This window comes from Echinococcus granulosus (assembly GCF_000524195.1).
Source record: "Echinococcus granulosus chromosome Unknown EG_S00005, whole genome shotgun sequence".
Taxonomy (NCBI): Eukaryota; Metazoa; Platyhelminthes; class Cestoda; order Cyclophyllidea; family Taeniidae; genus Echinococcus; species Echinococcus granulosus.
Window position 1 is genome coordinate 632,820 of NW_020170385.1, and position 72,089 is coordinate 704,908.

A 72,089-nucleotide genomic window follows, 5' to 3' on the forward strand; every position below is an offset into this window, starting at 1 on the left:
ATTATTAATGAATTTGACCGCAAAGTTCAGCTCCATATATCAGCCAAAGGTAAATTTGTACTGAACAAATCCCTTCTTTTTCATTGTATCACATGTAGGAAAATACCCGTATAGAAACATGAACCAAACTTTTTGGTGTACGCTTGCGGCAAATTAGAAAACTGGAATTCATAGGGGGGGAATCTGGCACTCACCTTGTCTTATTAAAAGAATCTTGTTTGATGTAAATATGGTTATCCTACATAAGGCCTGTTGGCGTTTCGCAATCACATGCAGAGCCTCACTGCTAATTCACAAATGGCCTGTCTTATACTATTTATTACGTGCCTTACAAACTTGCAATTCCATTCAAGATACATCTTTTTTGATCTAATGCTTATTGACTTTGACTAATGCTTTTTATGTTTGTAATCCACCTTGCGATATTTTGGCATTCAAACCTGCAATCGTAGGAAGATACGTTCATTTTCCGACTCAGGTACCTATTTACCCCAAGTTGTACATCAAATCAGAAAACTGTTTCAGAAAAAAAAGGATTTAATGGACTGGGGAATTTACACAATACCTTCTCCCCTCACTAGCTCGTTTTTCACTTTTTGATGGTCAATTCAATTATCACTCTTTCACTGCTGTTCTACTCTTAGGTTTTACTAGATTCCCTTAATGTAATTCGTCTTCATTGGGCTCGATAACCCTAGTAGAGTTCTTACCTTAGAAAAACCTCTAGTTAAACTCATTATAAATCGATGTTTTAAGAATGTGAATAATGTTATTTGTGCGGTCAGGTTCAAGGAAAAGACATGGCCTTATAAAATGAACAAAAGGATATGGGCGTTGAAGCAAGTACACCTATCGTGAGACTTTCCTTATCCTCAAAATGTCCAAGCAGATCAAATTTTTTTGAATGTACACGAAATGGTATGCTGCGTACACAGTAAATATAATATAACGGTATGTATTCCGTGTTCCCAAATGTTAATGTTACTTATAAGCATTATTGGTCGCATATCCGAGCATTTTATCTCAATAGCAATTACCATTATTCGGCTCATTTGACAAGTTTTACCATACTGTTAGTATAAAGCACGATTTATTTTAATTCAAGGCACAAGATAGTTTCCACTCTACTTTTTTTGGTAGGGATGGCAGCAAGTACGAATTATAAGCTTGGCCTTATGTTAAGGGCATTTTATACAAAAATATTTTAAAACTGTACGAGCTTGGTTCATTAAAATTCGTATTATACAAGATAAATGATAGGGTAACGACTCATGCTCGGTAATTCTGTGCAATTGTGAATTCAGCTTTGATACTTTTCTCTTAATCAGGCCTAAGAAATTCAAGTTATCATAATTCTAAAATACCAATCCGGCAAGGTTGAATTTACTGATAATAAATTTGCCTGTTTTGTGTTTTAGGAAATCACAGAAGCCTTATGTATGCAATATTTTGCAATTCACCTCAACTGTCTAAGTCACCTAAGCTCAGTCATCAACTTCTTCGAGATGCCGGGCATAAATTTAAGTTTGGACTAACAAAATTGGATAAATCTGGTTGGAAAAGTGGTCGCAAATTTTCAAGATCATTGTTCACATTGAATGGTTAGTCTCTTCGGCTGGATTTGTCGAACGATTTGCTAATGGTTATTTGCACCGTATCTATTTGGGAGGCTTTAAATGCGGTCACAAAACTGTTCTTTTCAAATTTATGCAAATCATTATACTGCACAAACTTTGAGCATCAGTATTTATGATATTCTTAAACGTAAAAGACCCAAAGTAGACATCAGTTACTTAAATTTTGATGCAATAGTTCCTTAAAAGTAGTTTCACTTGTATTTTGTAACGACATCTATTTTATATTAGAAACTTGCTTTAATGATAAAATTTATGTTTTCATATATTTTGGCTTGCATTTGTTCCTCTCATTAAATGCAATTATACATAGTTGAATACTATTTGTAAGCATTTGTAGACTTTGTAAATAAGAATAGCGCATGAAGAAAAATTACTGGAAAACTACACTGAGTATCTGGATGGTCACGACACTTGTGCAAGTTGCGGGTTTCTTTACATTACTTAAAATAATTCCATTTAATAGTCTTTTGGCATGAAATAAGTCTCTTTTAAGTTTAAGTAAATTATTGCGAAGTCTAGTGGCTACTCAGTGTAGGCATTTTTTCTAATACTTCCAATAAACGTCAGATTATCATGACTGGGAGAATGAAGGGAAAGCAATGGGATTTCAATAAAAATTATTGCGGTAGAGAATGACTACTAGTTTTTTGCACTATGGTACCATGAGTAAACAATTTCACGCATTGTGTGGGGAGCTGACGTTTTGCTTCAGGCATATTAGTGTTACATGCCTATGCCCTGTTAGCATTCACTGTACTATAAATCAAAGGATTTCGCATTTGAAATCCACAGATGCAACCTCTTCTGCATTGCGTCAAGATTGCCGTATGTATTTTCTCGGATTTTGAAAAAATAACACGCTTGAAGTAATGCACGTGCAACTTTAGAAATCCAAATTTCTCACCAAGATAAATAGCAGAAGATCAAGTTAGCAGCATTTTGTTAATTTTGAAATTGATCATCTTAAAATCTGAAAATTAGTGCTATAATAGCTTTTGGTGTATTCTGGTGGTTTTTACCATAAATTTTATATCTTTTTCTATGAAGCCCATTAATTAAGGTTTTGCTAAACCTGATAGGATTTCAAGTAAGGCCTTTTGACACAAAAATTGATTGCATACACGGCATGTGTATTATCCCTGAATCGGGTTTTGGGATTCACATTTTGCTTTTTCCATAAAGAACTACAAAATTTAACCTAGACACTTGTGAACAAATTTTGGTACTGGCTATTGACCTTTATACTGTTTATATTTAATAATAGCATTTCACAAAAGGATACGTGTAGGTTAATAAATAGTGCCACGCAAAGAAATGAACAGTTTACTTGGCTCCTTTTAGATCATGGTTGACCAAGCCAACTCCAATTTAAATTACCATTATTCGTCACAGGTAATGTCTGCGTAAGCACACCAAGGACCAGAAGCAGCTTGGGAGCATATACCTGACTCTTTACTTTTCAAGAAAAACGTGTTTAGTCAGACTTTGCTGTCAGTAAGATGGGTGAAAACCGAATTTCACCGCATAAGATGTAGTCATTTTGCTACTAAAAATGTACAGTAACAATTTTTGCATTGAGTCAGTTGCAGTCATATTAGACCTTTGTAAAAGCCCTCTGCCCTGCACCATCCCTATTAAAAACCAAGGCTTTTACCTCGGAAGCCCTTTTTAAGTAGTATTTTACTATATGCCATCTTCAATACTAGCACTAAAATCATTAAAGTTTAGTAACACCGGGGTTCATTTCAATAATTATCAAATCCTTAATAATTCATGCTATTTGTAAATACTACTTCTATCTTAAAGCGGAGGAGCTATATTGCACATAGAACAAAATTTTGAAATAAGTCAGATAAGTTCGGACTGATTTTGTTCACTAATTGTTATCCCCTTTGAAGCTCTCCTCCACAGCACTTTGTTCCTGTAGCTGTTTTATTTCTCGTAATAGGCAGTAAAGTCATGGAATATAACCACTGACCTTACATGTGGAATAAGTTAAAATATTACAATGTAAGTAGAGAATTTATGCTAAATTCAAAAGGTAACAGATTAATAAAAACAGTGCAAAGCACATAGGATTGATGCATTTTTGTTTAAAAACGTAGAATGCTAAGAGTATGATGACCACTGAATCCCTTGATGTCCGACTAGAACATCGGAGCTTATCTTTAATATGAAGTCTCAAAAAAGTGAGAAAATTAGACTACAGCACTTTGATTTTTGACAGACTGTGAAGTGCCAAATTTGGATGGACCGCAGTTTTAAGTGGTGTTTAACAATCCACTTTTGAATATCCTCATCTGCTTGGCCTCATCCTTAAGATACCTTTTGTAGTTAGTCGGTTGAACATTTTCGTCTAAGAATTGGTGACGTGCAACTATTTGACAAACAAAACGTCTAAAGCATCCGAATTGATTATCTACCGTAGGTGAACTGGACTACAAATGCAAATCATTTTAGTTAAAACATCAATGATTGGAATGCCAAAGCAAACGAAAGAAAATACCGTCATCTTAACCGGCACTAACTTATTTGGATCCACACCCCAAATGTGGTAATAAGATGAAAAGGAACATAAAACATTACATTCATGGAAGCAAAGTTAAACAAGTGGAATAAGCAGTCTGACGTGAAGAAACGTGTTTGTGAACGGGCAAAACTCTATTACTGTTGATATCAAACGTACGTTGTGTTATTTCTGATGCGTAAATAACTAATAAGTACTACTTTCCGTGAGCATTATCCTTTGGTCAATGCATTTGTGATGGTGAGACATAAGTTTTAAATCTAATTTCGTAATTTCCTTCTAATTCAGAGCTGTTTAAAACAGCTTTTTACACAACTGATATGTTAAATATCTTGCCCTTTTGTATTATTTATGATAAATGAAATGCAACCAGGTAGGATATATAATCAGGGTTGTTTGCACGGGAAATATGCGTTGATTTCTTTATACTACTCCCTTTTTTCGACTTTGCAGTTTATCTTTAAAAAAACATTTACAACTTGAACTGTTTCCTGTCTTTTCAATTCATCTTGTTAATAGATGTGTTCAATGCACTTGGAATCGGTCATATAGCACTATTAGAAATATCTCAGAAACAAAATAACGCGAAGACTTGAGCAGTAAGAGTTAAATTTATGAAAGTTTTTCGCTAACGCTTGTAAGTTTGCTTTTCTGACAAAGGATTTCCAGTAGCTTTCTCACTTAACTTAGTGTTCAATTCCACGACATCAAAGCAAACATTACACTGAAGCCATCTTGATCAAACGCAACACATGATATCAATTTTAGGTATATTGTCAATTCTTATTTTTATTAACGCGAGGTTTTATTGTTTTTGTCAGGTTAGCTTAAAATCTTGTGTAAAAGATTACGAATGGAGAATGTTCAGGTAACACTGGAAGTCAGCTTACACTGCTCACTCGACTCCACGCATGTTTGCGAATCAACGATAATAGAATGAATCATTTTATTCAATTCCTGTGTGTTAAATAAAGTAGGATATTTATGACTTAATGTTTACAACAAATTGCTAATCTGACCGAAACCCGTTCTTTTACCCAGAAAGATGTAGTGAAATTCAAGACCTACCTTAAAATCTTTAAAATGTATTTAAACTTGCTATTAACAGAGCAAGACTGGTTCTCATTATAATACATTTCAAACGAGTTCAACCAAAGGGTATTAAGACAAATCGGTTGTTGTGACTGGTATGTTTCAGTGCATACCCACGGTCGATTTGATTCTTATAGTCCGGTTACGCGGCCTTTCGAACGCTGTGTCCTGATTGGCTGCAGGCGTTGTGCACATTCCCCTGCCACCACTACGCGAGCTGCCTTCAAGCTACCAATCAGGGCTTTTTCGGTTGCCAAATTTCTGCATGCGCATGCCAGAAATTTCCTCCTCTAGCTCCCTAAGACATCTAGGTTATTTCACAATAATCAGAAGCCTCTGTTTCGAGAAAACAACCCGAGACGCCAGAGAGCTGATACGATTATGTATCGATATTTCCATTCACTTTAGGTTGGGTTACCGGAACTCCAGTTTACGTCACACTCAAGCTTGGAACACGCTTTGACATTGCCTACAATGCACTGAATATTTCGGATGATGTACTTCTTGATAAGGACGTGATACTCTTCACAAGCCAAGGAAAAGACCAAAATGACCCACATCAATTCTCTTTTAATTTTGAAATCGTTGTTCCTATCGAACCACTCCTCGTTTACGTACAACTGTCAGACTGTCAGAGCAATCATTATTTTCAATACCTTATAACAAACGCAGACGTTCGGCAAAATTACGACCCGGTTTATATGCCCAAGTCAAGAGAAATGCCAATAATGCTCATTGACACACAGGGTCTTCACACGCCACTGTCATTTCTTCTGCTCTCCATCTTCCTGGGAAGTCTGTATTTGGTGCTTTTTATAGCATTTCTCATGCTGTGTTTATGCAAACCCAAACGTGAACAATTTATTGTACCAGGGCTACTTTTTCAGGGCCCCAATTTATTAAATTCACGTGCCTCCTCACTGTCATCAGCTTTAACAGAGGCTGCGAAATCGTCAACGTCAGCATTGATGGTGGAAGATCCTAGTCTCTACGCCTCACCCACCCGCGAGAACTCAAGAGCCATTCATTCTCCATGTCGTCTTCCTGCCACTGATAGCATTCCGACCACAAGAAAAATACTTATTTTCCTCTATGTCTGCTTTCGCGCATTTACGATATTTCTCTTTACATTCAGTGTAGGGCTATCAGTGCTGCTAAGCATTGAATCAGAGTCGTTTAAAACACTAGTCTCATGTGTGCAGAATGCAAAGAGTGACAGAATTAGAGAGTTAGTAAGTCAAGAGGCAATACGGCGGACGTTTTCTGCGCAAAATTCTCGAAGAATTGCATCTCCATGGTTAAAAGAACTTCGACAGATAGAGAAAGCCTCCGATATAGAACTGTCTAGCCAGGTAAGTCTAACTGAAGCCGTTCTAAGGAGCTGAAACTATTCGTGATGGTTTTCTTTTATAAATCTCCAACAATCAAAAGTTTGGACCGGGGACTTAATTTTGGCTATTAGGCTTTTTTTCAATGAAGACAATTTTTTTCCAGTCAATAATGGGTTTACCTATATTGGAGCCTTTTATTTTTTTATTTGTTTTGATTTAATATTTGAAGAAAATGCTGTCATTCAACTTCCATGTATAGTATTGGAAATACAAAAATCGACATGGGTGTGTTCGACAAATCGTACCAAAGTTGCGAGAAGCCATACTTGATAAATTTTTCGTGATTTCCTGATCGAATTGTCATTTAAAAAGTGGGCCTTTTTTCAGACGTAGCATATTTGGCTTAATTGGGGCACAACACAAAATACTGCTAATTTTATTTTTTTCGTTGGATTTTCGCTGTCTTTACCATGGAAAAGGGACAGTGAGTGAAGGCTAATGTTTTTATGGAAGTGGTCTGGTCAGCCATTTGCCACCATAAGTTCTGGGAAATGTTTAGCGAGAGAGAGCTCTCTTTTTGACGTGAATGATGTTTTCCACTATCATAAATTCAGTTTTTATTTTCAAATTTCACCATAAAATATTGTCCCAAGTTTTAATTTACTTTACACTTATCTTGGTACGCACTATACCGACACATCTTGTCCCATAAACTGTCCGGACAAATGCGTCTTAACGGTAATAAATCTTTCAGAAAGGCTTTAAGGCGTTGGACAAATGGAAGGGTATAAAACTCTGTAAGAAAGTTAATCGAACTATTACTTCCGAATGCTAAAACTTAAAAATATGTCCAAACCTTAAATTGTAAAGAGATATGACTGGTAGGAAAACGCTATTAACGCTGCCACATTTCGGTAAGTGGCCGAAATTTAGCTATGGGGATTCTCTTTACCAAGAGTTTTTGATTAATGTGCGCTGATTTAAATGCGATACATGCAAAGTATTTTTGAGAGTAAGGCAAGGGTCTTTTGCGAATTTTATGTGACGTTTTATGCTTCCTTTGTGCTAAGCACGATTGTGTTCTTTTTTGTTATACATTTATCGTATTCTGAAGTGCGTCGCCTATTTATTGTAACCGTAAAAAACCAGCTGCTAAATTTGCTTACTGCTCGGCATGTTTGTGTACCAACAGGAAAGAGGTCGGTGAATTTTGCAGATGTGAGCACAGATTGCGAAACTATGCAAATGCCATCTGCGTTTATTATCATAAAGCGTTTAGGGTTTTGGAATCATAGGTTTTACATCAGCACGAATTGTAAACGTATTTCAAGCACTTCAATCTATTAATGACATCAAGTGATACCACATTTTTATAGTCATCATCTTCTTTCATCAATTTTCGGCGGGAGAACACATTTTGACAGCTGTAAATTATTCGTTACGTTGAACTGTCTTCTACCCTCACCGATAAGATAACCACGTCTCTTAATCATCCCTTAGTCTCCTTTTTAAGACTTTAGTAAATCCTACAATTCTTATGCTGTAGTATTTTTCGATCAAGGTGTTTTCATATATGCCATTTGGGCAAATGCCTTACAATGAGTGGCTAATGAGGTTTTACTTGATTTATTAATTTGACCTTAAAGTACCTAGTAAAACATTTTGACTTCACCCGAATCAACTTCTCCCAAGCAAATTATATTGCATAGAATGCAAGAAAAAGGCCTATTATGGGCCTATCCAATTCGACTCTCTTCCCATCTGTGACCGGATTTCGATGCGTAAGATACCTTAAGCCACTTTATGTAACCTTTAGAAAACTGCATTAATTATTTAAGTAAGACATATTTTCATAATAATAAGCATACTTTATCACAATAAAATAGTACTGTTTGTGCAGAGAAATTGCAGCTCCACTATAAATGCCATTTGAGCCAAGTAATAACGTATTTTTTTCACTAAACGATTTATATAGTTACACAACTTTTGGTAATGATTAGCTGTCGAGTTTTGCTTTTGCTGTTTTTAATTACCGTTTGAGTTTGGCCCTACACTTTGCATATTTTGGAAGCTGTTTTATAGCTCATCTTAAAATTTAGCAATTCAAATGATATTAATGTCACTTACTTTATTTCGGTCTTTACATGCTTTTCACGGAATCAGGAGTCATGGCTGAAATCATTTAATTAAAAAACATTTTCCTTCCTTGTCCCAGTTCAAGTCAAAGTTGCATGGAAGTCGCAGCTTTGTGAGTCTATCCAGAACATTTTGATTTATAAGTGCATACTTCTCCAAACTTGATACTGATAAAATTAAAGACCTTTGACCTTTTTAGCTAATTGCAAAACAACCCTCTGAAATGGAAGAGGCTTATTAAACACTGAAGCATTCTTTTTATGCTAAGATATATGCATTTATTAAACGAAAAATCATTTGTGCAGATGGTTTCGTTTTATGGTGAAAAGACCTTAAGAAATCATAAATGACTACCACAAAAAGTAGGCAAAAATTGGAATTTTTCATAATTTTACTTTAAATTTGCCATACATTGGGGATATAAAGCATTGATTAATTAGCTAGTTTTTTTGCAATTCTAAATTTGTTCCAAAAGATCTTCCAACAGTAAATATATCCTTACTTATAATTTACAACTTTATTTAATCTAGTTCTGATTCATTTTGATATCGGGTTTCCAAGGTTTTAAATGGAATAAAACTTCTGCTCCAATTCCTCTTTACAAAGTCAATTAATAGAGCAGTTTTTTGTCTATCAGAATCAATAAACCATAAACTTATTTGGCATCAAAACATATTATTTGCCACCACAATATAAAGGCCAAGAAAATGCTTCCACCAATTGCACGGGTTTCTTTTAATTTCCGGACTAAGTAAATATGACATGTGTATATTTTTAGACAACAAACTTTATCCGACAGACATCAGCATGTGAAATGCAAGAGTTGCGCGTCTCAGGCGAGGTGGGACTTTCGATGGCTGAAGTTGCCAGTCTCGTCTCGGCGAGGACTGATATGAATATATCTGGAAATAAACTGTCACAAAACGATCCTCAAAATTTTGTTCATTACATAGCTATTGCAAATATAACGTGGGATTACCTAGAAAGTGAATATTGGAGTCCCCATAACATTTCCATTCAACGCTATATGGAAGATGTGAGTGTTGATGTAGCTTTAAATGTTGAATTGCGTAATTGCAGTTAATATATCTTGCTTATCTTACAAATAATCTTACACATTTTAGCAGAATCTGAGATTTATTTGCTCCGGAATATGTACAGCTGGAAAAGGGCTAATTTATTTCAAGCCATTCACACGTGGGTGCCGGTGCAATGGGTTGCACTAATATGTGGGAATGAGGTTTTGTAGAATAATATTATCTCAGTGGGTAATATATAAAGTATTTAAATGCTACATTAAATAGGTCATCTCAGGGAAATGGGAATTAGATAAAATATTAATAGAGGGCGTTTTCATGAATCCCCAATTTTAATGTGGCTTTGGCTCAGTCCCTAGCAGGCTGTACCAGTAAAAAGGGGACTTTACTGTACAAAATGCTCATTGTTATTCTTCCCTTGTTTTATTTATTACACTACCTTATTAATTTTATTCTACAATGTTGGCTTCCACTTGAGTAATTATGTGCACTGATATTCTTTAAAAACTATAATCTCAGGCTTCTTACTTCCTAACAGAACGATAGATATTAGAACTCTAAAGTCTCCATGTTTTGTTGACGCCTTACATAGTGTTGAACTGTTGCTGTTATTGGAAAATAAAGCTCTAACAGTGCGATTAAAATGCCGTGTTTAGACAAGGGGCCTTCTTGACAATCAAATGGTTCAACACTGGTCCCCATATACACTCTTGCTGGAGCGAATGCTGGACAATCCCTGGTTGGCGACTGCACGCAGAGCCATGAATGCTACAAATGATGCACTTCAGAGCCCTGAAATTGTTCGCTTTAGTGTACGTTCGCCTTCAGTACCCGAATATTTTGCCGGACTAACTCCAGCTGATCCACAAGAAGTTGAAGCCCTCACTTTTTCAGGATTCCTTGGGATTCCACAACCCGCCAATGCTCGTTACGCCGAAGCTCGAATGTGGAATAGGTGAATTATATTAATCCCACTAAGTAGTAGCATGGCTGGCTACGCTTGCATATTTTTATATAGTTATTTTCATTGCCAATAATGAGTGCTAGAGAAATTGGCTGTTGGACACTAATATGGAGTTAATGAGGCTGACTCTATTTGTGCTATAACATTACGCTTATCCCGCCGACATGGAAGCAAAAAAGTTTGCACGTGTCTATTTTCAGAAAAACTAAAGTTGACGATTCCCATGTAGTCGAAGCACGGTCTCTTTTAAATCCCAAAGATTGCATTTTAATGTTGGGAATTAAAAATATTCTAAAATGATCCTTTATATTAAAAGATTTCGGTTTTATTAAGCCTTCGACAAAATGTTCACACACTAAAACTCCTCCGATACTTTGAGAACGTAAAGAACACGGAATCGTCAGTATTCACGGCCCAAGTTTTTGGACTTTCACAATCTCCAGATCCTTTCAAATATTATACTTATGGTGAAAACTTTACAACAGATGATTTGGATAGTCTATCATCTGATTTGGCAGCAAGTATATTACGGGATCAAGTGAACCAACGCAGCTTAACAGCCATTTTAGCAACTGGGTGAGTGCCAATCTATTATTTTGCCCAAAAGTGCCCATTATTTTCATGACGAATAAACTATTCAACCCTTTAGATGAGACTTTCTAAAACTTTATTAGCTTACTATGGACTATCATGAGGCCAGGTAAAGAGGAAAATATATGACCGTACTTTAAAGCAGTGATGAGGCCATCATGAATACCAGGTGTAATTGGTGATTATTCGGGTGAAAGCGCCTGATTTTTGTTATCAAATTTTACACTAGGATTATCGATGCAGTTAGTGGTGTGATAATATTATCGTGAAAGAGTTTTTAAAATTAAGCTCTTCAGTCAGATTTAAAAGTCATCTTTTCTGCCTCAAATGGTGCAGTAAATTTGACAATTTCCATTGCAATTTTAACCAATCCTAAGTATTAAATTTTAAGTAGGAAAGTCGTTACAGCTCTCTACAACTATTCAAAATAGCTGACTTTTAGCTCAATAGTTGTAATCGAATAGCATCTCTATAAATTAACCATCTATGCTATCAAATGCCAAAAAACCTTTATTTCGTTTTTTTGGTTGGGGAAGGTTCGCGACAGTTAAGTGCATTAATTCTTTCATTTTCTTGGCTTAGAAACAAAAATAAAGTTTCCTCTCTGCGTGAATGGATAAATGTAGCTTATTTACGAGTCTTTCTACTGGTTCTGGATGCCTATCTAATTGTATCCCGATTTTACTCCGCATGCTGTAATTTCTGTGCTCTTTGGCTTGGTAAACGTCGACGGGTGTACCACAGCACACATCAAAAGTTGAACGCTCCAAAGAAAAGGCAGACTCTAAATGAGCATCCTAATGACGCCCTCTTATTAACGAGCAGTGAAATAGAGCAACCGAATTTACCTAATGAAACCGACCTATCTGCATGTCCAACGACGTGCCCAGCTGAAAACAATGTGAGTTTTTAAACAGTTTTTTAGCAAAGCATGCAATTTGCTTGAAGTTATCTGGCGTTATCTCTAGTTTTCAGATGCACTTTTCGCGCGGCTTTCTTAAATCCAAACCATTGCATATAGTCTCAAGAGTAGTCCTAGTGCCGTTCCTCGGTACCACTTTTTTGCCCTTTGTCTGTCGATTGAGAATAAGTGGGACTCGTCCAACTTATTTAATTGCACAATGCTGCGCTTTAATTTGTTTGATATATGCCATTTGAATCAATATCCACCGCATTCAAAGCAGTCTGACTTAATACGAACTGTTATTCAGGCTCAGAATAATATTTCACCACATCAGCCGCCACCCTTTGACGAAGCGGGCAATCAGAGCATAAATGCTTTCTCAGACCACACGGACGTAAGTGGCAATGGTTTCCCAATTTTCTTCCCTTATTTTAGCACCTGTGACAATTTTTTCGAAAGTGTAGGAAGTGTGCATGGACTGGAAAATTTAAGTAAAGTCACACGTATATCGCTGTGTGCTTGATATTGACTTGACACCTGAACATACTAAAACGTGACCAACTTTTCCATAACTTCGCATATTTACACAAGAAAATTAATCACAACTTTCATTTCCATTTGTCCAAAATTCTGGACTCGCTTTATTTAGTCTTTAACCAAGGAGCTAACTGCTCACTTTCCTCTAGAATTAGAATTTTGATTCGTTGAAAAAGTATTTTCTCGGTAAATCCATGTAACATTTCCTGCTCACAATTATCTCCTTAATCATTCATATTTAATGAAGTTGATATTGCACTATATTTACACCACAGATGAGCTTGTAAAAAATATGTATATTTTAGCCAAATCCCATTCAAAGTACTGTATCAAGAAGTTGGTTATATGTGGTGCCCAGAGACTTCCCTGAAGACAGAAGAAGACATAATACTTGGTCAATGTATGTATGCATATGACATAAAGTGGGGCTTGAAGCTATTGGCATGGCTTGGAGGCCAGTCCATTTAGCGAAGGTAAAGTAACGACGCACTTAAGTGGCCACATAACCAGCACTGAGAGTTTAACAAGTACTCGAAGCACCACATATATGCCGTAACTTCTGTGGCCATTTAGGGCTCCACCGTACAGAAATAGCCATATCTGAAACCGCATGCTAACTAATTTACTTACTAAGGTCTGTAAACCATGCCTTTATACTTTGTAACTCGTCGAGATCTTCTTCGTTTTATGCATCCCTAGTGCATAAAATTTGTTCAGTTACCTTGATTTGTACTTTTTGCTGCAATATTTTGCTATTATTACGACCCAAAAAGCAGCAGCTAATTGGCATCATCCCTTCAGAAGACAATATTGCCTTCACCTGACGAAGTTTTAACCAAATTTTGCCACTTAGTTTTTTTCCTTTTGAGACGGCGATCTTCTTTTGTTATTAAAATAAGAATGCACTTTGATTTTGTTCATTTAATCAAATCGCACATTAACGATGTATGAAACTATTTGACACCTCCATCCAGTTGTAATGGTCTTAAGGTCGAGTACCTGTAGGATGAATTGCACATTTACAAATGCCTGGGACACGTTACGCATAAAATAGTCTGGTAATATTTCATCCCAAGTTCACAAACCAAAATTTAGCTAGTGTAAACTTTACTTCACTTTAATTAAATACACCTAATACGCACATACATTTATTGTGAGAGCGGACTCACCTGACTATGCTTCATTTTTTCATTTGGGACAGACCCGTAAAAGTAGGTATGTAAGAAAGAAAAAGTAGCGGAGAAATTTCTTTGCGAGACTTGTGCCTACTAAACTTGCATTTCAGTCCCAATATGTTCGTGCTGGCAATAGCACGCATGCTTCTGCCACTGTTCCGCACCATACGATCACTGCAACTGAGTTGAGCAACGATCCTGAGGCGGCCGATTTCACTGAATTCAATCGCCGAAGAAGTCTTCCGGCTTGCTGCTGCTGTCTTGATTTCCACTACTTGCTCATTCTCTTTGGCATTTGCCTTATGATTGTCGGTTTCGTAATTAGCAGTGGTGCTGGAAAGGGGCTGGTTAATAGCTGGCTATTGAAGAGGTAAGTTTTGTCACCAATAAAACATTTGAAAAAGCGTTGTCTTAATTAAAAATCCTTCAAAAAAATTATTTATTATTCATATGTGTATAATGTGACGTGTAATATTATTTCATGAGTTCCCAATCTACAGATTTCACAAACTTCGAATAAACCGTTTTTCCAAAAGTGAACCTGTGATTTTGGACTGTTTTTGCCAAGGCTTTAATGTTCTACCATCGTAGAACTTTTGCAATCACATAGAGGTCCTTACTTATAATACAAACTGTCTTGTGCAAATCAGAATGTTGTGCGCCATGAATAGTGGGAATTGGGAAACTTGGCGCTTTTACACACACCTGTCGGAATGTATACAATAAGGTCTCAGTGAAGAGTTGGAGGGAGAAGGGCGCAGGGTTGTTTGTCTCGATCGCAGTTCAACCATGCGGGAGTGAGACATACGCCCAGAAATGTTTTTCCTCCATCGTCAGACGCAGTGCATTTGCAATAAGATTGGATTTTGGTAGTTGTATGTTTCAATACCCCTCAGTTATCTTCAAGCAGTTCCTTGTCCTAAATACGCATTTGATAGTGTTATTTAAATAATTTTTTATTTTACCAGTTAAATTGCCCAGGCTTATTAAGTTTTGTCAAAAATATTTCTTCTTCGTCCATATTGTTTGTGTGGAATATGTTAGAGAGCTGTGTATTTCATCCATACTGTCGTTCACAAAGCCCTTCAATGCCAATTAGCTGGAGCTGCTCAATTTTTAAAAGCAATTAGAGGTGTTCGGCTGTAAATTTATCTGGAATGCTAGGCTAAAACATTTATGCCGACTCGGACGGCCACAAGGTTAATGAGACTTTGTTGTAAAGATTTTGGCTATTTCTGGGAGGCGTAAGAAAAACGCTTTCTTGGAGATCGTTTGAAATGGTAATATATAAGACATTTGAAGTTTATTTTACTAATATGATGGTGATTCACCGTTTTCAAATAAAACAGGTAAGGCCATAATGAGGGGTATTTCGGGCAGATAGCAGCCCTGGTGGATATTGCTTTGGTCATTTTCATACCATATGCAAGTGCCCCTAATATCATTTAAGTCCTTTAAAAAGTAGAAAAAAACTGCGAAATACTTCTAATTAGCATATTTAGAATAGAACAAGTAAATTTATCTCCTTCTTCGTCAAGTTATTTCTCTTGGTGACTCTTAAAGACCGCAAACACATGCGCTAATGCTTATGTTATCAAATGGAAAGGCACAAAATATTGCACACCTTAACTTTGTCGATATTAAGTACTCATTCAGATGCATTTGTGACGCTTTTGATGAACTCCTTAATGGCCACTATATATTTTAAAGCCGTTTGATTACTTTAGGAGCGCGCTTCTTTCACGAGTAGAAGCAATGGATGATTATAGACGTCATATGCGAGCGATGGTCCATTATGTCCAGTTGAACTATCTCAATTCTCAGCGACTTCTCCTAGAACGCAACAAGTCTGCAAGGCAACTTAGGAGGCTGCAAAGAATCCAACACTGGTTATATTATGAGAAGGTACGATCCCTTTTTGTGTATTATTCTAATAAAAGACAAGCGAACACTGAAAAGCGTACTCTGACATTTTTCCATTGCTTCTTATCTTTGTAACCTATTGAGTTGTAAAGCATGCACTTTAATGTCAAAACAGCACCCATACGTTCTTTTATTTTAGATGCTTTGTTTGGTGCTTAAACGACTTGAGGTTAGGAAATTATTTACAAAGAATGCTTGATGGGCAATGCATTTTGCAGGCACCTATCAAATAAGGGGGTCAGAGTGACCCAAGACTAGATAACTTCTCCCTTTAGAAAGTAGAAATTGCTTTAGCATGAAGATGCTTCGGATAGGTTGGTAATTGTAATTTGTAAATATACCGTTTCTTATGTACCTGGACACATATGAAATGAAAATACTTTCCCAATTTTCAATTCAAGTTCTATTCCTCAATTGAATTTGCATCGTAAGCAGTTTAGCCATTTCTTATTTGGTAAACGGTGAAGTTTTTACATAGCTCATAAGGAAAGGGGAATTTGCAAATGTCATATCTCAAGAGTGCGCCTCATAAAAATGTTATTAGTTTAGTAATTTTCTTCAAATGAGGGCACATTAAAATGTCTGCTGGTATTTTGCTAGCATGCAATCTAGGTTCATCTGCATACGCACGTAAAAAGGCAACTGTGCTAACTGGAATCACATTCACCAACCCCCCCCCCCCCACTAATCATTCGTTTAAGATTATTGTAGTGCTTTCCGTAGTTTTGACAGTCCCGTGTTGCCATTTAACTCCTTTGGGCATATTCAAAGTTTAGGTTTCACGTACTTGTATGCATCGCATACAAACGTTTCATAAGTATAAAGTTGGTTTCGTTTTCAGTACGCCACACTGCAACGAATTAATGACGATTGCTCTGCCCCCCTTTCCTGTTATTTAAACCCTTATAAAATATAAATTTACCTTAACGTGATTTGGGTTTGTATACTTTACGGGTTTCAATTTCATTCCAAGACTGGAGAAACCACTCTCCGAAACTATATTAGAAAGACCTCTGTAGTTCTTTTTTTGCAAAACCGGTACAAATTTGCATGATGTTTGGTGTGCAGATGTTACTGAATAGGGGGATGCCTACAGACAGTCTTGGTAGAGGTTTTGTAATTTTTATTTTAGGAGTATATACTGAGGCGAAATCTTTATGAAGTTTGTGCACTCTCCGAGTCAAAAGGTCGAAACCGACAAAGTTTTTACGTTTTGGATAGCTCCATCTGTCACCGGATAAGGCAAGACCAACAACGACGACAACATTCCCCATATTCCAGTATGGCTTCGCGTAAGCTACAAAAGAGCACGACGTCTTTTATGTCTTCCCAGGATCAACTCAAACTCCCGTTTTGCACACTTCTGCCTGTACAGTCTACAGGTAATCCTCGAAATGATAAGAACTGATTTTACTTGAAGTCAGTGAGCGTCATTATTTTTTCAGCTACATTTTTTAATTCGAATAAACTTCTCATTTATGCCGGGAAGTTATCAATAATACTATAGTGCATTTTCCCCTGCTGTACTGTCGAGTCTACTGTTGCTAAGTTTATGTATTGGAAATTTTGAATCATTTTGCCCTCACTTGCACTTTAATCCAGTGCATAGCATTGGTACATCTATGTAATAGGCTGAAATATATGCCTGAAAATGTGACCATCATAACTCTTTGATGGATGGGAAGTCATTGGCAATAGTATGCATCAAAGGCAGGCCTGAAATGCTAACCTTTTATTTCCATTTGTTAAAACGTATTTCGAAGTCTCTCCTACCGCATCATGCTTTTTGTTTTAGATCATGAAAATTTATTGAAACCTCTTCCTTGAACGTTAACCCAGACAAATAGCTTTCGGATTTGATTTAGCACTACCATAAAATGCAGAAGTAACTTAAGTAATTTTCCTCTGATTAAAATAGACTAAGAACTAAAAAAGTTGCATTTCCTTACTACTGCTTTATGATAAAAGGTAACATTGAAGAAACGGACATGAGCTATCCATCTGTGCTTTCATTAAAATTGTATAACTAGCCTCATGCACGCAAAACCTTTTTTCATGAGAGCAATGCGCCGACTCAAATGGAGACCACCACACTGTTAATCATTTACTTGCCATACACAGCATTTTTAATGGGCGTATTAAATTTCTGCTTATTTTTTAACCAAAATTTGATGGCCATTAATGAAAGTGCATGCGAGCAAAATGAGTGTCCGTTCAAAGAGGTCCATGTTTGTCCCCAGTTCTTTGCTTATGCAAATATGTCGTCACAATTAAAAGTATAAGTATTGCTGAGAGCCCAGGCTATGACATAATGCATTAACTCATCTTCTGCAGATGCTGTCAACTCCAGCCTCAGCACACGGGAAAGACATACGATATTAGGGACGGAGAAATCAACAAGCGTACTATCGGAACAGGAACTACGCCAGCTTCATCAAATGTTTTTTAAAAACTCCGCTTTTGCTGCTTTTCTCACAAGTCTTTATCGCCTCCTCTTTACAACCCTACTTCTCTCAATGTGCATCTGCTGGTTGCTTGCCTGCAAGCACTTGATTATGCAGATGGCGACCCGCACTGTGGCTGTTGTTACTAGCAGGGTACGTAGAACATTTTTGCTCTAACATTTGAGGAGGTACGCTATGCGGGCAATCTCGGAGCGAAACACCGTTAGTCAATAAGATAACGGTATGCCAACATGTGCCTTAAATGACCGTTTCCTCAATTGTGTTTTGAGCAGGGTGTTAGTATTAAATTAATCTTAAATAAATCACATTGAAGAGTCAAAGACAAACAAAGTTCCTTCTAGCTGAACATATCTAAGTTAGGAATCCTGAATAGAACTAATGCGCAACCTTTAACTAAAAACTGGTTGTTTTATTGGAAATGTAGGAACATTCTAATTTACTCAGCTTTTGAAGTTGTTAACTTTTTTTTCCACAGATGACTACAAAACAAAATTCATGAGACAGCAATAAAAATGCGTTTGTAAACACCAAATAACTTTCAAAGTCGGCAGCTAGTGAGGCTGGGATGGCTTCTTTGCCCGCGGTCCCCGTGATAAAATCGCTGTAAAACTGTTTGGCACGTAGGAAGTCCATTTTCCTAATTTCTACCTGCTCTAAATAACACACGGTTTGAGAGGCATTTAAAGTTAATGCTGGTGGTTTTGCTGTATTGCCTTAGGTGACGGTGATCTCACCCTGTCCTCCGGGGGTGCGTCGAATCGAAACTTTCATCTCTTCTCCGAACAGTTCCCTTTCCTTCCACCGCCCTGTTGTTGAAGGTATCGCTCCAACTCGACTTAACATATGGCACTTCGATGATGATCCCTCAAAAGATTTCCAGAACCCCCACTACCTTCCAGCTCCAGATCTTCCTCCACATGTGCCCAAACACTCAGCTTCTCATTCGCTTATGTCGTCAGTATCCCGCAAGAAATCAAAAAAGCATTTTCACTTCAAAGGAAAATTGATCCAGGCAAAAACCCAAACTGATTCTACAGAATCGCAGGTGTAGTTGTTGTCCTCTTCTATCCCATTCCTCCTATACTTTCTGTATGTATACATCATATGTAAGTACAGTCAATTTTAGTAGTGCATTTTTTTCACGATTCTAAGACCAAATGGTTACACTTGGTATTGTCTTGACTACGGTAGTAATTAAACTCACTGATGATTAAGACAAAAATGATGTAAAATACCATTCAGGAAAAATTCAATGAGCAATTTTAACTCTAAATAACATGGTTGCGACTTTCCAGTTTATATTGTCCTCGATGGTATATTACTATGAAAAATATTGGAGTGACCCAGCGAATTTTCGCATCAATTAAAACCATTGCTTTTTGTAAGTTCCCCAACAATGTATCCTTGTCAAGTCGTACAGTTCCTTTATTCAAAACATACTCTTCCAACGGAGATAAATGCAATGAGATGGGAAGCTCTATCGCCCAATCATTTCAAATGCCCGAGTTTAAATGCTTCCAAAATTGAGCATAAATGTTTCAAGGGTGTTGAAATTTCGCTATATACTCAATGAAACCTGAAAATCAGTGTGAAATGTGAAAAGGATTGTTTATTTGCCATAGGCAGCTGTGTCCATCGTAAACGGTTTACGTAAAAGCTAATTCTAAAAGATGTGGATTGAGAAGACGTAAATCATCATAATTCGCCCTTGATTTGGGACACTTTCAAATAGACCCTAGCCTTGCCAATCAAGTCCACTTTCGTTACAGCAACGCCAACATTATTAAGCAAAAGGTAAACTTGCTGAATATGTTCAATACCACTTTCAATTTACTCATTGGTGCATAGGCAACATAATTTCAGACCTTAGTCAGCAGGGAATCTTGAGGCTTCCTTTTCCTTGTCTATTAATATTTCCTACTTTTTGTCAATGGTCTTTAATACCAATGTGAAAACCTTTTATTAAAGGATATAAGAGCTGGGAGGCTATAGGTATGATCAGATGGCCATGCCGTCTGGCGGAAGTACCACTCGAGGAGATCAAAAAATCCCTCTTAATTAGGCTCATAATTAAAAGAACCCATAGAGAGTAGTCTATGTGAATCCACAGCATACAATTAACAAACATCTAACGATTTCCATGTGTTTATCAGCCTATTACTGCGAGTTTTAGAGTTAGGATTATAAACTTCATTATTGACCTGGCGCAGAAAATACCTCCTAGAAAAAATACTTTTCTTGCACAATCTGCATTGAATGCAATAAAGCAATTTCTGGAAACTCTCCTGCAACATAGTCAGTTACATCTTCGCCCTGGCCTTATCCAGTGCTCTGAGAGCCCTGTAGAAAAAATCAATGCAGAAAATTTGAGACAGCAATACTTAGGAATGCTAATGATGAAAATCGATCTGAGGAGGGACCTGTGCAAGGAAATAAACTTGTGCCAACGGAGAGAACCAAGTAACAAAAGCTATGTACTTGAGTTGCGTTTTCCCAAATCCCACCAAGCACTGCACTTCCCTCAATCCATTCATTTGTTGTACGGAATATTTGCGGCTCAGCGGTCGGATTACTGTAACCTTTGGCCAAGCATTAAATAAGGTCTATAAACAAACAAGGAAATGGTCGGATTGTTAAAAATACGTATTTGTAGTGCAGTGTCCCGTGTTCCCCCTTAAGTTTTAATAAGCTAGTCTAGTAGGGAAGAAGATTCACTACTTATGCTTATGATAGGTAGGAGCATTCCAACACGACTGGAGAGCCATCCCACCTAGAGGAAGTGCCATTCGTTGAGAACGAGAAATTCGCCCAATTAAGCACACAATTAAACGAGGTATCGAATTACTAGAGTTCCGTTTTCTGGTTTGTTAATGCTTACTTCAAATAAAAATTTGTCTAAAGACGAGATAGAAAGTCTTGTTTCTTCAGGAAACATGCTATGATCTTACGTTGAGTTATTAACACGTACACAGTTTTACAAAGATATTTAGGGTATGATGATCAATACTCGCTCCAAGGCGTCACATTACCTATGAACAACTGGCCACAGAAATGCAAAAAAATAGGTACTTGCTGTGATTTTGCCTGAGTACAAACATCTCTGTCAGAGTAAACGTTACATAATCTATTTATTTATTTATTTGGCAAAATAAATGCCAATTAGTTGTAAGGTCAACAAGAATCGGAAGGCAAGCTATATATTCGGTTTCGTAGACAAAAAGCAAGATTAAAAAAATCATGGGCAGCACGCACACTATTTAGTAGTGTGAAGCTCTTTTTGGAAAATATTTAAGATAATATTTCGTGAAACGAACTGTTAGTAAACATTTTAATTGCCTGAGGAGCGGTGAGAACACATTTGATAAGTCTAAAAATTGAGTTTTTTGGTGTAATTTTGGTTTTCTATATGTATTCATTCACGCGTATATTTGTTTATTTCACCAATTCGGTTTTTTAAGTTAATCGCAGATGGAGGGAGTTGTGAGCGTCCCAAGGTAAAGTGTTGTGTGGGGTGCTGTTGTTGCGGGTATATACGGTGATTTGAAGCTATCTTTCATTTCATTGAAGGAGCTTTGTTTTTCTGTTGCATATGGTGCCCTAGAATCGTTTCGTAACCCCATTCTTTAACTAATTAGACTCGTATCACTGAACAAGTACCCGTACGAAGCGTTTGTTTGCCATCCGTAACCAACATATCTAATAATACCTCTTCATGATCAGTTGACAGTCAATTTGTGCACACATCACGGTTACATACGCAGGTTACTTTGATGATAATGGTGATGTGTTAGGTTTATTGCAGTTGGAAGGAAGAACAAGGTGCCTACTGGTGGATACTTTTGTTTCGAATTGCTTTTAACTTTTACACTGTTAATGCCTCACTCGCATCCTGGCTGATAGTGGGGGTGTTTAGTCGATAGGTGATTGTAGTCTGTCCCAGCTTTATTGCCAATTTCTAGAAGAGTCAGGTATTTGGCAGATTTGTAGCCTGTTGGGCTCTTTCCTGAAATCGCCTTTGCTAAAACACGTGAACTATGAGCAAGTACCCAATTAATTTATGTTCAGAATCGTAAGTAGGTCTGGGATGTTTGATGCTGGCTTTCGGTGCTTTGTTGAGCGTTCGGTTTTCGCATGTATTTGTGTCCTACCAGCAGTTCCAAAATCCCGGAGATGCTGTTTGTCATTCTTGTAGATAAGAAACATGCTTAGATTCAAGCATCTGCTCCCGCTGGCGTCATTATTTTTGGTGACGCTGTACATGTACTTTTTTCTGGCTGTTCAAAACAAACCAAGTAATTGCGGGACTTTATTGATTTCAAGCCCTGAACTCAAAAGTTCTCAGATTCGCGGAGGAAGTGTAAATATATCGTAAGTTGTGAACATATTTCTAATAATAGTTGGAAATCTCTGTGTTGTCTCTAACCTTCAATGATTTTCTACTGTTCGTAACTAAACAATCAATATGCTACATCCTAAATTATTATTACTTCCTGCTTTTTCAACTACATTTAGTTAAGCAGAAAAAATATATTTTGGACAAGTTCTACTGCAAGTAGTAAAGGCTATTTTACCCATATAGGGAAGCCGTGGCATGAGATCCTCTTGGATGGGCATCGAATTGATCGTTTCAAGTGCATTACATAGCATTGCTGATAGACATGGTGACTTGAAAATGGTACAAGATTATACGGCCAAAAATACAAATTTATTCCCTTGGCAGATGAGCCAAGTGACATCACGAGGCATCTTTCTGCGGTATCGTTAAGTGCCTTTCTGTTCAGCAAAGTTGGGGCAAGGGTGGAAGTCTTTCAGGTTGTTTCGATGTATTATTTTCTATGGGCTGCAGTCTTCCAAGTTTTTCCTTATTTCTGAAGGGGGTGAAATTGAATAAATTGAAATGCTACTAGTGTGGTGCACACCAGCTCATTTGGCATGGCCTGGTGTGTCAGTCAGTTTTCAGCCTACAGGTATTTTGATAGGCGGTTATTTTTTGTATTTTAGTGCTTCAGAGGGAACTTTTCAGACAAAAAGCGGTAAGTTGCCTTTTGCCTCGTATCAACGCATCTGACTCACTGGTATTCGCGTCACTATGGTTTTTAAGAAATATCATTTGCTAATTTACTTGGGTAGTCGGTCATTTACTTTTCTTTGTTTGATTTAAAAGCCCATACATTACTAATTTCTTTACTGTCCACTCCTCTACCATTTCGTGCTGCCTATCGGTTGATTTCATTTTTATTTAATGACTTTTCTCCTTGTTCAGTGAAGGCTCTTGGAGTTGCCCCATGCTATTGAAACGTGTCGTCCCCTGGAATACTTCAACAGTCAGTCTTGATTTGATAGGCACGAGTGATTTTACATTTAAAACAGTCGAGTTTTTATTATCAAACCATTTTATTAAGTTCCCTTTTGATTGTCGTAGTTCAAAATGCATTTTTGCACTCAATATGGAGTCTGGGCGCTGTGAACTTAGGGTTCATACCACTTAGAGAAGAATCCTAGATGGCAACCTTTAAATTAGGATTTTCGGGCTTTTCACTATGTTTCCCATTTCCATCATTGCGATATTTCAAGGAATCGACTACTTATTTTCCTGGTTGTTAAGGCTAAAACATCAACTTGGAGCAACTTTTCGATTATGTAAGCTTGGTTTATGTGTCTTTAGATAAGTCCATTCAGGTGATTGTCTTCGTTCTTACTCTACCCTATTTTGTCAAATTTTTTTCAATCCAACCACCTCAAGATTGCGCTCCAGAAACGGCTTCTTTATTTTAGTGGATGGTGAGGGATTGTTTACTTGTTGCATGAATTTCTCTACCCTTGCTTTGTTTCTTCAGATATGCCTTCTTAACCAATAGGTGATTTGCTCGTGTGCTCCTTCAGATGCACTTATTCATTAAGATGACGAAACACATGGGAACCAGTACGTTTTTTTCGTCATGGTGTCTACGTAGTTTAGCCCTGGGCATTTGGCTCCCTTTAGTCTAATCATATGAAATCAAGTTTATCCCGTACGTTTTCACTGTTGGACGATGTTGAACGCTTAAAGTGCTTTGCTTTGTCGGTTCTTTGCTATGACTTTGCAAGTCTTACCAAGCCAGGGTGGTTTATTACACTTTTCTTGCCTCCGTAACAGGCTTTTAGCCTTAATTTTTGTTGCTCTTGTGGCTTGAGCTGCAATCCCATCACCCATTTCAGGTTTTCATTTGGAATTTCCTCTCACGTACTATATTTGTGCTAGCATACTTGTTCATTAGTATATTTGCGACATCGAAAAGTCCAATTTGAAGTTCACCTTCTAAGTATAGGAATTTTGTTTTCTCTATAAATTGGAGCATTGTTTTTTGACCCGTTTATATGCGTTAGTAATGTATACATTCTCATTCTATGAAACCTCTCGAAGGCATTATATCATGTATGGTACACCCTTTAGATAACCCGATTTGACGTAACACTAAATGTAGTACTGGGACTTGTTCATCAAGAACTTATTTGGCAAAAAATTTCCGAATTTTAGCAGCCCTGTTATCGATTATCCACTTCCTTGGACGTCGTTTTTCTCTACATCTCAGCATCGTTGCTCGGTCCCAGCCATCACATTCTCCAGCGTCGGGCAATCCGACTGACGCGTGAGTCGCGCTACCTGGTCCAGTCACAACTTCGCCAGTGGCGTGAGAAGACGCCTCCTGTGGGTGAGCTCGCCAAGCAGATCGATGAACTTCTGTCGGTTTTCTCTGATCTGACTGATTTGTTGGAGGTAAATGTGGAGGGCCTGGCACGCGTCGAAGGTGCTGCTAATGCTCAACGAATTGCTCTCCAACGTCTCTCCAACGTCTTCAATGCCGAACTGCAGAAGCTGCAAGTGGGTGCCGTCTCTTTTGGTCACTACCATCAAACCCACTTTAAGCTATCTCATTATTTAGCCTTACGACTTATCATATTAGTCACGCATCTAAACATCTTTAATTTGCCATACACATTATCGTTGAGTGTGGGGACCATCACCTCTAATGTGTCCATACTTTTGCCTCATAATTATTCACCAGGTTTGTGTGACTTAGCAAATCAACCACGTCACAGTGGTGCATTTGCTCCTACCACTTTTTTGGGATCTGTTGCTACATTCGTGAAAAGGACTTAATTCATCGAATATATTATTCTTGTATAATTGAAATTGCCATTGTATTTTCATCAATAATATATTTGGCGCTTTGAACGTTGGCTAGTTACTTTCTAAGATGTATATAGTCTAAACTTATTGCAAAGTTTTTCGGCATCACTCAACCAACTTTCTCCTCACTTTTTTTCAGAATCCGGAAGATTGTAACAAAGTGAAGCACTTGGTCGTTGACATCAATAAAGCATGTGGATTTGGTTGCCAATTACACCACGCAGCGCACTGCTTTCGGCTCGCCATAGCATCTGGTCGTGTTCTACATTTAATCAACAGCACATATTCTTACTCTAAGAGTGGTTTCTCTTCAGTTTTTAAACCTCCCACCTCCTGTCCTCTCCCTGAAACTGTTGCCAAAGCGCACACAATTACGTGGGGGTGTGAGCTGACCTCGACCTTTTTTTAATTTGCTTTCTTGTCTAATTTAATGTGATGAAAGTGGGCACTCGTGTGTAATTTATTGCACGCAGTAGGGCTTGGCCTTTTAGAAAATGTACCTGTGCGTCGTTTTTTGCAATCGTAACATTTTATTTATTCATCCTGATTTGTACTGATAATGTAGAGATCTCTTGTTTAATGTTGGATACGGGAGTTGTTTATTAGTACTGACACCCATTCTTCTATTTTTAAAGGTATGCATAAAATACCATCTGTATAAATAGCTCTATCTAGGGTATGGTATTCTATGATCTATAAAGAGGTCGTTAACCTCCATGCTTAGATTACTCATTTCGCTATTTAAAGCAAGTGTTGGTGTAACTTTAATCTGAAGAATTATTGTGTCCGCCACTTCTTCCCACTTCCAGCGCCCGGTTATGAGGACGCAGCCTACGTCTACTGTCCCATCGTGGAACAGCTGCACGAGATTCCGAAATATGCCCACCCGGCGGTTCCCACATCAATCGCTGATACACTGGCCCATCTTCACGGAGCCCCATCCATATGGGTCTCCGGTCATCTTCTGGCCTACCTCATGCGTCTTCGGACCGGGGAGATTTCTGCGTCTGTTGAAAGGCTCATTCGAAGCATAAGAGGCACACCCGACTCCACCCCTATCGTTGGGGTCCACATTAGACGCACAGATAAGGTAAAATTTTCCATCTTGCATCCCCTTTGCGCTTCTTTACAACTGTATTTCAGTCATTTTTATGGCTATTAGCGTTCATTTTTGAATTACACGTCTGCGACGTTACCATTTTTACGTCATACAATTTTCTGTGTCGGTCGGCTGTTTCAACCGTGAACTTCCTGATGTATGCAACGTTACTGTGCAGTTGTTAGCCTTTTATTTCCGGTGAATCTATGATTGGATTGCTGTCGGCGTGCTTTTTAGCATAGGGTTGGAGGTCCAGGAGTTTGTAAAATCTTTTGAATCTACATACTGATGTTTACACTGCCGGTTCACCCACCTCAAATTTGGTGTTTCTCAATGACCGCTTATTAGACATCCGCTTCAGTTTGCCTTATATTTGACTAAGGTTAACGGCCGAGTGCTAAGTTATATTTGAGCAAAGTAGCTTAAATTTTTGTTATTTTTTTCACGCTGCATGACCGCCTAGGCCCGTAATGCTCTAGTAATTCGTGACTGCTAGCCACATTTATAATCATTCCTTCTTAGTGCCCACCGACCCATGTATCAACACAACGCAATTGTTTAGTTTGACCAATTAGATCATTAATTCATTTGAACCATTGTGAAATAAAGTGCTTCAAAAGCGTAATTTACCTATCTTGTTTGTTCACCTTTAATGAAGCAAATTGTGTTATTTAGTGTAGTTGGGATGTGTAAATTTGGTAAGGAATGTAGTTTTTGTATTTTGGAATTACCATAGGCAGCCGGCAGATTGAACCCAGTGATTCACTATTTTTTTGAGATTCAAGGTTTTTATTTACATTAAATGTTTCCATTCTATTCAGTACCTAGTCTTGAAAATAAAAGCCCCGCCCTTAAGCTTTATTTTTTATTTTCCAAGCACTCAGAGTGCTTACTCTTCGTCACAGCGTCGCAATGTGTGGGTTTTTCTGGCCCCTCTGATCGTTTTGAGCACATAGAACCTATTGATATTCTTCGTACATTCATTTATCAAGCGTTCCCTTTCTAACTTTTGTGGTTCGTCGTCTCATACTTGTAAAGTGATCCAAAATCCATCTAAGGTTGTTATGTTCTTTATTAAAAGGTATGATTAACTCAAACCAATCTTCATGATGAAATCGTGGTCTATGTGAGGATGCTGTATTTGGTGAATTGTTTTCATTGCATACCGTGCACTAAAAAATCAGTCTCTTAAATGTCCTTTTTTTAATGCTTTTTCGTATGGCAATGGTATCCAGATGCTTTCAGGTTGTGCTTTTTATACAATACTGATCTTGTTGCAGCTGTTGGACTTTTTCCTTTGTCATCGTGTTTTGTTCTTTCTATCGTTGCTTCTACAATTGCGGATTCTTTCGTATTTTAATTTCTTGTGCTTAATGAGGTTTATTGTCAGGCACACCACTGAATGGGAAAACAGTCACGTTATGGTGCTTCTTATTCTTCAGATCAAAACGGAGGCGGCCTTTCATAAGCTGGAGGAGTACATGTACTATGCGGATCAATACTTTGATAAGCTCGATGCAGAGCGTCTGATGAGAGCCAGAACGGAGGTAACTCATCCTCACCATTTGCCACTAACATTACTTGCTGATTCATAACAGTTTATGTACGACCTCAACGATAGCATATGGAGGCTAATCCCTGTTGCTTAAAGGTCTTTTATCATGCATTATAATAGTGAATCATTAGTTCCACTTCTAAAAGTTTTTTCTTTCCGGAAGGAATGGTACGGCGATGACACCTCCCCGCTGCCCTCGCATATCACAAGACGTATCTTCATTGCAACTGACGACGCCGAGGTGTTTGCCGAAGCTCGACGTCTGTACTCCTCTGTGTTGTCTTCAAACGGCTCGCCCCGCTATGAATTTATAGGAGACGTTCAGCGCGCCCAATCCGCATCACTATCTACTCGATACACCCACAACTCTCTCCTTGCTGTCACTGCAGATGTTTTTGCACTCTCCTACACCGATTACATCGTCTGTACATTCTCCTCTCAGGTCAGGCACCCCTTGCTCTCACTGTGCGTCACCCCCCACCACTGTTTTGAAGTAACGCCCTGTGGAAGACGGATCTCCTTGCACGTGTGCGTTATCGCTCTTTGCAGATCTGTCGGCTCGCCTACGAGTTAATGCAGACACATCCCACCCGACTCGGCGATGCGTCGATGCGCGCTCAATCTCTGGATGATACCTACTACTATGGCGGCCAGCAGCCTTGGAGCCAGGTAATCATTGTCGACGACATAGAAACTGGCATGGAGGCCGGCGACACGCTGGCTTACCTGGGGAATCACTGGAACGGCTATGCCAAGGTAAATCTCCCAAAAAACAAGGGAGAAGCCATACGACCCGCCTACAAGTTTGAAAGTCGTTTAATGGAAATAGACTTCCCTGGATTTAATGCCTCATTCCCTTAAAGACATGCACCCAACTACGGTGTCTGTCTGTGATTACACCTGTTATACTTTCCATTAATGTGCAATTATCAACACGATACCTATTTCGTGCCTGAGACCATATTTGAGAGAAGCATTTACGGGGCAATCGCATCAGACGGTTTACCACAATGCACTTGCTATCATTCCACTCAAATAGGGAATCACAAAATAACGTGTCAGCGCAACTACCTCTCAACGAATTGATGCAGATTGTTAATACCGTAGACAGTGTCCGGCACTCAGGTTGTTTTTCAGTGTTCATACGACCTGGCAAGAACAAGGGCAACATTAGCTATGCAGTTGTCAGGGTATTTACAAAATACCCGCAGGGAAACCACTCGGTAAGTAAAATGGCACTGCTACCGAAACAGTAAACTTCGCATGGTCAGTTATGACAAAGTCAGTAATAAAGCGGGGGGAATTGCAGAACCGATACGAGTTTACAAATCAGTCTCCAGGCGCTATACGATTGTCTCTTCGCTCCTGATATATTCCCCGATGTCGGCTTGATGGAAACCTATAATTGTCATGGGGTCAGTATTCTTCATTTGGAGGGTAGACTTCGCGGCGACACCAAAACCCAGAGGGGTATCATTAGCATTCATCACGATGACGCCGGCGTACTGGGGCGTGTCTTCTGATACGCGAGCCAAGCCAGACTTGACAATATGCTGGCCATAAAGAAAGTGTTGCTCAGCGGATGGCTTTAACCAAATCCGATACTTTGCGTAAGGCGTCAAGTAAGGCAAAGCGGTTATGTGAAGGCGGAATTGGCTATTCTTCGTGAATTTTCCAAAGCAGGTTCCGAAGCTCAGAAGGTTCTTCCGCGTGATATTTTCAGCCCGTCTAGCCAGATCATCTCTAGCAAAATGAAAAAAATAAAAAAATGACGGGGAAAACCTGCAGTAGAAAACTCGACCCCGATGATAGTAAAAACCGTATTTTTCGTTTCCACGTTCAAGGAGTGGCTTGATATCTTGGATGCTTTCTTTGTTAGCAGATAATCTAGTACTCACTATTTGGACAGCTTGTCAGCTAGCGATCTGTACTCAGCCTCCCTCAACTGCCGCATCCTGGGGAAAATCACGCAGACCTGTCAAACCACGCGCCTTATTGTATCGTTAAAATCACCATGAACTACTTAATCAAAAACGTACTTAGTAGCACATTCACATGCAATTTTTTGCATTAAAGACCTACAATACATATTAAAACTTAGACTTTTACTAAAAAACCTAGAATTAAGTCGAATTTTACAAAGAGGTGGATTGCTTATCTAATCTAAACAGCAAAATTCTTTAAGCTGCAAAACTTTTAGGTCAAATTTGTATGCAATGCAGTGTAATAGATAAAGCTAGAAATTACAAGAACATGCTTCTTTGATAACAAATCTAGTGCAGCCATATTCTACTTAAATTATATGCAACAATAATATAAGTAGTCCTCTTTGGCGAGTACTCCATATTTTACAGATACTAAATAGCAATTCGGGTTAATGCGACGTTTCTACCACATACGCAATTGGTCTATTCCTCGTGTGCAATTTAACTAGTACAGGCCATTATGGCGGCACCATTGGCGAGGCACGCACCCCGCCTTTTCACCAAAAGTACGCTGTTTTCGATGTATGTTATGTGCTCTTAGTTGTGCGTTTTGATGCTGTGACTGTTGCCAAGTCTCATGTTCAGCCGATTCGATTCCCCAAAGTGACCTATAATGACATGACGAAACCGGAAGGACCATGGCAAGAGAAGTATGACGCCCTAAATGCCGAGTACTCAAGGTATATGTACATCGGTATATGCTCGTTTATGGTCTCACTTGGTATCGTAAGTGTGTATCTCTGTACCCATACAATCGACCAAATTTAGACTTTATACGCGCTGGACCCTTTCAAGTATATGGAACCGGCCCACAGAAATACACCAGACGGCCTGGCATTTCTGAACCCGAAACCAGAGGTTTTGGCTGATATTCAGGAGTGACCTAGAGGGCCAATGTGCTCCATAGCCCATCACCTTCCCCTCCCGATACCAAAGCCCAACCGTCCTTTAGCATCAATAAATCACTCCATGGCCAACTTCAAAGTAGATTCTTGATCCCATAGTTCTGACTCGTTTTCACGGCCATAGAGACAATCCTAACATGGCCAGCCCTTCGCCATTGGGACCTCCCTCCAGTGCTTGGATTTGATTTAGTTGAAAGTAGCCTTGGGATTCGTGCGCCCCCTCGCTGGCGTTTTACCATCGACCGCAGTCCTAAGTGCTACTCAAAATTCGAGTCCTGGAAGTTACGCAACCCCATCCATTGTATGAATGCCGACAAACAAGTAGTTCCACCTTGGCGTGTATCTACGATCTCCAAAAAGTGCGAATCGCTGCAGCTAGCGTGCGTGACAGGAGCCGCGGGGTCTGTTGGCTACGTAACGGACTCAGGGCTTTGGGAGGCCCACCTGTCGAACTAGGAGTAGCCCACGAAACGCCCTACTCAAGACGCGTTCTTGCTGCTGCTCACTACCTAACGATGTGAACACCTCAGTTAATGGTAGTGTATTCCATGAAGACTGGGGACCCAAAGTCGCTTAATCTTAGTAGGGTCACGGTGACAATAGTATCGTGGGACAGAGCGGTCGCTTACATGCGTCTTTGCAGAAAATAAGAGGTAGTGTTTTGATAGTAGCCAGAGGCGCTGAGGACCCCATAAAGAAAATGATTGAAGACAGCGCACCAGTTGTATTCTTGAAGGAAAATAATTACAAAGTCAGCAGCTTCTCGTGTACACAAACAGTGCATCAAAACCGATACGAACTAGAGCGGAAATGAGATGAGTGGTGATACTTACGGCATCTTTATCTTCATGAACGCACGTACCGAGATGAAAGACACGAAAATGCACGCAACACCCAGCGAGAGCACTACTGCGCGTGCCAATCTGGTCATCTTGGATTCATTGATTATATCAAGCAAGATAAATCCTATTGCACCGAGCGTGAACATAAAGCTACATAGAAGGCCCTCCATTATATATTGGCTATTTATTCGCCATTGCATAAAAGCAACCTGAAGCTGCAGTCAAACATCAAAATTTACCGGCCTCTGATTCCCTCTGGCGTCGGTCTCCGTTCCAACACTGGGTGGCCCATTTATAACATCAAATATGATACCTACGAAAAGTAGAACGGTCGACGCTTTACCTCCGGTAACAAGAAAGTAAGTCGACAGAACAAAAGCAAAAACCGTCATCCTAGAAGGCAGTTGCAACCATGATGGCCTCTTGATGCGTAACCTGGGGCACTCCAAGAAGGTAAAAATGGAACAGAACACCCAATCCATCCTCACAATGATTAGCCGTAAAGGGCGCCGAAAAGGCTATGTTGCTAAAACAAACAAAAATATCCAAAACAAAAAATGTGCAAAAGCTGAAACCAGTTTGCTAACGTGTGAAAACCGTCAACTTAATGACCACTAAATGCGTAGCTACACACAAGGCACCCTTTCAAGGTTAGATTATTAATTCCTTAAAATACTAAAAAAAAGTTATTTTACAAACTTGTTGTCTTTGAACGCAATTGAATTTTCGACAGCAACGGCGTTATTTAATCACTCTTCCATGTGCTTGTCCGAAGATTTAAATAGGTATTACATTATTTATATTTCTTTGTGCAAAGCGACTAGTTTTTGGGATGCATTTGTTTGACTGGGTTTAAATGGACCATCTGAATTTACATGCTTAGCGTGCGTCTGTTACGAACATCTCACTGGGAAGAGGTCGATACCCTTGTGGGGCTAGATATAGTTACCAAAGTTCACAATGGGTTTTTCTTCCTGTTGGAAAAGCAGGGTTCAGCAGGATTTGTCGAAGCTATTGGCTGAGATTTTATCACTAAAGCAAGTTTTTCTTCATAAGCATGATAAGGTTGATGAATTTGTTTATTCGGTAAGTGTCTGCATTCGGATTGATGCATTCCCCCTAATGGTTTGAGCTCTTTTGAGCGAGTACTTCTTTATCGATTTTACTTGGTATTCTTGGAACTGCCTTTTAGAAACCCATGTCGTTTTTTAGCTGCTATCACGATTTTCCTACAGTCTAAAGTCATTTACACTGAGTTTTCTCTAACTTGGTAGCGTTTCCATCACAAGCTTCTGGCACTAGAAGCTAGGAAACGCAGCATTAACAAGTTGATAACGAGTGTGCTTTCTCGAGGCGCCAAGATCCCAAATTGTAAAAGTCGTCGTCCTGAAAGTCTGAAATCTATCTTTCGACAACTAAATATTGTCGAATCGGAGTTCCACATAACGTCTATGCTAATGTATCCAAAGAATCCTTTGAATCACGTTGGCGATGTGATTGAAGGTATGTTTTGTTCCTTGGTGACAAATATTTTTCTGAATTCTTTGCCATTCATGTAGCTATGTCCATCTGCCGATTTATCTGGCTTAGGTGAATGTTTAGATTCCTGTTTTCTTTTAATCTGGACTGCCGCTGCTTTATGGGCACCGTTGAGTATAAAGTGTATCTACCCAGATCTCGCGTTTGAAAATGTACAATGATTCGTCTTGTATAGCTTCTAAGTCCCATTATTTGTAGCTATGACTACCGATTTACTTATTTTTTAACTCATCCGTCCAATTTCGGCATAAAATGGGTGAACAAACACCAAATGCCTCGTTTTACGCGATGTGGTCCCAGGTGCAAAATTTGCTCGATACTTTCAAATTAATGAATTCCTGGATCGCCTTAATCTGACTTACGGGAATGTCGATCTGCCGAAACTGACTAGTAATTTGTCTGGTCCTTGAAAGAATGCCGTATGAAATTGAAAACAAGACATAAAAGTGTAACCATTGTATTCGAGTGTTAAACAATTCTTTTAACCCAACCCTACATCCGGTTCTAGGTTGCTTCGTTTTAAATTTCTTGTGGAATAAATTAAATGGCTTAAACATAAATTACTTTTGTCGCTATCTGGACTTCCATTGTTGGACCTTTTTTTATAGGCATTTCCTCGGCGCTTTGGATATGACTTGATAGCCAGTTAAATGGTATCCCGTTAGTTTTGGTGTAGCTTAGCTGCTTATCTTTGTTTGCACCGTATTCTACATATGCGTGCAATTGCGTTCTTTTTTGATGGTAGCTGTTTCAACGTCTTCAATAACCAATGCATAGGGAGCCAGTTCTGCTGCACCTGTGACTGGCGTCCTTCGATGAATGCAATTTATCCGATTTGCTCAGTTTTGACCAGCAATTCGTCAAATATTAAGCGTGTTTTTGTTCGTTAAGGATGTGCTCTTGTATGATTAATGTCGGCTGACTCCAGAAGTAGTGGCGCTCGAATTCATAGTGCCACTTGTACCGTTCGCTAGTCGTCCTGTATTTTACAATTACTCATGTTTTGAATCCCTGAATGAATGAAGAGTATGAATACCGATTGCGTAGAACTCAACTCTTGGATGGCTATTTTTCTAAAGTTTTATTGTGACAGTTGGCTAGTCTCAAAACTAACTCATGCGTGTACTGTTAAAGTTATGGCAAAAGTGCGAGTCATTGTCTTAAAATGCTCTGTACCGATATATATTCCCGTTCTCTTCCCCACTTCACTGGTGGCACCCAATTGCAATACATTGTCTTGGTGGAAGTCTTAAAAATCGTCTCACTTCGGGCACCGCACCAGATCCATATCGACTAAAATAACCACCTGAGACGATTCAGGTGTTGGATAGGAACTGCCAGTCGATGCCAACACATTTTAGCTCATCCGACTTGAAAACAATGATCTATTTGGATTTAAGTTACATTTTGATGCTATCTATCTAAGTTAATGAGGAAGTATATCTACACATGAATGGTAGCATGAGTCAAACACGATTAGCTTCTGTTTTCGGGATAAGCGAGGAAAGTGGGTTGCGTAACAATGTAAGTTCATTTCTCTCACCAAAAGAAAAAACATGCTCGTCTCTTCCTTAGCATTACCAGATTTGTGCGACGACGGCTGATCCTTGATCCTTAAAAATGATGGCTCCCCAAAGCATTTCCTATATTTATTTACTGGGTTGTTCTAGAACCACTTCAAAAGCTTATATCGTCCTAGTAATTCTCCTATATTACACTTGGAGATGTTAACTCTAAAATTTTATGTATCTATCGATAGTCTTTTTCGATTGCTCTCTGGTAAAACTAGGTTCCTGACTCCATGAGTTCATTCCTCCTTACCATTAGAACAGGCGATCACATCTAACCATTGCGATATAGAGGAACCTGCTATTTTTCGTTTACGGAATATCAGTCCAGCTAGGGTGTGAATACATTGGGGCCTAGTCATCTGTCGCAAATTTGTGGTACTAATATTGAACATGTTTGTCAGACGCGTGCTCTCTTCTCAAGGCCGAAGCAATTTATCCAAGCATCAGAAACTCAGGTAACTGTCATGTGTCTGCGTACGCACTTGAGGCAGATTAGTGGGTCAATAAAGGGACCTCTCAACTGCGCGATGGGACAAAAAGTGCTGTGGCATGATTTGCTTTTCTGATATAATTGCCATGTCGTTACTTTGCTATGGTTCCCAAAAATCCTAAATCTTACTACAATTTACATTAGTGCGGGTTTGAAATTTCCGATGCGTTGTTAAATGACTTGATTTTCAGAATGCTTCCTTTGTGCACTAGAATAATGGTAAAAGAAGTAGTCGCCATGTAGGATCATAACATTGTTTAACTTTGATAAGAACTCGGTCCAGCTTTAAAAGTGTTTTGGTCTTTGTTATGAATGATTAATGATATGCGAGATCGCGAACGAAATGTTCGCTTTTAGCATTATTACTCTCAAGGGTCAGGCCTCACTGATACATGGCGCAGTTGCTCAGTTCCTGTATCACGATTCACCTTTATGCATTTGCTTGCCCACTAAGCGATGAAATTGAGTAACGCTGCGCACTGGTTGCAAAACCAGTGGCATTATGCTAATCTTCTTTGATTCATAAATGTCGGTATTGATCAGTGCCCAATGAGGAGTATTGTTGTTATCCCAACGTTGGAGGTTATTGGCTCGTCATGCAAAATTGGGAGTGAAGTAGCTACCGCGATTGATTTAGCTGTCAGTCTAGTGTATCGCTTAATAGCCTTTTATTTAGTAGTTTAGCTTGATGTCTCAAGTGGATAGTACTAAATTTCCAAATGTATATACCGTGTAAGGTAGTTCTAGATTGAAGTTTTTTTGTCTTAATAGGCCACTTAGAAGAATGGGTTTTTGAGAGCCTTTGCCGTTATGGCGGCACCAGTAATAACTGAACATAACTATATTATACATTTTTTTGGTGCTAGCCCGAAAGTATTGAAGGAAACAAGAACGTGCAAAGTGGAAGGCGCTGTATCTGGAATTTTCGTCTCCATATTTCTTTATTTTCATTTTTACATCCGAATCTTCACGCTCTGTACAAACCCTGTTTGGATTTTTAGTAGTCTTTTTTAAACAGCATGGTTGGTGCGTTCTACGTGACAAGAGAGTCATATTTGTTACAATATGGCTATAGGCTAGCCAGGCGCTCTGAGTGATTCACTGGTAAGCGTTAGCTCAAGCTCCTTGATTGAAGGAAATGTGACCGTCTGGTCCCGAAGGTAACTACGTAACTGCGGATAGAGATTAGTGGGACCATTTTAGTGGCACATATCAGCTTGTTTGTTTTACCGCGTAGTCTTGTCATATTGTATATGGTTGAGTAGAATTTGACTATAAGCGTCAGCAAAAGTAACATGAACGGAATATAATACCGCTAAAATGGTAGCCGAAGTCTACAAAGACCCAAAAGCCCAGTTAGAACAGATGTTTTGCCACATCAATGGAGTATTTACAGTGTTGAATTGATTTGTTTTTCCCCCATTTTCCCGCTAGCATTGAATCAGCTTTAACTTGAATGCCATCGACGGTTCACTTGAAATGGAGTAGAACACAATAGCTTGTGTATTAGGTGTTTAATGGAAGTTTGACTGGTGTGTGACATATTACCGAGGTAGGAAAGATGCTATTTATGTTTGCACGTTCTAATATACGTATTCTCAGGGAGATCAATCTCATGCATTGGTTGCCTTCAAAACTGAACAAATAACGGCTTTCTGCTTCTGTGCGGTACTCGATAACTCCAAGTCACGCGAAACTTTTTTTAAAATTGTGAACTTGCGCTAAGATTGTCACTTTTACTCGTTCACTTTCACCCCTATTTCATAAGGGTTTCGCAAGGCTTCTGATTCATCCATGGCACGAATTTTCTTGCATCCAACTGAGGAATTGACCCGTGGGTTTCGGTTCAAACAAGCTATGCCTTCGTAAATGCTTGGCTTCTGATATTGAAGGCATGAAAATATCAGTTGCTTTTTGTTTGAATCGGAAGCATGTGATGGTGCGATTGTGCCGTTAACCTTGTGGTTTTGCCGAAAACGATCCCAGTGAAAACTCACATTTTTGTGTACATCCCTAATATTTCACCATTATCGAGCAACAGCCGTGGCGTTCTGCATTGTTTCACACCGGAGTTTCGACCTGCAGGATGTCTTGTAGTGAATACTTTTTGATTTGCAAATGACCTGTGTGGGTTTCAGTTAGTTACACACTTGCGCCATCGAAAACATTTCCCTTTTACGTCTTGCACTTGTGTCGGTAGATTTAATTTATTTGCTAATTGTAATCAGCATCAAACCTTGTGGGTGCACAGGACACTTGACACGCATATGTGAATAGACGGCGCTGCGGCCGTTACTTTGTGCGCATGTCGTCTATATCGCACCCAATGCAACAGGACCACCTCGTCCGATGTGGCGTGCGCATTGGTGACTCATGTGGTATCCGCTTGGTGCCGACTTTGGGAGGGACGTACGCGCATCCAGAAACGTTGGAAAGAGCTTTTTCTTCGCTCAACCCATTTTACTATTATTTTTAATCTAATCCCAGCGCTTTGCGTTGGGTCACTGCAGGGACTACAGTAACTTCTCTTCATATAGGCGATTTACTGAATACCATGGTTTAGTTACTCACGTATTTGTGCGTGCTAACAAAGTCTCGTAGAGAAAAGTGGGTCAGTGCCTTACATGGCTACTTACATATTAGAGTAAATAAGTTATCAACTTGATCACTAAAATCTAATCATACGTTTTAGTATTTTTTTGTTGCAGCAATTGAACACGATTTGGAGCTGAATTTCTGTTTGCTGCGTCAGATTTGTTGCAGTAAGTGCATGCCTTTCCAAATCCAAAATTCTAAGTATTCTTCCTTCTTCAATTCAAAACCTCTACCTATTTCGTACACTCAAAAGTCGATGATGCTTTGCGTTTAACACAAAGTTTGGTATGAATACTTGTTTGACCGGAGGCTTGGTAGTTAGAAGTGTCCTTCTATTCCGTTGGTAAAGATCTCCATCATTCACGCTTCCCATCAATCAAACTTAATTGGCCCATCTTGTTTTGTTATATGTAGCTTACTCACATTTTGGTTTAACTTAGGTGTAGATCGGTTTATCAAATTCTATAGGCAGTCAAACCTCATTTTCATATAATTCTCTTGAATAGGGGAATATTCCCTTGCATAACTCTGCGCTTTCATTTTAATTCAGATCTTCCTCATCACCAAAATTGGAGGCAATTTCTCACATGCCTTACCAATCGTGATCGTGATGCAGCATTTAAATATTACAAGGTAACCTGTAATGCTTTCTTGTTAACATTTTTAAAACAAAATGAATTTTTATTTCATAACACAGACTCGAACATTAATCTTTGTATCTTACTTTAAACTGATGCCATTTTTCAGTTTCTTGCATCGTGACGGGACATTCGTGTGATAATCTATTGAATACTAGGCAAAACTATATGATATGTTCCACCGCTTTAAGTACTTGTCAACGATTTCTACACTAGTTCATCCATTACTTGTAATTTTTGAAATTTACGGTTTCGACGGGTTAACCTTGTATTGCTTTTTCATCAGGTACCCCATTAGTTATAAATGATACAATTATTGTTTACGTAGTTTATGTGATTGGTGCGAATGAGCATGAAAATACTTTTTGTTAACATTTCAGCTTGCTCTTAAAGAAGTTAGGCTGCGTGGCAGATGCATTTCATCTGTTCATCGTCTCCTTAATCTTTTGAGTGGAGAAAAGGTGGCAGGTCAGCACTTTTCGACAGCAATTCAGCATCTCGTCGTCTCAAATACTTCATGCGAGGCACTTTGTTACGATTTGTGGCTGCGACTTATCAAAATGATAATTTTTCTTGAAAAGTACATTCCCTTGAAAACAGTCGACAAATCGACCGTTTTTGCCTTGGACCACCTGCGAAGCTGGCAGAAAGAGCTTTCTAATGGCAGTTGCGAAATCTGGAAGGCGGGCGATAAAAGTAAATTGTTATGCAGGCGCCGCAGACCCGACCTCTGGTACTCGTGTCTTAATGATCGGCTTCTATCCCAAATGGATAGAAAATTTCAAAAGGTATATCTGTTTCAGCGTAAGGCAAAATTAGTTGTTTTGTCTCTAATCTGATGGATTGTAAAAAATTGTTAGATTCACTTATTTTTAACCGGTTTATCCTTTATTTTTTGTTACGCATTCCATTTAGGATGGGAAGCTTAACAAATTTCAATTGGAAGAGTCAGGTCGAAACGTTTGCGTTGTAAACGGTCACGAACCGCTTAAATCAATGGACAAACAGGGCATAAATTTAGCGCACGGAGGTACGTTTTTCTTCGGTTAAAGTGTTTCCACTTTGTAAGTTCAAGTGCTGTCTTTACGGTAACGAACTGCATGCTAATAGCATAATTTGCAGGGGTAAGTTTTATATTAGTTCTAAGTATTTCTTACTTTTTGTACCCGGTTTCCACAACAGCCCAAATTTTCCAGCATCAACTGGATCAATACGTACCCAAGTACTTAGCTATATTTACTGGATAGGTTGCATCTTAGCCTCTGTCACAAAACTGTGGTCGAATGGACACTTTCAGAGACTTATTTCCTTGTTGAATCCGGTTTCATCTTGAAACAGATTCGCTTAGAACGAGTTTTGCGATCTATTCAAAAACCTGTTCGCTCCCCTAACATGAGGAATTTACTTGAAAAAATTGTAAAACTAATGGGGGAAAATCTAGAAAACTATCACCATGAGGTCTGAACAAATCCATGCCACTAATAATGTAACGAATGGTTTAACCGGTAGCGGTGATCTTAAGGTCTGTCCGATCCCGACATGACCTATAGTAAATGATTCCACCCACAACGTCGACGTTCATGCTAACGAAGTCTTCTGTACATGTCGTGGTGACAGAAGGACTAGAGGTGATACCAGTCAGCTTCCATTAATCTGCGATTCAGTTCTAAGTGGAACATGGGCATCACGTAATTGCCAAGCGCTGTGAGAATATGGAAGTTTATGCATTGGGTTATGCACCAGGAAAAGCCAATGAAATTTTGATGGCTAGATGTCTAAGTTCCTTTATTAGTAGAAGTCTAAAGTCTCGGTAGTAAAGAAGTATTTTACATTTATAAGGTCATTCTAGCGGCAGCTTCCTCCACCGTTTTGAATAAATGGTTAAAAGTGCGCAGTTTCCGCCAGTTCAAGCGCATTTTTAAGCCACGGCTGACGAATGAGTCGGTTTCATTTGCGTACAATGGCTGTTGACTCATTAGGCATGTTAATTTGTGGTTTTAACAGGTGTCGGCCTTTTTGTTCCTTGGGTATCAAATCGTCTTAATAATTTGACTTTTACATTAAATTACATGCTTTTCTCTGCTTTCTACTTTGAACCCTTTCATCTTGGTTTCTAATGCTGGAACAGTTTATTTTTGTGCCGGTATTTTGTCCATAAAGCATGATACACAAACTTGATTTTAGTTAAATGAGATTATATTGAGACCGCTCCGATAGAATTTTCTTGTTGTCGAAAGAGGCTACACTGGAGGTTCTTTGAACTTCATCATTCAATTCAATTACAGTCATTACCTGGAAATAATTTAAAATAGCTAAAATTAGTAGCATTTCACAACTTAAACAGGCAAACTTGCGCGACACCTGTTTATCTTTGCTCGTTGTTGCCAAAAATATTTCTTGAATTGGAAAAGTTTTAGTATTCGATAATGTTTCAGCTGTCTTTTCTTATGCCCCTATAAGGTCAGACTCCAAACGAGCCCATTCACACCTTCATTCTAATTGGCCTACTGCGTAATGTCTCAGGACTCCTACCAATTAAAATGCATGGTGTGACGTTTATGTAATGCTGTGCTCAAGGTTTCCATTTCTGCCGCATAAACACAAGTGTCAAGTTCATTCTGTGTGTTTCTTTTATTCAGCTGACACTGTCGATGCACTTGAGCCCAATATGGCGAATGAATTGAAAGCAAAAGGTCAAGTGCAGCCCAACAGTGACATCCAGAATTTTTTGATACCGAATGAAACAGAGGGAAGTATTAACAGTGTTGGCCGAAGTACGACTGTTCGAAAGTGAGTTTAAGTAAACTTTGTTTTCATAGCCATTGATACGGAAATATATTTCTAATGCTATGGGCATTTGCCGCAGATGAAAAGTAGATTGCTTTTAAGGTGTCTAACAGTTTCGTCGGTCTATGAGTTTACATTTCTTTGATGGATTTTGTGACTTGATATTAGTAATTTTTTTATGTCTACTGCATTTAGATAGTTGAATTAATGATAGCATACGCCCAGGATTGTCTTTATATAAAAAGCTGTTGCATAGTTTTCCAAATTAAGCATCACAAATCGCTACTAACATCACATTTTTAGGATCATTCAAGCGTCTTTCAACATTGATCTTATCCCCTTGAATCATGGCAACTTTTTTGTGAGTAGGGCCTGTGACACCCGTGTTCTCAAGGCTTGTGATCTATTTCAATCGAAATTGCCTGGTCCTCCCAACATACCACTGAGGGCTCGTAGTGGTGACCTTAGCAACTCGCCTAGAGCAGGTAAGAGTCCGCACTCGACACAGATTGAAAACGTTGGTTTTTTCTATTAACCTAAGATGCATAGCTTTGCACTCACAAAAGCCCACAGATTGTAGTACAAAGCCTTGCTTTAAGTCTTCTCATCGAGCTCAAACAAAGCGAGTTCGGTTAGTAGTTCTGTTTTTGAAGTTTTGACACATTAGTGGAAGTTTGTTGGACCTATTCTTTGACTAGTCAGCGCATAAAACTTCTTAAAAGCTTACCATCATTATCCCTTTTTCTTTAGTTTGGCGTTTTGGTGGCTAGTAATTCTACGGATAATTGAGTCACACACTTACGCACATTCTTAATGGCCCCGTTCATCATAAACGCGCAAACACTAATTTGTCAAACACTTGGTCGAATCTAGTTAATGTGGTCTAAAACTTCGTGTCTTGACTACACTAATTAAATATTATTTTTGAAGAATCACGCGAGGTTTTTCGAAGTCCTCCATCTATTTTGCACTCGGAAACACGGAAGGTGATCGCTCAAATGTCAACAGGCTCAGACATCATCAGAACTTCCTCCCCAGAGCTAATTCTTCGTGAAACAATTATTGAGGATAGTACATCGCGGCGCATGGATTCTTACCTGGCGGCAGTCGAGGCCGCTGAGATGTTTGTAGCGCAGCAGCATAGCAATTCAAACGTCGAAATATCAAAGAACAAAGTGCGGAAGAGTTGCTCGGATGATCATTTGCTCAAAGCGGCACTGGCTCGTACTCGGTCACTGGATGATCTAAACGGACCTCAGACAGATAGGATAATTAGCCTAAGCCATTCTTTGGAAGATACGATAGCCTATCCTCTTGACTTATCTGAATACGTAATAAGTGCTTGGGACAATTACCAGGTAATAGTTGATCATGAATTTGCCTCCTTGCCTAGTTTTGCTTGAGTATGTGGGTATGGCATTTTACTACGTCTAATGGAATGTATTTTCATAGGCCCCGTTGCTTAGACAATTAGCTGTAACCATATTCACCATTCAAGTTTTCCATTTTTGAAAGAGCTTGCGTTTTACTCTCCCTCTTCAGGTTCCCTGTTATTCCAGCGTAGAGGATATCGGTCTAGTTGAACCAAAAGCCAGATTTTCAGAAAACTTTTTTTGGGAAGATTTGTTTCCCGATGAAACAGAGGCTCTCGATTTCGAGCGGCATTTCCACCAGCCTCAGGGAACAACGCGTCAGATTGACGAGTGGAGTTTCGAGGGCCTCTCGGGTACTCCGCTTTCAAGCCAAGCATTTGACGACGCCGTACATAGCAACGACGATGGAAGTCGGAGTTCTGAAGCCCTTCTAGAGCCTGTTGACAGAGATCCCTTTTCGGATGATGACCAGGAGACTCCACTTCGATGCTCTAGGAGGCAAGACAAGTGTTTACAGACTGAGATGGATGACTCGGTCAATAATATCTTTACACCGTTCACCTTTTTAAACATCTCTCAGGGCGCACCACCATACGATGTAAACACTGTAAGCCATTTATTGATGGGTGCTATATGTTTGTTCCTCATTCATTGTCATCTCTTTGAGTCTGATGGTATTAGAAACACGTAGCACTGGCTTTATTTAAGCGTGCATCTTAGGGCCTAATGAATCCTCATGCTATTGTTTATTTCTCCGTTAGTTGTACCGGATTGGGAATGGATTTCGCTGTCGCTTACAGGCCGCCGATCTCCTTCTTTATGGAAATCGGCCCGCGAATGTGGAAATATTGCCTGCTATAGCCAGTGAATTTCGGTGATAAATGCATTACATGCATCGTCCTTGGCTGTGCTTATCGAAAGTGCTAACCATGGGCAGTCCATACAGTTTTGTGTTCACTTTATAATGCTCTTAGGTATTCCCAAGTGCTTGCGTGGTTGCTCATGGGTTTAATTTGCTCTGCGTTTTCGTTACCATTTTAAGTAAAGTAACGTATCTGATCTCTGTAAATGGTTGGGGGATGCGAAATGGTACTGGAAGGAAATCAAGATTAGTTTTTTTTGTTGTGTTTTAGTTTGTGCATGCCTTTTTTCAGACTCACACCTCTGGTTATGAATCTGGAACAGATGTGGTTACTTCCTTGCTTCAAAGAGCTTCCTTCTCTTCTCTCGATGCTTCAAACAAAGTTGACCAACCGGATTCATCCACTTTGCTACCAACCCGGAACTTTGGAGTACAAACTGTGCGAAATAACCGCTACAAAACATCTGATACCATTACAGAAGAGCCTTCTGGGAATTACTTTACAGATCATCGGGTCGATTCGGATGTTATTACTAAATCAGAACAAGCTTTGGTCAAATTGCATGAATTCCTTCGCGAAATTCTCGTCAGTAGTGACACCGGTATCGATGGCTCACCTGCAAGCACGCTAGGTAATTCACAGTTGCTTATTTTATATAGGTAGCAGTGAATGCATTGAAAATCACCCAATTTTTCAATCTTCGCAGTGAGTAGGAAACAGAAACAAAATACTTGCTCGAGTGCTTGTACCGGGCCAAAATCTACATTTCACCTAATGAAGAGTTTCATTTGTATGCTCGAATTGGCTGAACAGAACACGAAACTCCTCCGGAGATCAGGTAGCTTTCACATCAAAGCTGACGTATCCGCGCTCTCCTACTGCAGTCAGATTTCTTTTCCTCTAATTTCAGGTGCTTTGAATTCACAGTCCTGTGAAGCACTATCCAACCAATGGAACATATATGCAAAGTGGATGTACGATCGCGTACGCGAACTGCAAGGCCTTAATAATTACCAGGAACAAATTTATGTGCTTTCCGCAAAAGTAAATATGCTAAACCAGATTGCTGGCACACTCATGAAGCAAAACGGCTTGCTTATGAAAAACTACAGTCCACCAAGTTCTCAGGTAAGATTTCTGGCTATTCAATGCTTGACCATAGGCTTGCCAGCATAATGAGGTACGGCTTGTGCACAGCGCCATTCACCCCTTATTTCAGTTTAGGATAAATAAGATTTGAGTGAATTTGTGGTTTTTTTGCTATAGACTGTAGAGACTCATGCTTATGGTCTATGCTGACCAATTAAGCAGTTACAGATGGGTAGGTGGAAACCTAGCCTCACGGCTAGTTAGTGGTACTTCCTATTCTGCGATGGGAGGAAGTTGTGTTTTGAATCATGCATACCTTTTTATCTACTATCGCTTTTGCTAATCTGTTTCATTTTATTATAGTATGAGGAAGAAAATTTTTCAAAAAAAACGAATCCCTCTCTCTCTTTTTACCTGCTTAAGTCAACATAATGCTATAGGCATTGTGAAAATCAGATTTGTTTAACATAGATTCAGTACAATTTTAAACAACAAGAAATCCGGAACTTTTAGTAAAATATGGTATTTTCATCTGCTTTTGTCAATAAGTCAGCCTAGATACCTCTTCAGTAATACTTTTATGGCCACAAACTATAATTTGCGCACTCACCTTGTTTGCGCTTGCTTTCCAGGCATTTCATATAGACATCATTTCTTTTTCTCCCAAAAGACACTAATCCGTGAGTCCTGTGCCGTAGCAGAAGGGTCTGAAAACCTTCGAGAGGCCCTTTTGAAGCAGAAGTTGCAGATTATGAATAGCACTCATCCAATGGCACAGAATGTGCCAGAACTGTCAGATTTGGAGGCTCTGTTTGCTAACTGTCTCAGCAAAATTCTGGATCGAACCATGCACGACACCCGCTTTCTTGCTGAACAAGCGAACGAAATTAGATCCACGTAAGTACACACGTATAAATGACTTCCAAAGCCGTTTCTAGTTTTATAAACTTAATCTTTCCCTTCCCCCTAATCAAACTGTAAATCAGCCTACTAAGGCATCATCACATCTAATTCCACTGCTGCTTGCTCCTGATTTTTGAAATTTGTACCCAAAGGGATTAACCCACATTCTCTTTAGAAAGTGGACCTGCAAATTATTTGTTTTAAAACATCCCGGATGTTTTATGTATCGGACGATATAATTTTAAGTTCATATTGCTTATAATTAAACAATAAATCCCTCCCGCATCAATACACTTAATATATATTTACCTAAGGGAACTGAAATGGGGACTTTCATTCCTACGCAGCGTCTTTAGAAAATTGTCTAAGAAATGTGCATGCTTTTAAGCAGTAGTTAAGCCTGGTGATTTGCAAGATTTTGATAATTATAGCTATTCTAATTTTTTTAATACTATGAAGTGAACAAAGTTGGGGACTGTGGCTAATTTGGGGCACATTTTCGACGCCATTACGATTAATGGCCTGGAATAAGTCAGGTTAATTTGACATAAATGTGAAACTGTGCTTCGAACACATAGACACAAACCATATTCATACTGTTCTGTTTCTAATGTTATCTTTAATGAATTTGATGCTTTGGTTAAAAATAAAGCAAATTTGTATGTAAATTATGCTTTGTTTCATTCATATCACATATGTTTTTGATTTCATATGTATTCGGAATCTTGCTTTATTATAAGCGCAAACGTCATAGCAGTTTACATATCCCTTTCAACTGTGTTCAAATGCATTATAGGCCTTTTAAGGCAGATTTGTCATTGAATTTTGCACACTTTCTCTTATAAAATGTTTTAAAAGACGTTGCAGTGTATGTCAACGTATTGTTTAAAATATTGTCCAAGCAAATGCTCCTTCGGGAGCCATGACCGGAGACTGCGTTTCTCGCCCCCTCCTTCTAGCCTTTACTTTCACTGAGAGCTTCTAATTTTCACTCCTTATTTTTGTTTCCAACTGTTTGAAAAAGTATAAGCTGAGAGCAAAGAGTTTTATCATCCTCCTTCCTTTACAGCTAACACGTTAAGATGGATGCTGCCTTTTTGCGATGTAACAGAAACAGTTGTTGGAAAGAGATATTATCCAAGGAATAAATATATTGAAGATAGGGTTAAACTAGAATTTTCTTCAATATTTTGTTATCGAAGGTACATACGTTTACAAAACGGTCGTTGCTAAATACTGTTTACGTCTTAAAAATCCAGAAACCCGTTGCACCGTCTTCCGCCTAGTATATATGATGAACAAGCGACTATACTTATAATGAATACACGGCCGCTTTACATCATTGGAATATAATATTTATGACCAAACTTCCCCAAAAAGGAATTCAAAGGAAGTGAAGATATTGTTTTGTTTAATAGATTCATCTACATAGAAGCGCTTACTGAAAGGTTACAAACGCCAGCTGCCATTACAAGAGATACGGTACACTTTTCATCCATTAAATCTGCTGTTAAAGGTTCTTTTGTGCAAATATTAGCTTTTAAAAGTGATTATTCTTTGATTGATGAGCGTATTATGATTAAAACGTTAACCAATAGCCAATCACGTTAACAGCCATAAGTTTCATTTACAGCTTCTGAGCAGCGAATTGGATTCGGGTGTGCGAGCAGTCAAGTCTTCTTCTACGTGCGCCTCTAAATGGGGCTCTTCTGAGCTTTCCCGAAGTGACTCACTCGAAAAATACACGTTAGACCAAAATCGTAGCGACAATCAATGGAAAAGTTTTTTCATCTGTGTTTTCGCCTCTTTACTTTTTATTGTTTTAATTGCATCATTCTGCATTAGCGACCTCGTTCCCGCAAGGGAACAATATTCCCCATTCCGGTGTCTGGGTAGTGCATGGCCTGGTTGCCGCGCTATACACATCTACCAAGTTGGTGTTCCTCCTCAGTGACTTCAAACAACCTCTACTTTGTTGTTTTGGATCGGCTGTGACTACAATTTTCTGGTGACAAATGTGCAATAATCCAAGTGTACAGTCTGCGCGCATGTTCAATCTCCGCTTCTGACGCATTTACTTCACTTTTACCTAGGTCGATTGAATGTATCCAAGTCCACCAATCTTCCTGTAATTACCTTTTAATGACCAGTGAAATACACCTTTTTTCACGTTCTTGAAGAATTCTAAACCACTATGAATTAGCATGAGCATGTCCAGTTCTAAAAGACTAGTTTTGAAACTAAAACAGGTCTCCGCTGCACTTAGGATTTCGTTGTCAAACAAATTTCTCGGAGCAGGCAACTCCACTTAGAGATCTCCAAGTGCACATCTTTGACATTCATATGCGGAAGGGGTGCCCGTATATTAAAAATGCGAGATCAACGTGGCCTTTTATTGAAGCCAAGTAGGTCAGGCCCCATCTACTCTATTAGTGGTTCGGATTGAAATCGTCTCGCTCTGCCTGTTTCAGTAAACAAAAAATATGAGAAGTGGCATCTCACGCAGCTTGAAGTAAGGTGACTACTTTCGTGGTGGGGAGTAACTCTGCCTTTTTATTTGTGGGGTTGGTGACAGTGGCTAAGTGGAGGGTGGTCATGTGTTTGAACTATTTCATGCAACAAGTGGAAGCAGGTTTGGAAACGTACTAAAGTCCTCACAAAAAATTGGAAAAGTAGATGGGACTGGATCACTGCGTAGGCACGCGGGTTTGCGCTCCGATTGCGGTGGCAGTTCTGGTTTATCTATTTGGTCTGCTTTTTTTCTAATGATCTGGTCGTTGGACTTTCGTTTTATTACTGGTAGCCAGGCAAAGCAGTTAGCCACATTCTTCTCAATAATCCTACAAAATAGTGGCAGTAGCTCTATTTTCAGTTAAGTAAAGCCCTGAACATTCCTTCAAAGAACTGTTGCGCAGGGTGCGAATGCCTAATTGTATTTTGATAGTTGCAAGTGAAGTTACGTGTGGCTTGTCAGTGGGGTTTCACATAAATTAGGAATGTAATACGGAATTTAACAGAAATGTAGTCATTAAATTCTGCAAGTAGATTAGCATGCTTTTAGTGGTCTTTTGCCTTTTAAGAGCACTTTACGTTCGTGCGGTATGCCTGCATATTAATGACCGTAGGCAGTAAAAACCAGGTTATTGCGCAGTGCAAGGTGAAAAAGAGCTTGGATTGGCTTTAATTTTATCGAATAGAATCGAACAATATTACAACGCTAGCCATAGCGAGGAAACTACTAGCATGGAGCGTAAATGCAATGAATACAACAAAATAGCGTACCTCCCTGGCACCGACCAAACGTGAAAAGTTTATTTCAAGAAAGACTAATGAAGATCCTGAACTCAGAACCATTTTGAATAGATATGCATTAACGCTATACTAAAGCTTCCAATATTCAAATGCAGTATAAGTGAAAAAGACACTTCATTTTTTCCGGTATCATTTAAAGTTTGGGTATTTGAGTGGCGCCTCAGCACTGCATAAGATGAATCTAAAAAAACAGCCTTCGAAGTAGTGCCTACATTAAGGGGATTTTGTGCAAGTATGTCCATTTGCATGAATCTCGTGGGGAAATGTGCTCTCTTGTGCTCGAATCAAGGTTTTTATGGCAGAAGAAATGTTTGGCTGCCATTTTTTTCACTATAATTATGTTGACTTCTACACTTATCTTTGCTCTGTTTTTTAAGCAAATTGTACTTCCCTTTAATTTTAGCTACATATTTCGAAAAGGTCCTGATTGTAACTAATTAATTCAAACGTTATTTAAACCATTTATACTAGTTGTATTTAGTTTGTAAATTCTGTAAATTTGCACAATTTTGCTCTTCAAAAGTCTAAAGTATGGTTTTGACATAGTTTTAAAAGCCATTCATTCATAAATGAGGAACAATAAACGAGAATTAGCTGAAAAGCAGGTCAGGTTTATAAGTGATTGCAGTCGATAATGATTGTCCAAACGAGTTCAAATATTCGGGCAAGGAATAAAAAGACAATTTTAAAACACTTTTTTTGTAAAATTTTATAGCTTTATCTGCATTCTAATAGCTACTTCAACGCTAGTGTTGTGTCCGCCCTTGCATTAGCTCACAGTTTCCCTTTTAGATATCTTGGGAACGATCAGGAAGCAAAGAGTGATTTGCCCCCTTAAGTGAGTAAATCTATCGCAATCGCTCCCATCACAATATATTCACAAATGCAATTATGAAAATTTGTATTGCTTTGAAAGACCTGCTCTCTGTGTTCTAGGTCTATATAAAGTTCGAGACCAAGAAATGAAGGGCAAAAATTGACGGATGTCAGAACGATAAGATGAGGGCTTTCTTGACGCGTGCACAATAAGCGAATCTGTCGTGATTAGTGGCCCCGATGAGTTTCTCTCCCAAACGCTTTTTAGGCATTATTAGCTCTCGTCAGATGATTAATGTCTTAAATTAGAACTAAAAAGTGACTTTTTAATTCGATAATAAGATCAATTGGAATTATCTCCCTTATATATGAATAGAAATAGCCCATTATTCTAGCGTAACATTGAACAGGATGAGTTGTTTTAAAGGATCCATTAATTATTCCTATTCTCGGTGACAATCTTATCAAAGCATATATATATATATACATGGAAAACAAAGGTATGAATACGGTAGTGGATTATTGAAATTGAGATAAATAAAGCAAATCCGTTTGCTTACGTAAAGTAAATTTAGCAATCACCTAATTTCACTGGGTTACACAAAAACACAAGAACGAAATGGGATTTCACAATTAAGTGAAATGATGCAATCCAGTTAGCATAATTACATTTAGATTGGGGCACAAATTATAGCCTGAAAGGATGGAAAAGTTGTTTAGGCTGACACGTTTGCTCTGCTTAATTACGCATTTCGCACAAATCCAGTACTAAACCCATACTATCCCTCAAAAGGCCATGGAATTACGCTTTTAATGGAATGTTGATGGTGGTTTTCGGCTAAAACACAGCATTCTATTTAAGTAGTGGCTTCAACGCTCGCATTTGTGGATCATATGCCTTAATTTTTAGATTAGAACTTAATAATTTAATGATGTCCCGAGAATTTTGAGTTGATGAAATAGTCTTAGTAATGATCCATATTTTGACTTGCATTACTTGCAGGGAGTTAGATTAGTTCTAAAAAGCGTCATTGCCAGCATTTCTAGTATTATCGCAACATGCTTTAAAGTAGCTGACTTGAATTGCTAGTATTTGCAGCAAATTCTGACACAAGTATATTTCTGTCGATAAGGCAAATTAAATAGTGCACAAGTGGATGCACACAGAGTTTTGAAAACCTCACTGTTAATTTGACGTAGCTGCTAATAGTTGCTAATGGGGTCAAATGATTTATTAAACCTGCATAGTTTTGATATGATGAATTTCATAAGTTTAAAAGTGGGGTAATTTGCCTTGCTTCTGACCATTTGAGAGATTTTGTGCTTGTACTGATAATAATAATCGAGGTAGGTAAATAATGTTATTCAAAGAAGGCCTTATTAAGCAACAGAAGTAGATGTCACAATGACCGCTATGGATGTCGATGTATGCCACGACAGACCGAGAGAAGGTTACACAAGCGTTATCTCTCATGCGTCCATGTTGAATTTCGAAAGTTAACAGCCATACCTTAAGCGTCTGAAACACATGCTACAATGATTTAAAAGTAAAGGTAGACGCATTTTGCAATGAAAGTGTACCAACTTTAAGGTAAAGAAAAAAGTCCATATTTAAACTCTAAATTATGTGGAACCGTTTTGCTTTTAACATGCAGACCTTCACAAAGGTTATTCAGTGACTTTTGCCATATTAAAAAGGTAGAGAAAGTGTTTCTAGCAGTTAACCTGACTAGGTGTTTAATGCGATCTTTAAAAGGAGCTTATAACAGAACCGCAAGCCTAGTTTAGACATAATTTGCAAAGCAGATTTCTTTAAAAACAAACTTGCTTATCATAATAGCACGTTTGTGCAGACATTTTGTAAATTCGCCTAATGTTTAACTTTTATCACTTGACCTCACATTATTAATCTTTTCACACGCCTTAACACCTGACGGAATCTATGTAGGTACGATTGTATTGTTTATTAAGACATATCTGTTACCAGCATCATCATAGAACCCTTCAAACAATCAACGTCGATCAATGGTGCAATAAAACATACTACATAATAAGAAAGTGCTTGGAGTAGACATAATGTGGCATAAGGCTTCTTTCATTTTAAAAATTGGATTTTTTATTCAAAGACCTGCTTAATTGTCAACATTATTTAAATCTCATTCAACTTGGAAAACTGCAGATAAATGGAATCCAAATTAATTGATTCGCTCACACACAGAGCACTTGTTCAAGCTATTAGAGTTCTGCGAACATAATAAGACACGTGCTTGATAAGATTATGCGAGAATTTTAAGTTTTTGCATGTGGTTCTATTTCACTTGGTACAACCACGTGGTGCCTCAGTATTTGAAATTTTTGCCCAAATTGACTGCTACCGTGACCCACTCTTTGAATGCTATGCAATCGCCTTAAATGCTGCGTAATTTTATTCCATGTTTCCACTAGTGCTCTAACAATGCATTAAACGAAAACGTCAAATATTGCGAAATCGCTGTAAGCAATTTTCTTAGGGCTTCACCTTTTACAATTAGCTGGTACTATCGTCTGAATTCAGAGGGAAACGATATTAATTTGCAGTGAATTTAATGCGGTAATAAATCTTCACAACGGTTTTGATTTCGCTGATATCCCAAAAGCTTTACAGACACAACTTTGCTACGATGGTCGATTTCTAACTTTCTGTATGAGAAGGGAGGTATGGAGAGGAGCAAAGCATCAAAGAGTTTTGATCTGCACCATCTGACTTCTTATTTACGGCGTCGTCGCTCAGCTCACGGGAGAGGGAGCAAGTTTAAGCTTGCGTGTTACAATTCGTTAACAACATGTCGAAGGGTACAAAGTCGTAAGTGTGGGCAAATTGTGTAGGAACGAGATAAGAGCAAAAAGGCTTACTGAGCGTTCTACACGCAAATCAGCTGCTTAAATATTTGCGTGCAACCAGAAATGGGAAGGGGAGCTGTTAGTTTGCTAAATGATAGCTTTAGAACGAACACTAACACACATGTCGGTATGCAGAGATACAAAAAATCTTAAAAGCTTTAAAAGTTCTCACGGCTTGATTAATATAAAGTCTCAGTGGTATTTTTTTATGTGCGGTAAGGAATACGAATTGACTTTTGTTGAGAGCTTTCTTAATAAGTCTGACTGAACCTTTAAGCTCTGTTTGCAATCGATATTGTATAAAAAAACGATCTGGGTCTAGAAATAAAGAATCGTATAAGTTTCCTACAGGCTTAATATATTTATTAAATACACATTTAACAGAGAGGTCTCTCTGACCTAACTATGTGCTGGGCACCAAAATTACAATTTTTTTGCAATAAAGGCTTTTGAATGAGAAACAATGTTGTCATGCAATGTGTTGTACTTGTAATCCTTCCACAGTGAAGAAGAATACATTATGCAAATAAATTAATAAGGTATGTGAATTTCGAGTTAATAAGTAATATACTTTGTCAAATATGGTAATTAAGAGAGTAGACTGAATCGTAAATGGCTCAAATTTGAATGCTTGAGAAATAAATGCAAAGCAAATAAAAAAAATAATTACACTGGTAGCATATTATAAATGTGCGCCAAACAGCCCTGTATTGGCGCTGTATAATATTTCTGACTTCCCCATCTGTTAGCGATGTTTGAGTGTGTTCCAATGTACTGATAACCCGGTTACAAACCTAAGTAACCATCCGACGTCTGCCACGTATAGTTAAACGAATAAGTAATTTGAAAGTGATGGACTAACGTCACTTGTTTGTTTTGTACTTTTAAGGCTTGCTGATCTAAATGCAATTAAGGCTGTGCAAATTCATCTAAAGTCAAAATAACAAATATAAAAACGGAGCCCTCACACTTTGCTGTATAGTGTTTTAAAGTTGAATATCGAGCCAAAAGTTATATTTATCAGTAAACTCGTAAACTCGATGAACTCATTTATTCTCGTAGTCTTCCCTTCCATTGCAAAAATTTTCATGCTGGTGAAATTGTTACTTACTTATTTACTTAATTCGGATTTGATTTCGATGTGAGTTAAGTCAAAAAAAAAACACTTAATCTCACTACTTGGATATTTGGCTTAAAGCCCAGTGAGACATATTAGAAATAAAACATTACCATATTAATCGAGCATCGAAAATTGCAAAAATACTAGTCCATGATAGCAGCTAGATCAATCGCTTTGTCTGTCAAATATTTTGTGGTCTGGCAACATGTTCGTGTTCATGTAAATTTACTCCTGGCATGTATGAATGATGGCCTAGTTTTATTTTATTTATTTTTGAATAATCCAATGGGGTCCTGCTATAAATGATGCTAAGTTAAATAGAGTCATTGGAGTTACACATTTGCGAGTGATTAATTTCACCCTTTATGCTAACCTGTGCTGAAATTTTAAAGATAAATAAATTGGTGAGCTGAATAAATTATTAGTAAAGTAACAATGGGTTTTTTAACTAACTTGACTAATTTCTCTAACTAAGTGAAATCAAGAATTATTATGGTCAGATGAGTTAACTTAGTAAACATTTCGTTTTAGTGTAAAGGTGTAGGGAAAAGGAGATTCCTAGTCCGATAAGGACAATATTTTTTGCATTTCTTGTATTTGTCATTGAATGCAGAATGGCTAAGCATAAAAAAACCAAGGTCAATGCTTCACTTTCAATCAGAATTTTACTTGTCTCTCCGGTTTTTACTATTCGCTAGCCACTTGGCTACAGTTTGATCAGGACTTTGCTGTAGAGCGCACAATTCTATATCAAAGATCTTACAAAGTAATCTATCTCAGATTTTCTTTCAAGTCATCTATTGCTAAGAGCAGTTGCTGACTCAACACACTCTAGTACACTGATTTCTAAGTTACTACAAGTTCTGGGTGCAATGTCGTTTAATTGCATAAATGCTTTTTGTGAAGCAAAGCAGTTTGACAATATTAATGTATAAATTCGAGTTCCCCCAAGTCCTGGCCAATAATCATTTCGAAGTATTCGTTAACAGTTCAAATAACTCTACTCTTCTTTCCTGGTAAGCTTGAAACCACAGTTTGTGTTTAATTTGCTCACCAGGGTTTGTATTTATATTTATTTCATTCATTTAAATTTCAATGATGACGCACTAAGCGGATCTCTTTATTTCATCAAATAAAATTGATACGATGATTAACGAGTTTGATTTCTTCCTCTGCCTCCATTCACCTATTTTGGAAAATACACTTTCTTTTATAAAATTAACTACAAAGCTAGGCAGTCTGTAGTGAGCATCTAATTACTTTCTACTGGGAAAAAGTAGAGTGAGGACCCTTTCATAATTTCGCGTTCACCTGTTTTCCGGTCTATAATGAGTGGAACGAGGACAATTAAAACAAAAAGACATCTCCCAACTATATGTGTATGTGGCTGTGAATTATTTATCCCACCTGCTGAAGAAGAAGAAGAATGGGAAAATTGTGATTTCCCAAGCGTGCACGATATATTGAGGGGTTTGCTGGAGCTGTAGGATGGTTTAAGATCTTCCCCTACATCAATTATTCACTTCCCGCAAACATTGCACAAAATGTCGACCTACGCACATACGCGCACGAATCAAAAGTTGAAAGGAAGGCATGAAAGATAGTGATAAAATCAACTCAACCGGACACAAACAGCTTAAAAATTGAATTTTGTATCCCGAGAAACGTTTGACAATAAGAGGCTGGTCTTACTAAAGATTGGAAAAGTAGTGAAGAAAACAGAAAATCTCGCTTGAGGTGTAGTCCAGTTTGTGTTAAATTGAAAATTGCAAATTAAGGTTTCCATTAGTTAACTTCGATCGACCGGTTATTTTTGGCAAGAATTAAATTAAATGTTTATAGGCAAAGCAAGTCAAAATTCATTACCCATAGGCCTGCTCGCTAGGGAGAAATTCTAAGCGATTTCTGTCGATTTCACAAGTGTTTTGTCACTTACCATTTCACTTAAGCATCACGCGGATTTACCCGCTATCAATTTAAAAAAAAAATTAAAATAACAGTTGGCACTCCTACTATCAGAGAAAATATTGTTCACTTGCAAAAAAGAAGCAAAATCTGTGGATTTTAGACCGGATTTAAAGGGCCTTTATCATACCAATGCAAAGTCCTCTGTCAGACTAAATTTAATAGCTTCCAGTAATCTCCAGATTATAATGGATTTCGTTTTAGAGGGTCTAAGTTTATCAAAGGTGTGATATTAAATACTTCACAATTCAAAAATCTTCTTTGTTAATTTTGTGCTTCTTCAGGTCCAAAGATTCTCCCCCACATGGATTATGAATCAGCCAGTGACTGAGGTTCACCTTGTATGATTAACAGGTAACATTTCTGTTTTTTTTCAAGGCAACAAATAGCATGTTTTAAGAGGTAGGCATTGTGCATGGCAGAATTCCGTTGGTTATAATTAAAATAACTCAATTACGCCAAGACCTTGTATTCAAGTGTGAATTTCGTGGCATTAGCAAGTAGTTAAATGAATTTCCTAGAGAAATGGCTGACACTAAGAAATTCAACTAAATACTTAAACGGACCACGGAGCGTCAACGTTATAAAGACGAGTTTTAACACGCTTTGTTGTTTATAGGTTCCCGTGTTTACTTTAACGCCTTAGCATATTAAGCGAATCACAAGGTGGTTTTTTTTATTTATATGTATGCATGTTAGTTTTCATTTTTTCACATTCTTCTCCAATATAAGCAAATAACTGATACAAAGTATCATTGGTTGCAAAAATCTGGTTTGATAAATGTCTTTTCGTTATCATTTTAATGTAACGGTAGAATAAATAAATAAACTAAAGTGATTAAGGTGTAACGCCTTACTTAAAGGCCGACAGCTTCACTTATATGAATCGCATATTAGTTAAAAATGAATAATTTATCCTGAGTCATGCTGAATAAATGCAGCAGGCTATCCTTAAGTTGTTTCATTCAAACTTTGCATGTGTGACTCAAAAGTGGAACAAGCCCAACTTGTGCAAGGAAATGTGCGATACTTGTTTGTTTGAACACACTTTTTAGGTGACAGAGAGTCAAATTACATCAAACTTTTGGCTGAGCGAACGCCGCCACAAGTACGAATACCAGTCTGAAATCGCAACCAAGAGTTGAATGCATTTTTTGTGTATGACTTCATTTCCATTGATAAAACTGTCAAAGTAAGCGAGTTTTCCAAATTCACTGATGCCAAATTAATGCATGCGTTGTGTAAAGCGCCATGTGAATTAAAATGTTAAGCTACACACTTGTTCACATGCGCATGTGTGCCCTCGCGAATCAATATTTTATTTTGGTATTTTTGATGAATTATTTTCACGAAAAAGATAATTGTGTCCACTGTTCCTTTTCAATGGTGTGCTCATTGACATCTATTCAGATAAAGTCAGTCCATATCAGTCCTTAAGGATAAAGAAGAACGTGATTGTATTTCCCAATAAGTGTTTGCGACGAGAACTTTGGCATGGAAACGAACTTGCCTTTCTCCTCCGCCGTACCATCTTTAATTCTAGCATTTCAGTTGCTTTTATTGGACTTTGATATTTCATTTATTAGAAAAGTGGTTTTGATGCAGCAATAGTTGGATAATATCAATATATATCCGAGATTCAAATAAATTGTGGAACCCTGAGATGTAACGGGATGTCGTCGATGTCATTAAGATATGGTCACAGTCTTGCATTAGAGCATGGGGGTTTTTAAATTCCTAAAGTTTATGGCGGTTTCTCAAAATGATTGCTATTTGTCCCTCCCTTCAACGATGAACAACATAAGTATTGGGAAAACAAAAGTAAATTGATAACACCCTCTGGTGTTCCATTCGATAAAATTTTGACAAAAAGTATCCGCCCGTGTGCTGTTTTCGCAGTTTGCATACTACTTGGTGCTATCATTAGAATGAACGATAAGAAGGAAAAATACCTACCGGAGCCAAATCAGTGCACTTTAATCTAACAATCATCAGTGGTGGTATAATACTCCTCACATTTATTAAATGTCATATTGCAAGGTGTTAATGCATGTATTTAAAATCAACTTTTTTTCTTAAGACCCCACAAAAATTTTGGGATAGAAGTTTAGATTAAATAATTATAAAAGAAATTCGGAATTATAGATTGCATATAGCAGAAGAAGCTAAATTAAACCAGAACGATTGGAAAGCGATGCAGGCATTTATCTTTGTAATCATTCTATAAGGCCATAGCAAAGCAGTGGTTTTAAACTCCAATCTCGAAGTGGAAGACAAGCCCTTTCAATATGCGTATTTACAAATTATATCATGTTGATTGTTGAGCCACATCTTTAAAAGATGAAGATCCATTCTTATGAAGATGCAAAGTTAAGTGTAAATATATCAATTTTAAAAACATTGATATATTTCACTACTTTAATTGCTCGAGTTAACGTTGAAGTCCCTAAAAAATGACTCTTACATGGGACAAATTTTGACAATTTGTAGTGATTAAACGATGCATTAAAGTCTCAAATAACTACTCGGCAAACTGCAATACCATTGGCAAATTCCAATAAATTAAACATTTCTGCAAAAATTAAAGTTAATTTTGACTTGCATTTTCAAGAGTAGTCGTAAACTGGTCTTTTCTATACTTTGCTGAATGAATGGCTAAATAGTTCGCTAATGAATGTAGCCATCGCTGATGCGTTCCCATTTATTGCCTGTGCTTGTGAGATCAGGACTGTAAAGTATACAGTTGTATTATTGGAGCAAATAATTTAATATCACTTTCCGAAAGCTCCAACTTATATCTCGAACAATTAAATCAGTGATGCAGAATACATAAATAGGTCTGGCGCCACAACTTGTACTGGAACACATCAGGTTGCATTTGGCACGAAAGCCTTCTGACATTTCGGCATCCCTCCGCGCTGGTTGTGGGTTTTCGACCTCATAATTTTCCTCCACCGGACTTAAGTTGATAAGCGTACACGAAATTGCGCGCGGAATCGCGTGCACCCACGCGGTATCAGTGGCATGGACCTCCCAGCCAATCACTTTCCGGCGGCTCACAAGCCTGCTTTTTAGCACATTAACACTAACCCATTAGCCGCCAATGCACACACAATGCTGTGGATATTTACCTCAAGATGCTAGTTTCCAATGTAATCTTTTTGGCGTACTTATTCGAGACTGTGGGTACCACCGTGGGTTTCAACGTAAATGGGGAGCACGGAATAAGCGTCAGCTTTTCCTTGGATGAAGAATTGCCCATCGGTACGCTGATAGGAAGCCTTGCTGATAAACTAAGTCCCAGAATATCTACTTCATCCGGCGTGCAGTTTACACCCCTCGGGCAAGAACGCTATATACGCCTGAATCAGTCATCTGGGCAATTATTTGTACGAAGTAGAATAGATCGTGAAGCACTATGCGAACAAATGGGGACTTGCTGTGATTCTTCATCTGAACCAACAAGTGCATTTACTCACACATTTGAATCAAACGACCCAAGTTTCGCATGTGCGCTTCGACTTCTGGTCATAGGCCAAAGAGATCCCAACCCCTCTAGTCAACCAGAACTTGTATATATAACTTTTAAAATTATGGACGTAAATGATAATCCGCCAAAGTGGTCTCCAGATAGTTTAGAAATTGAAATTCCCGAACATAGTCCAATTGGGACGACTATTCTACTGCCCGAAGCAACAGATCCAGACTTAAGTATTGAAAGTGCTCCGATTAGATATGAACTGCTTCCCCAGGTGGAAGTTAGTAGCGATTCTTTAAACTACGAATCTTGTAGTATTGATGATTTGTTCATACTTTCTATCGCATCGACGGACCACGCCTACGGAGAAATGCAAAGATTAAATCTACAGTTAAAAGTGAACTGTGATCTGGACCGAGAACGCCGAGACTCCTACCGTTTACTACTGATTGCCATCGATGGAAGCAACAAGGGCGCAGCATTTGGAGACAGAACAGGCACGCTGAATATCATCGTAAAAGTCACCGATATAAATGATCAGGCACCATTCTTTCCAGAGTCGCATCCTTCCATCGAGATCTCAGAAGACGTTGCCCCTGGGACACAAATTTTTGCAATGACGGCTAAAGACAATGATCCTTCAGATGCTTCTCGGTTAATCTACAGCTATGCTTCTACGGCAAGTGGAGAAGTGATGCGGTTGTTTTCCATTTGTGAAAAAACAGGTGCGATCACGGTGGTTCAAGATTTGGATTATGAAGTGGCTCCCTTACTTCCTGAAGTAAGATCGCTCACTTCCATTTATACTGTGCAATCTCGCAAAGGATGGGACGTAGGATATATTATTCCAGTTAAAGTGACAGATGGTGTGCACTTTGCTCAGACCGATCTCCGTATTCAATTGAAGAATGTAAATGATAACGCCCCCAACATAACAGTCCATTCTCATTTACCCCGATGGTGCAATACAAATGACTTACTTTTGCCCGAAGATGCCGCAGTTGGAACAATGATTGCAACAATCAACATTGAAGATGCTGATGAACGCTGGAGGGATAAGAAAGGTGGCTCAAGTTATAGTGATGCCCACTGCGTAACAGCCCACCCATTCTTCGTGGTCCAGCCACTTTTTCCCGGTGCACGTTATCAGTATATGCTTGTCACATCGCGGCGTCTGGACAGGGAAGCAAAAAACGCACATACTGTGACTATAGCTTGCCATGATTCAGGGCAGCCAGTGCTCTCAAGGGGCGTACATGTTGTTATCCACCTTGACGATTTAAACGACTCTCCCCCAGTTTTCACTCAATCTCGTTACCATTTAAAAATTTCGGAAAATCTCCCAGTCAATACAATAATTGGTAAAGTCAAAGCCACAGACGCGGATACCGGTCTAAATGGCGCGGTGCGGTATTTAATCAAGGAGAAAAATGATTTGCAAGAGTTAATTAAACTAGATCCAGTGTCAGGTCAAATATACACAGCTGCAATATTTGACAGAGAAAAAATGGAATCAATCAATTTTACTGTGGTGGCCATGGACTGTGCGGGAGGTGGGGCAAATAAAAGTGAAAACGGGAAATCGTGCAACCCAATTCACTCTGCCTCCACCACCGTTATAATCACGATTGACGACATAAATGATTGTGTCCCGGAATTTGATCAAAGCAATTATGAATTCGTAGTGAAGGAGGGACAACGACCGCAACAATCAGTACGTTTATTATGGCATTGATAATTTATGAGAAGTGATTATGCCTTGCAATCATCCAGAAGCACTTGCCAATGGCCATGTTTGTTTTACGACTCATCTTTGAAGCAGGTGATTTAAATGTTCCAAACTGTAATCCCACCCTGACTTATCTACGTACGAACAAATTAACCTTAGCCAAGAGTGAAAAAGGGTTTCAATATATTCTTGATAATATGCGTCCTAAAGTAGGTAATATTTTGACTGCAGAGGCATATCTAAACTTTTATGCGACTGTAAAGACTTTACGTACAAATGTTTTGGAATAAAATCTTCCAGTGCAACATTATATTAACAGATCAAATATGCATTTCCACAAACTGATATAATTCTGCGGACTGCCGCGTTATTTTGCACTGACTTTATTCGCACGAATGAGCAACTTTAAAAAGGTAAAATTGCTCAGTCAATCAAACTGGGGAAAAACCACAACGACAAGTTGGAAAATATCTCCTTCTTGCTGATAATATAAAGACCTGGCATGAAATTAATTCCGTTGTAATAGTTCAGCTAGAAGTAGATGTATACTCCCAATAAAATAGGTCGCGGCTTTGTTTAGGTGGCAGCGTGGGAAGATTTTAAAGCTTGTGCATGCAAACGATGTTGACGATAATCCACCATATATTTCCTCTCAAGATAAACTTTGGAAGGGGTGTTTTAACACATTGGCAATGGTCATGAGCTAATACAAGTCAAAATCTTGACTAACGCAAATGGTTTTACTGAAACGCGATTCAGGTAAATATATGCTTATTTTTGCTACGAGCGTCGAACGCTATAAAGATTGCATCCTGCGACTATGAATGCATTAGCAAATTGGAGTGCGGCCCAGGCTCATTTGGCAGATGTAAAATCAAAGCTCTCTTGTGGGAAGTGTTTAATATGATCACTTTTGTTGGTTGTTTTACAACACGTAATTATTTACCAAAAGCAGTTTGGACGTCAAAAGCTTCTTGAAATTTCGATGTTTTCCTAAAATATTGTTACGTTTACATGGACTGTAAGGTATTAGCCACCACTATTTATCAAAGTATACTCTTATCCTATCGTACACTCTGATAAAAAGTCACCGCGTGAAGAAAACCAACCTACTTGCAGACTGATCAGTTAGTGTACGATCAACTTTACCAAAATTTCAGACCTTTAGTTAGAGGTTAAACTCATTTTCTCCCAATCTTATTTGTGGATCCACGTAATCTTATTACTAATCATTAGTTGCAACAATTTACATTCTTCAGTGAGCAAATAATTTAGATTTACTGCTAGCGCAAACTGCTTAATCGAAACAAACTATGGGATTCCAGCGTAGTACTTATCAAAAGCATCATAATATAGTCAGAGACATGTGATAGCCACTAAGGTAGGGATTCGAAAGTAATATTTGACTTTCCTCATTAAGATTTACAGAGACCAACCCTTACTTTATGATAAACATGAATCCACGTCACTCTTATCATAGTCAGTGAATGATAGCTCGCCTTTTACTATTAAAAGTGCAATAAATAGAAGTATATATTGCGTGAGCATACATGAATTTATAAGTATCTCTACTTAGAAGAACTGGTTTCTGGGAGTTTTGCATTTTATGACTGAATGTACTGTCACTTTTGAAATACAAATACCAATAAAAACAAATAGTTTCACTCGAACACGCAAATAAATATTGTTCCACAACTCATTTGTATGTGATTAGACGAGATCGCCGTACTTCCATGAAGGTTTTAAGACCTTTGACTCCGTATCTTTAATAGGCATTAGTACATACTACTAACTTGTGCCCTAACTTCACCTAAGAACACTACGAGACGTTCAAGAGGAATGATGCATTTCATTCACTTCCCATAAAACGGTGCATTTTAAACTCGTTTTCCGAATTGTTCTTAAACTGCACTTATGGACAGCACACGCACATCACTCCGTTAGGGTGGTAATCGCTTGTGTAAAATCCAAAGCTTAGTGTTTACTGATTTAAACTATGGTTATTTCGAGAATGTTATGCTTAATTTTACAACTGTTTTATGTTAAAGCAATTATTTCCATAACACTATTTATGAAGTCTTAGACTTAATAAATTTTCGTCGGATGTAAAGCCATAGTTTAAATGCTTTTACGCGTTTAGGTGACTGTCAAAAGGAGAGTTTGTGACTTTTTGCCTAGCTCTTGGAGGAGAGGGAAATAAATCTAAACATTCGTTGGTTAGCCTAGATTAGCTTGTGGCGCCATGTCTAATCTGCCCCCTTTGGGAATGTCTCGGAGATCCTGACGGGTTGAAAACACAAGCACTTTCTCAAGCCTAAATTCGAGAAGGAAATAATTCCTCAATTTACAAAAATATCAAGCATTAAATATGCGTTTCTGCTCAGATTAGACTTTTGATTAGTTAAAGCGGTATTCGACTTAAAGTAACTTCAATGTATCCGTAAAATATGCACTTTAAATCGAAAAGATTTTGGAGCCGAGGAGCAACTATTCCCTTCAAACATTAGGCTAGGTAACTTTACCTTGAAATGGATAAAAAGAAGTATTTACTAGCAGATTTATCCTAGGCCCACAAGAATGGTAATGAGAATGGAAGCATAATAGATGAGAATTATGTTTAAAGCCACATACAAGTGGAAAATCAGACTAAAATATGCCACCGCATGCATCAATTGCAGAGTCATCACCCAAATTAAAATATTGTCGACCGTAATCCAAATGTGCTATTTGTAATCTATTTTTATTGTTTTTTATTCATTGCAAGAAACACAGAACTTACTTAAACAAAGCTGCTCCATGTGATTTAATCAAGGTTATATAAAATATTCCAAGCAACTCATTTCGATGTTATAACTATTTACGTACAAGCCTGTGATGTAAAGCAAAATAAACTCTCTAACACTTGAGCAATACCAAAACGCGCGTTTAGAGAAGGTACAGAATTTAGTGCATATTTCTCTGCTAAGCCAGAAGTTTTCGTGTTTTATTTGCAAAATTGAAGTCACACGATTAGTGTTGAGTACTTGTTAAGCAGTTAGCTTTGCTTGTGCCCGTTTCAAACGAACTTTTAGCCTAAATTCTGCTAAAATAAGTGACTCTTGTGCAATGTCGCAATTGCAAATAGAGATGTGGCATAACACAAATTACAATCCAAAGGGTGAATGACATTAAAATTTAAATCAACAGCGCACTAAATTTTGTAAAGCTAAATTGGGTTCAACTCTACTTAATAACTGCATATTTAAAGAGATTAAGTCTCAGAACAGGTGGAAACTCAGGATTTATACCGAGATTTCGGGCTCATAAACTAGAGGCTGAATAATGAAATGTGTAAAATAAATATTGAGAAATCACAGTTAAAGTGCTTACCCGAAAACTAATGAATTTGATGAAATTCCTTCCTTATCGATAATATATTCAGTAATTATACTATTCTTAGAAGTAGAAAGCAACTTAAGTCTGAATAACGAAGTGTGTTTGACTTATTGTATTTGGAAAAATTTTAAGACATGATTCCCGTTTCCTTGCCTGAGCCTCTAGGTACTCCACTATCGACTTGCAGATCGGGTCCGTGCATGCCAACGACAATGATGCGGGCGCGAAGAATTCCCGCGTTCAATACAGCATAAGTGAACCCGATCATCCTCAGTCGCCGCACTTCGGTAGCGAAATCACCGACGAATACCGTCCCGGAAGCCTATTCGCAATTACTTCGAACGGAGAAATTTACACTCGCACTTTACCCATAGATCGAGAGAAGACACCTATTCTGAGTTTTACAGTGGTTGCCGCTGACTACGGACATCCTTCACTGTCAGCATTCGCAAACGTAGTAGTTCGTGTTCAAGATGTCAATGATCATACACCAGTGTGGATTTTTCCGCAATCTTCCAATAGTATCATCGTGCAAGTCAATATGTCTAGCGACGCAACTGTCGGAAAGGAAATAGCTCACCTTAAAGCTGTTGATTTAGACAGTGGAGTGAATGGAGAAATAGAATACTCGATAATTAAGGGCAACGAGAAGGAATATTTCGCATTGGATAAAGCATCTGGAACCCTCTACCTTGCGAAACCACTCGTTAATAAATTGAAATCTACGATGATTGAATCGAATGAAACGGAATCATTTTTCCTAAATACTTCTAAAGAATTTCCACCTAAATCATTCGTTTTAGCACTTAAGGCCTCAGATAAGGGCAAGAAACCACGAAGTAATACAACCATACTTAAAATTGATATCATTCAAAATGAGAGTGCTGACGGATCTCTTTCACAGCTCACTCATTTCAAAGGACTCGGTAGACACACGAGCAATTTTTCTTTTAGACACGGAGTTGGTGCCGTCGGAGACCGAGATCTATTGATTATTACAGCCATGATAGTGGTAGCTTTAATTATTTCGTTTGTACTTATTACAGCAATTGTATTTTTACGTTGCCGGCAACCTATCAGACGTCGACAGGATATCTTAGTCTATGGAAATAATTGTGATGGAAGACTAATAAAACGATTGAAATTCCTAAATTGTTTGAACGGAGTGGAAGTAACCACTGAGAAAAAAAGTCAACAAACAGCTGCCTTTATACTCACTAACACGGAAAGGAACCCAAACTTTGAGGAACACTCGCCGAATCAACACTACAGTTCTAATAATGGTATGTTACAATTTTATTTAGGTGTCGTCTCGATTCTTACATACATATTTGAATATTGCAGATTTCTATTGATCATGTTTCATATAAACAGCTTAACGTGAATGGCACCCGCTTGCTCCGGTGAGTCACTCGGTCAGAAAGATCCTGCAATAGATGGTGTTGTACATTCGGTGAACTGCCTTCAGGAGGCAGTTGTACAGAGCTTATTTTTCTACAGTTAACTACTTAACGCAATTACATCAGAATAGGTTGAACCAGGGATCTGAAAAAAGCTGCGTATATTATTTTCCTGTGTGTATCATAGACTTGAAGCCAAACCTACACATCGTTAGAATATTTACAAATTTTAGCATTTGGCTGTTTACTACTACCTTACACGGTACATGATTTAGCTAGCTTTAATGTTCTTAATTATCATTACGCATACATATGCAAAAGCCAATGATTTTCAAAAAAGGCAGTTTCTTCTACTTATCGAGTGAAATCTATGCATAAGCATACAATGTATGAAAAAGCGTGTATACAAACCCGGTACCCATTGTGTACCACCACTCGTCTGACTATTCCTTTTTAGCTATGTAGGATCTCGTCAAAGTTGCAATATTCGACCAGGAATTGTTGTATAACAATTCTTGTTAAATTCACACAAAACGTACAGTTATTTTGATTTTGGTGTTAGAAAAGTCCAATAAAGTTTGGAGTTGATTGCAAATCTCATTAGGTTGTACTTTTTTTGCTACAGTGTTTACACCTCTTTTTCTTCGTTAAATTATTAGCATTTTCATTAACTTAATTAACTACTTGTTCTAGAACCTTCTTAGTGCATTTAAATACATATCGCGGTTAGTGAATCACTTCATCAGATATTTAATCCACAAACAAAAGATAATAGTGGTACTCTCGTTCTCACTGGTCACTCAATAAAACTAAATTGAGAATTTCATAGTTTCCTGCATTTTCAGTGTGCAATTTCACTTGGCAAATTGTTTCCTTATCCATGACAGATCATCAGAGCACCGTATCAACTCTTTCCGGAGAAGCGCCTTTTACATCTAGCCAGAATTATCAAAAGTAGTTAAAATGACATTGCGTAATCTTTAAAAAATGCCAAAACTTACGCTTGAGAAAAATGTTGCCTATGGTACCCAGAATTTGATTTTATGTCACTTAAAAATTGTGGCATTTCTGTTCATCACATACTTAAAGGGATTCCTGCCCATCAATTTTGGATTGAAATATAGAGACGCAATTGTATTAAACTAAGACGTTAAACCAAACGGCTGCTTAGATTCTTCACCCTCCTGCTACCACAGAAATTCTACGGAATTAAGTACAAAGACAAGTGTATTAAACTTTCTTACTTGTGTGCTAAATGCGTGCTCACATGTTTCAAATGTCTTCCGTTCAAACCTTCAATTTACTTTAATATAGCGTTAGCTTTTAAATGTCAAAATAAAGCCAAACCACACGAGTTACAATTCGAGCACGCAACTTAAATATTCTTCAGCCTCCATTCTCACTTTTATTGCCATAGGACATTAAAATAGCTCCATATCACTTTGGGGTAGATGGCGCTGCATCTCACAAAACTTGCAGCCTTGGCACAAATAATCCGGTAACGCAATTGAAGCTTCGACGCCCCATTTTGGTATCTGCAAAATTAGACCAAGGAATTAAGTGTGCATCTTTTAATTAACATATATTAAAATGGCTAAATTTTTATGACTATGTGGATGGCCCTATTTGAAATATCAAAATGTTACCACTAGATAGTCTGATATAATCACCTGCTTAGTTTACAACTCCCTTATTTATGCCTTTTATTTAAATATACTTTGTGTTTTGTGCAATATGCTTTCACTTGATCTTAAGACAGGTAACTAGGCTTAATAAGCAATAAGCACAGTGAAGATAGAAAAGATTCAAGAGCCTCGATCTCAAAATGGGGGAATAAACAAAACTAACTGTTAAACGCAACTAGGCATTTATCAATATAGCAAAATGAAAAAGTAAACTTCACTAAAATCTGCTAAAATAGAGTAATTTTACACTATGTTTGCACTAAATTTAATCTGCGCATGTTTTTCGGTTGGCAAGCCTTTTCTCAATAAACTCTGCCCACAATCAGAAAAGCATGACTTTCTGTAATCCAAGTTCGCTGCGGTAGGCGGCAAAGACTGACGCTGAGGTAATTACTATTTAAAACAAACAAGCGCATTCAGCTAATTTCAATAAGTCAAAAAACTCCAAAAAATGGCCTCATAAAAGTATTTGGGTATCCTTTAAATAGGCAGTATTTCGCGGTTTGCCATACTACTTACTTTCCACATAATGATATGCATTTTAGGCATTTATTGTAAAAGATCCTAATTAAAACATTGTTAAATTTGGGCTTCGCAACCTCTTTCAATGTCTTCTAAGACTTTTAGTATACTCTATACATTATTTCTACAGCGTCATGTAAATTAACATTTGGTCACGTTTTCCAAAAAGACGATGCCATTCTCATAAATGGTACTTTCTAGTTGTCAAATAGGCTAGTAGTATCATGGACTGACTGCTTTTACCGTCAAGTGGCTGCGTGAAGATGGGTTCATCTTTTTTGGAAAAAAATGTTCTAGCTACAATTTTATACTTAAAAACAGTTAAACAGTCCGCAGTAAAATTCTGGTAGTTAGACTTTTTCCAATAGTTTAACTAATTACCACTAAGGGATTATTACTGATGACAACCTTGCAACTTTTAGTCAATGAACATTCTACGTGTAATTGCTTATTTTACTAAGCATACATAACTTTGCTGGTGCAGCACAACTTATGCACTTTTTGTATCTAATGTTTGTGAATTATTTTGTGCTTGTGAGGCTTTTAGTCCATCACATTCCAAAATTTTGTAATCTGGATAACAACGCGTCATGCTCTAAATGTCATTGCCAAGCAAAAATGCAGTCTGAAATATTTTCTTCTTCTTTCGGTTAGTAGAGCTCAAAAATTGTTTTGTTTCCCTAAGTGCAGTTTTGTTTCTGTTAGTTTTAAGAGATTTGATAAGAAAGTTAACAGTGACTGTGATCAAGGTTTCTGCATGTATTTTTGGTCCTAATATTTTCTTTAAAACTATAACTAATGGAATTTCCTCAGTGAACAACATTCTACCAATTAACCATCTGCGTCGAAAGAACTTGCAAATCACAACTCAAACCATTGAACTGTTTGTTAGGGTTATGATTAATGAATTTCGCTTATTGTACACTCAATAAGACGAAAATTCTGAATGACAACATGAAATTACAATCGTTGGGAAATTCCTATGGATCTTACTTTTCCTTTCAAAAGGTACTTTAGAAGCAGTGTTCCGGATAATTGCCACTGCTAGATTCAAACTTAGATGAATTTTAAATAATTAAACCGTGTTTCATTAAAGATGCTACCGCTGTTCTGGGAGCCATTTTGAAATCAATAGTGCCTTTTGCAAGAGGTGGTTGTTATATTTTTCCATACGTAAAAACTTAATTTGGTGAGCTCATATGCTAACAATTATTCACTGATTTTAAATTTGAACCATCTTTTATTACCAAAGTAAATGCTTATTGTTCACTGATGCTTTTTCGAAAAATATCTGGAACGTGTTTGAGTTTTCTAAGATTCTCATTTGCAGAAGTGATAAACGTTACTTCTTATTCAATTTTACAGAAACGTCAATGCATGGAGCGCTTCAGATGCTGCATCGTGAGGACGATATTTATGGCGGTTTTCCTTCAGCCGTCCTCCTCGCTCCCTCTACTCTTACAAATGGTAGAAAGCTGCCCATTATCGCAACCTCCAGTGAAGGCACACCAATCGGCTACATAATTACGCCTAATCCTACCAATGCTGATTCAAAATTTGTCGCTAATGAGACAACGGTCCAAAAGCAACAAATAGGATCTGATGATGCTTCTTCCAGCTCTACCGGTCACGTAAAATCCACCTGCAATGGTCTTCTGTACCGACTACCTGATGGAGGCTATGCAAAGGTGGAAAAGAATTACATGACAATCAACCCCAAGCTCTATCAGCAAAGCATATATCGAAAGCTCCATGTTCATGAAGAATGGAACGGACCTATCACCCAAGCAAATAATGCTCAGGAGGATAATCACGGCATTAAGAAAAAGGTTGTTGTGGCCCATGAATCGTCGCCTGTTTTGGAGGGAGGAACGGGCCGTAAACAAATTATGAGCTCAAAGGGGGATGACACAAAATCTGGGAAGAATTGCAGATTTATTATGTTTGGGGATGCAACAGAGCTCAGTTTATTTTCCCAATCTAATGATACCTGAAGATCATTTAGTAAGTGAAGCAGAAGACGCTTTCATGGTTAAAGCATTGGGGTCATACAACCCATAAATATGTGAGTAAATTGCTTTCATGAAAGCTGTTTGTAGCAGCTTCTTTTGTACGAAGAAACTATTAAAAAGGGATGCGGAACGACCATCAAAATAAATTGCATCATGAAATTCATAATTGAAATTTTTGAGTGCATGTGTATTAACTGACTTTGTTATGTAAACTTGAGATACATCTTTGAAATGTATGAACATCATTTGCGACAATTTTGTTGGCAGAATCAAATTAACTTTGTAAAAATTATTCCTACTTTCAGACGAGGAAACTGACGTCGACACACCACAATGAGTACGGAGCGTCTTTAAATCTCGACACCTAAATATTTCTTGTGATTTCTTAATCTTTTTCTGTGTTACTTACATTTTTATTTGGAATCGGTGGGTGTGGGCAAATCAGCAAGAGGTGGATCGTGTTTGTTTATTTGAAGTAAAAAACATGAGTAAAAAACCACGGTGGCATTTTACAATAGAACCTTTTGGAAAAGAAAACAATGCTAACGTTTTAAGGGGTGATAAAACTGGATTTCTTGAATACCAAAAAAGGGAAGAAATTGTGGCAAATATTCATCTATGCAAGTAGAAACTCGTGTATCTGTTTCTTTTGTCCAAAGGCGAGCGATTGTACTATCAGCTACACCTCTCTTTGGCCTCCCCAGGTTGTACTTCCACCAGGGACACCATTCTATCCATATTTGTAGCCCACCGACCCCTCAATGTGTTAGTAACATTCTTCTACAAATGTAAGGCGCATTTCAGCTTCAAGGAATACTCCGGCAGCTGCATCGGTAGCAATGATAAGCGAACCCAATCCAGGTGAAGAAGAGCTCTGAAACATTGGCTTGCTATCAAATAAAACTTTTAAAAAGGAAGAAATCTACTGCTCATAGGAGATAGTGATCGTCTACAGAAGGCGTAAAACAGTGTTTGTCTTTGGCAAATCCGCAAAAACGTGTTCTGCATACTAACTGCCTATAGAGTGACGCCAAGTTTCGACGAATTACAGTTGTTCTCAAATATTACGATTTACGGCATAGCCTAAGAATTTGATAATCCTCTTTTCAGGTAGTTTGATTTTCAGGTAATCGTTTCAAAACACAGTCTACTACTTAGAACTGACTGTCAAGTAGATTATTCCCATTGAGCTTTGTTTTGCAGCGGAAGCGATCCTGGTCTTGCGCCACTTTCTGCCACTGATAAACAGCAATCATCTCATAATGTTAATTTAGTTGGACTTGTAAACCTGTTATACGGCACGTTACAATTAACACAGGCTCGCTATCGCAGGAGCAAAATATTGATAGCGCGGAGTTGGGACGTTGTTCAAAAGAGAAGGGGGCCACACAGCTAGTCGAAACCTATCTTGATATACGTTTAGCCAACTGGTACTTTAGTCCCAACAGTTTGTAGTCCTGTCCTGTGGCTTCACACTCTGAACATCCCCATGTTATCCCACTTCTCCAATGTATTACGAATGAACTATTTTGTACATTAGTAGGCCTTATCTCAACTTCAGAAAAGTCTTGTAGGACGAAAACAGGATTTAGTCAGTAAAACTTATCGGTAATCCCATTTATGAATACTATAAGAGCTGTAGACATCAAGAGTGTCACTCACCAAGGAATTTACATGTTCTAAATCCTAAAAGTGTGATTCACCTTATCAGCACAGAAATTTGCAGTTCTTAATGAAATTGTTTACAAAAGGTTCCGGTTTGTTCATAGCAGACATGCTCAAAGTATTATTAAGTAGCTACAGTAGTAAAAAGCAATTCAATTTACTAAAAACTGCAACAACTTTGTATGTGGACCACAACAGTGCACCTGCAGTATGCAATTCACTGCCATCGAGATTCCAATAACAAATGTAAATAAGCAACTTTAAACGCATGCAGATAAATGACTCTTTATTGTAAGAAAAGTTACAATATAACACAAATTGCACGATTCAAATAGTTTCGCTTCAAATTATATGCAACACATTGAGTCACTAATAAATACATTTAAAAAAATCAAATAACGATATT

The 72,089-nt window shown here is 38.2% G+C and overlaps 8 protein-coding genes across 8 annotated transcripts; 6 read left to right on the plus strand and 2 right to left on the minus strand. All coding sequences in view use genetic code 11, as the record gives it.

Moving 5' to 3' along the window:
• Window positions 1-5,957: 5,957 nt before the first annotated feature.
• EGR_01329 (hypothetical protein) lies at window positions 5,958-19,370 on the plus strand (the record flags this gene model as incomplete). Its single annotated transcript, XM_024490578.1, has 11 exons — window positions 5,958-6,608; window positions 9,502-9,759; window positions 10,417-10,715; window positions 11,058-11,300; window positions 11,898-12,216; window positions 12,527-12,613; window positions 14,042-14,301; window positions 15,659-15,836; window positions 16,987-17,236; window positions 18,189-18,451; window positions 19,038-19,370. 11 exons carry the CDS (start codon window positions 5,958-5,960, stop codon window positions 19,368-19,370), a joined length of 3,141 nt encoding a protein of 1,046 aa, XP_024354902.1.
• A 4,850-nt stretch (window positions 19,371-24,220) lies between these two features.
• On the plus strand, window positions 24,221-29,005 carry EGR_01330 (Alpha-(1,6)-fucosyltransferase; the record flags this gene model as incomplete). Its single annotated transcript, XM_024490579.1, has 7 exons — window positions 24,221-24,242; window positions 24,892-25,181; window positions 25,630-25,873; window positions 26,300-26,580; window positions 28,032-28,136; window positions 28,308-28,586; window positions 28,694-29,005. 7 exons carry the CDS (start codon window positions 24,221-24,223, stop codon window positions 29,003-29,005), a joined length of 1,533 nt encoding a protein of 510 aa, XP_024354903.1.
• Window positions 29,006-29,487: 482 nt separating this feature from the next.
• Window positions 29,488-30,098, minus strand: EGR_01331 (60S ribosome subunit biogenesis protein NIP7; the record flags this gene model as incomplete). The annotated part of the gene is made up of 3 exons (XM_024490580.1): window positions 29,488-29,887; window positions 29,927-30,010; window positions 30,043-30,098. 3 exons carry the CDS (start codon window positions 30,096-30,098, stop codon window positions 29,488-29,490), a joined length of 540 nt encoding a protein of 179 aa, XP_024354904.1.
• Window positions 30,099-30,589: 491 nt separating this feature from the next.
• EGR_01332 (hypothetical protein) lies at window positions 30,590-31,011 on the plus strand (the record flags this gene model as incomplete). Its single annotated transcript, XM_024490581.1, has 3 exons — window positions 30,590-30,635; window positions 30,671-30,855; window positions 30,898-31,011. The coding sequence occupies 3 exons, from the start codon at window positions 30,590-30,592 to the stop codon at window positions 31,009-31,011; spliced, it is 345 nt and encodes a 114-aa protein (XP_024354905.1).
• Window positions 31,012-31,817: 806 nt separating this feature from the next.
• Window positions 31,818-32,358, minus strand: EGR_01333 (Oligosaccharyltransferase complex subunit; the record flags this gene model as incomplete). The annotated part of the gene is made up of 4 exons (XM_024490582.1): window positions 31,818-31,833; window positions 31,868-32,091; window positions 32,116-32,189; window positions 32,220-32,358. 4 exons carry the CDS (start codon window positions 32,356-32,358, stop codon window positions 31,818-31,820), a joined length of 453 nt encoding a protein of 150 aa, XP_024354906.1.
• Window positions 32,359-33,333: 975 nt separating this feature from the next.
• On the plus strand, window positions 33,334-47,678 carry EGR_01334 (hypothetical protein; the record flags this gene model as incomplete). Its single annotated transcript, XM_024490583.1, has 15 exons — window positions 33,334-33,379; window positions 38,185-38,238; window positions 38,622-38,704; window positions 39,090-39,497; window positions 39,625-39,739; window positions 41,349-41,499; window positions 41,866-41,981; window positions 42,427-42,854; window positions 43,039-43,476; window positions 44,024-44,363; window positions 44,439-44,570; window positions 44,643-44,860; window positions 45,492-45,718; window positions 47,143-47,206; window positions 47,358-47,678. 15 exons carry the CDS (start codon window positions 33,334-33,336, stop codon window positions 47,676-47,678), a joined length of 3,141 nt encoding a protein of 1,046 aa, XP_024354907.1.
• Window positions 47,679-58,954: 11,276 nt separating this feature from the next.
• On the plus strand, window positions 58,955-66,757 carry EGR_01335 (Protocadherin-11 X-linked; the record flags this gene model as incomplete). The annotated part of the gene is made up of 3 exons (XM_024490584.1): window positions 58,955-61,009; window positions 64,587-65,238; window positions 66,645-66,757. The coding sequence occupies 3 exons, from the start codon at window positions 58,955-58,957 to the stop codon at window positions 66,755-66,757; spliced, it is 2,820 nt and encodes a 939-aa protein (XP_024354908.1).
• A 2,622-nt stretch (window positions 66,758-69,379) lies between these two features.
• On the plus strand, window positions 69,380-70,355 carry EGR_01336 (hypothetical protein; the record flags this gene model as incomplete). The annotated part of the gene is made up of 2 exons (XM_024490585.1): window positions 69,380-69,884; window positions 70,324-70,355. The coding sequence occupies 2 exons, from the start codon at window positions 69,380-69,382 to the stop codon at window positions 70,353-70,355; spliced, it is 537 nt and encodes a 178-aa protein (XP_024354909.1).
• Between the last annotated feature and the right edge of the window lie 1,734 nt (window positions 70,356-72,089).